Below are 60,948 nucleotides of genomic sequence, written 5' to 3'. Positions count from 1 at the left end.
TTTCACGTTGAATTCACGTTAGTTGATAACTCAACCAAATGTAGACGTTGAACTGACATCTAGATCTAGATCCCAGATAGGCTCAAACATCTGGAACCAAGCACATAGTCACATGGTGCATGCACATCAAGTACACAAATAATAGGCTGTTTGTTGCTTCTGTGAGACATTAAATATACAGTATAGAGTTACATACTGTACACACAAACATACAGACAGAGAGTCAGACATGCTCAGTGTATGAGCATCCATCCAAACTTCGGACCACAAATAACACTAATTAACATTTATTTTAAAGCGATGAGACAACATGCCATGTTATTTTGAGAGCAGTGTCATCAACTTTAAAAGCACTGATGACATTTTTGAATAGTTGGGGTCCTATTTAATCAATCTACCGGAGTAAGAGCTGAGAAGTGGTGTGGTAGAATGGTGCCAGCTCTCCTCCTGCAGTGCATTGTGTATTGTCAAGCAGGCATCAGAGTAAGGATAGAAACAGGGGCCTTTAGAGATGTCCTATAGGGAGAGGTAAAGACCTGTGATGTACCTCCCATAGACACATAACATAAACACCCTGATAACTGACATTCCCCTTTAAGACACCAGAGTGACCCAGGGATATGTAAGTGTTTGGACATCGCTCTGATTCCTCACATACCACCAACCCCCCCCAGTGTGGAGGAACAGTCTAAAAGTCCACCTCAACAGTCAACATCCTCCAATGAGGGGAGAGTAGAGTGGAAAGAGGAGAGGGGAGAGGATCAAGGGGTAGAGGGCAGAAATGTGCAGCTCAAGATATAACAACAGGCTCTGAAAATAAACCAGGGGATCCAAGCCAGAGAGAGAGGAGCCCAACCATGTGCTCCTGTCAGTGGCATACTGCAGGGCCCCCGCAAAGTCTGAGCAACCCCCCGAAAGAGATAACTTCATACAATTCTGGTCAAGACCTACAGGAAATGTATGATCTCTGTAATTGCAAACAAAGGTTTCTGTACCAAATATTAAGACCATAGAGATCCTATTAAATTACTAAAGGGGCTAAACCCTCAAAGTTCCAGAATGGGATGAAAATGTCAGCCATCTTGGTCATTGAGAACCAAACCAGTCTAATTGGAATGAATGGCAGTAGATACAATTATTCTCAACCTAAAATATTGTCATATAATCAACATATTGACAACAACAACATCGAGCCGGGTGTGAGGGCCGTCACCGACCCAGAGGATTTGGTGATCTTGCTCTCTGAGGCCGACGTGAGAAGGGCCTTTAATCAGGTCAACACCTACAATGCCGCGGGCCCCGACGGTATTCCAGGGCGCATTCTCAGAGCATGCGCAGAACAGCTGGCAGGCATGTTCACAGTAATTTTCAACCTCTACTTGTCCCAGTCTGTAATCCCCACATGTTTTAAGACGACCACAATCATTCCTGTTCCTAAGAACTCTAAGGCTTCACGCCACAGAGTTCTGTAATCAGCACTATACTTCTGGAATCATGGAGTGCTTTGAGAGGCTGGTTATGGCACACATTAACTCCACCATCCCAGCCACACTAGACCCACTCCAATTTGCATACCTCCACAACAGATCCATAAACAACACAATCTCAATTGCTCTCCACACTGCCCTCACACAACTAGATCAGAGGATTACGTATGTGAGAATGCTGTTCATTGACTACAACTCAGCGTTCAACACCATTGTCCCCTTCAAGCTCGTCACCAAGCTTAGTACTCTGGGTCTGAACACCTCCCTCCGCAACTGGATCCTGCACTTCCTGACGGGCCGACCGCAGGTGGTGAGGGTAGGCAACATCACCTCCGCCACGTTGACCCTTAGTCCCCTCCAGTACTCCCTGTTCACCCACGACTGCGTGGCCACGCACAACTCCAACACCATTATTAAGTTCGCTGATGACACGACAGTGGTAGGCCTGATCACCGGCGACGATGAGTCAACCTACAGGGAGGAGGTCAGTGACTAGGCAGTGTGGTGCCGGAGCAACAACATCTCCCTCAACATCAGCAAGACCAAGGAAACGGGGGGGCGAGCAAGCCCCCATCCACATTGACGGGGCGGCAGTGGAGCAGGTAGGCAGCTTCAAGTTTTTCGGTGTCCAAATCAGTAAAGTCTTAAAACGCACAGTTGTGAAGAAGGCGTGACAGTGCCTCTTCCCCCTCAGGAGGTTGAAAAAGTTTGGCCCTCAAATCCTCAAAAGGTTCTACAGCTGTACCATTGAGAGCATATTGACTGGCTCCATCACTGCTTGGTATGGCAATAGCACCGCCCTCGATCGCATGGCGCTACAGAGGCTTGTGCAGACAGCCCAGTACATCACAGGTGATGTGAAAAGAAGGCCTGGAAAATCGTCAAAGACCCCAATAACCCAAGCCATAGACTATTTTCTCAGCTGCCGCACGGCAAGAGGTACCGGTGCATGAAGTCTGACACCAACAGCCCATGGGCTGCGGGATGTGTGGTACGCCAGCGGCTCCTGTGTGTTGTGTTGAACAGGAGGCGTGGTCAGTGGTGGGGTGGGAGAGGAGAGGAGAGGAGGGGTGGTCAGTTGTGGGGCGGTAGAGAAGAGGAGGGTAAAAAATGTGCTTTCCTCACCGTTTTCCTGTCTGAGCTAGGGAACAGAACGTTTTTCAACCACTCCACAAATTTCTTGTTAACAAACTATAGTTTTGGCAAGTCGGAGAGGACATCAACTTTGTGCATGACACAAATCATTTTTCCAACAATTGTTTACAGACAGATTATTTCACTTATAATTCACTGTATCACAATTCCAGTGGGTCAGAAGTTTACATATACTAAGTTGACTATGCCTTTAACCAGCTTGAAAAATTCCAGAAAATGATTTTAGAAGCTTTAGAAGCTTCTGATAGGCTAATTGACGCCATTTGGGTCAATTGGAGGTGTACCTGTGGATTTATTTCAAGGCCTACCACGTTCATCTGTACAAACAATAGTACCCAAGTATAAACACCATGGGACCACGCAGCCGTCATACCGCTCAGGAAGGAGACGCATTCTGTCTCCGAGAGACGAACGTACTTTGGAGCGAAAAGTGCTAATCAATCCCAGAACAACAGCAAAGGACCTTGTAAAGATGCTGTAGGAAACAGGTACAAAAGTATCTATATCCACAGTAAAACGAGTCCTATAAATCGACATAACCTGAAAGGCCGCATAAAAAAGCCAGACTACGGTTTGCAACTGCACATGGGGACAAAGATCGTACTTTTTGGAGAAATGTCCTCTGGTCTGATGAAACAAAAATAGAACTGTTTGGCCATAATGACCATCGTTATGTTCGGAGGAAAAAGGGGGGTCGCTTGCAAGCCGAAGAACATCATCCCAACCGTGAAGCACGGGAGTGGCAGCATCATGCTGTGGGGGTGCTTTGCTGCAGGAGGGACTGGTGCACTTCACAAAATAGATGGCATCATGAGGAAGGAAAATTATGTGGATATATTGAAGCAACATCTCAAGACATCAGTCAGGAAGTTAAAGCTTGGTCGCAAATGCTTGGTCTTCCAAATGGACAATGACCCCCAAGCATACTTCCAAAGCTGTGGCAAAATGGCTTAAGGACAACAAAGTCAAGGTATTGGAGTGGCCATCACAAAGCCCTGACCTCAATCCTATAGAACATTTGTGGGCAGAACTGAAAAAGCGTGTGCGAGCAAGGAGGCCTACAAACCTGACTCAGTTACACCAGCTCTGTCAGGAGGAATGGGCCAACATTCACCCAACTTATTGTGGGAAGCTTGTGGAAGGCTACCCGAAACGTTCGACCCAAGTTAAACAATTTAAAGGCAATGCTACCAAATACTAATTGAGTGTATGTAAACTTCTGACCCACTGGGAATGTGATGAAATAAATAAAAGCTGTGGCGTACTGCATTAGCATCGAACAGCCCCCGCGATATGCAACTTTTCAGGGAAGTCAGGAATCAATATACACAATCAGTTAGGAAAGCAAAGGCTAGCTTTTTCAAACAGAAATGTGCATCCTGTTGCACTAACTCCAAAATGTTTTGGGACACTGTAAAGTCCATGGAGAATAAGAGCACCTCCTCCCAACTGCCCACTGCACTGAGGCTAGGAAACACTGTCACCACCGATAAATCTACAATAATCGAGAATTTCAACAAGCATTTTGCTACGGCTGGCCATGCTTTCCACCTGGCTACCACTACCCCGGCCACCAGCTCTGCACCCTCCGCTGCAACTTGCCCATGCCCCCCCGCTTCTCCTTCACACAAATTCAGACAGCTGATGTTCTGAAAGAGCTTAAAAATCTGGACCCCTACAAATCAGCTGGGCTAGACAATCTGGACCCTTTCTTTCTAAAATTAGCCGCCGAAATTGTCGCAACCCCTATTACTAGCCTGTTCAACCTCTCTTTCGTAACGTCTGAGATCCCCAGAGATTGGAAAACTGCCGTGGTCATCCCCCTCTTCAAAGCGGGTGACACTCCAAACTGTTACAGACCTATATCGATCCTGCCCTGCCTTTCGAAAGTATTTGAAAGCCAAGTTAACAAACAGATCACTGACCATTTCGAATCCCACCGTACCTTCTCCGCTCCTGTGTGTGGAGGAGGTGTGGTCAGTGGTGGGGTGGGAGAGGAGAGGAGGGGTGGTCGGTTGTGGGGCAGGAGAGGAGGGGTGGTCGGTGGTGGGGCGGTAGAGGAGAGGAGGGTTGGTCGGTGGTGGGGCGGTAGAGGAGAGGAGGGGTGGTCGGTTGTGGGGCAGGAGAGGAGGGGTGGTCGGTTGTGGGGCAGGAGAGGAGGGGTGGTCGGTGGTGGGGCGGTAGAGGAGAGGAGGGGTGGTCGGTTGTGGGGCGGTAGAGAAGAGGAGGGTAAGAAATGTGCTTTTCTCACAGTTTTCCTGTCTGAGATAGGGAACAGAGCTTGGTGACTTCTGAGTGAACCATATCAAACACCCTGAAGGGATGGAGAACACAACATAACACTCACCGAAAGGGTTGGAGGGGACTTAGAGAGTATGCACATCCTCTGGTTGAAGGGACCTAGGATCCTAGAGGTCAGGGGTCAGTCAAGACCATCTTGTTACATTCTGCAGTTGTTGGTGGACATTTAAAAAAAACAGTAGAATCTGAGAATCAGATTTCAAAAGAATATTTTAACAATATGAATGGTTATACACTGACCAGGTGAATCATTATCCCTTATTGATGTCACTTGTTAAATCCACTTCAATCAGTGTAGATGAAGGGGAGAACACTGGTTAAAGAATAATTTTTAAGCCTCGAGACAATTGAGACATTAATTGTGTACGAAAAAGTACGAAAATGTATGCACTCACTACTGTAAGTTGCTCTGGATAAGAGCGTCTGCTAAATTACTACAATGTAAAATTGTGTACTGTATTTGTGCCATTCAGAGGGTGAATGGGCAAGACAAAAGATTTAAGTGCCTTTGAACGGGGTATGGTAGCAGGTGCCAGGCACACTGGTTTGTGTCAAGAATTGCAACGCTGCTGGGTTTTCACGCTCAACCGTTTCCAGTGTGTATCAAGAATGGTCCACCACCCAAAAGACATCCAGCCAACTTGACACAACTGTGGAGTCAACATGGGCCAGCATCCCTGTGGAACGCTTTCGACACCTTATAGAGTCCATCCCCCGATGAACTGAGGCTGTTCTGAGGGCAAAAGGGAGGGTGCGACTCAATATTAGGAAGGTGTTCTTAATGTTTTGTACACTCAGTGTTGATATTTTATGAGGAAAGTAAGGGCTTACAATATTAGCTATATATTTGGGGTCTACATGCTGTAGATAATATTGAGATATGATTGAAACACAGAACAACATTCATTATGTTTGATAAAAAGATGAAGAGGACACTGTCTTGAGTACAATAATAATGGAACCCAGTCTGTCCTGGAAAACATCTGTTTTTGTGAATGTGCTGCCCTCTACTGTTATCTGATAGGAGGTTAAGAAGCTTCCTTATTGTGCCAATCTTGAAAGCAGCAATACAGGTTTGTATCCAACAAGAGATGGCAAAGGGAACACAAAACACCATAGCATTTCTCACAAAAGTATCCTTTAAAGAAATATCTACAAAGAGGTATGCATGAAAAACAGACACTCTTATTTAAACAATGTTTTTTAAATAAAAAATAAATATCCAATGTAAGCTAAATTACATTATGGCTAATATAAAAAATTGTTTTATTTTTTGCAATGTTTTACAGACCACCAATGGTTTTTATGTGTCTGCATTCTTTGTCATGAAAATAATTGCTTCTGTGCTTACACTTTAGTAAATGGTTTTCAGATGTTGTTTGGCTCTGTACCATTATTCTTTAATTAAGGCGATAAAACGAAATTACAAGGTTAAGGAAACATCAGCAGGGGTCACAAACATGTTTAGACTACACAGCTACACACACACGGAAACATCCTAGAATTCTAGTCAAAGGACAAACAACGTCTTACCCTAAAGGACAAACAACGTCTTACCCTAAAGGACAAACAACGTCTTATCCTAAAGGACAAACAACGTCTTATCCTAAAGGACAAACAACGTCTTATCCTAAAGGACAAACAACGTCTTATCCTAAAGGACAAACAACCTAAAGGACAAACAACGTCTTATCCTAAAGGACAAACAACGTCTTATCCTAAAGGACAAACATCGTCATCTTGACAAGGGCTTGATTCAGGAGGCAACAAGACAGTGGTGTGAAAATGGCTGAAAATGTACACACGTGAGGAGTAAACACATACAAAAATTACAGTCTGAGAACATTGAATGGACACTTGTAAAAAATGGTGGGTGGGGGTTGCTTTCCATGTGCTATGCTTCACCTTACAGTGCGGTTTCCCTGGACTCAACCACTTTGGGCTGGAAAGACAAGATCTCTGTGAACGTGTGACCTGTGAACAAACAAAAGGAGGAAGAGAGAAAGAGAAGACAGATAAATAATCAGTGTTTACATGCAGAAGGATATTAATTGAAATTCATGGTAGAGAATGAAATCCTGCATATATGCATATTGCAGTAGCTCACTGTAAAATCCATCAGCAACACAAACATTCTAAAAATAAGTCCCTATTCCAGGGAGGCCTGCACAGCTTGACGACTCTGTCATACCAAACAAGTTGGATATCCTTTAAAAATATCCTTTAAAAATGCCTTCAATAATGGTTTAATGTTAACCAATGAAAACAAACTGGTCCCTATTGACACGTTTTCCCCTCTGTCCTGGGTCGTATTCGTTACGACACACAGTAGCAAAACTTTTGCAATGGAAAATAAAAACAATAGTTTCTATTGGACAAGTTCAGGTAATCCCTCCCGGTTTCAGTCCGTTTTCTTCTGTTCGTTGCCTAATGTATACAGCCCTGGTTCTGTCCCAGCCCTTCCCCTCCTCCTTACGTTTCCACTGCTCCAGGGGCAAGTCAGAGTTGTCTACTGAGTGGTCGTATGGCTGGGCCTCAGTCTCCTCCTCTGGCTCTCTGAACTCTGAGAAGTATGGCAGGGCGAGGGCCTCCGCCGCTGTCACCCTACTCTCTGGGTCCAGCAGCAGCATGCACTCTATAACTGTCACCGCTGGAAATGAAGTGGAAGGGGGATATTGAATAAAATCAAGTCAAATTTAATTTAAAAGTGCATCATCACAGTCTCAACACACTTAACAGAGGGAATAAATACATCTAAACAGAGAGATAGGAACAGCACACATAGGAACAGTCAACATTGTCATGAGGATGGGATACTGCAGATTCACTATACATAATATACTGTACAATGGTGATAGTCTTACCCTGTGGGTTGACTTTGGAAAAGAGATCCTGAAGGTCTTTCTTTTGCACTTTAGGAAGGTTTCTGACATAGTTTTTAGCCTGAGAAATAGAATGTCAACATATTCAAGGTCTATGTGCACGCAGGCATATAGTATGTGTTTGGCATGTAAGTATGTGTATGACTCACATCCTGAGACTGCAGTTTGGTGATGAAGTCCTGAGTAGGCGTCCCTGTGATTTTCATGATCTCAGTCAGCTGATCCAGGTCTGTGCTCCACAGGTCAAGGTTCAAAGGTCAAACTACATACAAATGATATACTGAACACATTCTCAACGAAAAACACATTGAATCTACAGTAAAGGTGAAACAAAACCCCCTGTCCATGTAAGGGTATAATCTAGTTCTAGTCAGGCAAACCGAAAAGGAAAAATGGAAACAAGCATGATTCCAAAATAAACAGCATTAACCACAGTAATAGAGTTTTATAAGTGTATTGTGCAACAGTGGATGGGGGGGCTCAGGGGCAGGTCAGATCACGTCAAATGAGGATACGGTCATTGCCTTTGAACAGTGGTTTCCCCAACAGCATCTCTGCCATGATGCAGCCCACTGACCAGATGTCCACTAAGAAGAGAAGAAAAGGAGAAAATACTGTTAACTGATTACATTAGATGAGTTTATTAGTCACATAGAGAATGCCAAGAGTGTGCAAAGCTGTCATCAAGGCAAAGGGTGGCTATTTGAAGAATCTCAATTATAAAATATATTTTGATTTGTTTAATACTTTTCTGGTTACTACATGATTCCATATGTGTTATTTCATCGTTTTGATGTCTTCACTATTATTCTACAATGTAGAAAATAGTAAAAATAAAGAAAAACCCTTGAATGAGTAGGTGTGTCCAAACTTTTGACTGGTAGTGTGTTATATACATATACACAACTGTAACAATGATAAATGTCCATTGGGGGGAGGGGGCAGGGTAAGTGTTCATTGGGGACGGGGGGGACGGGGTAATGCTCTCAATGGTGCTCCTGTAGAACACTGAAGGCCCTCGGGGACAGGCCGAATTTCTTCAGCCTCCAGAGGTTGAAGAGTCGCTGTCGTGCCTTCTGCATCACGGTGTCCGTGTGGTTTGACCATTTCAAACTGCTGAGGAACTTGACGTTTTTGACCGTCTCCGTGCCAAGTGTGGTTGCTCCTGAAGTCCACAATCAGCTCCTTTGTTTTGCTGACGTTGAGGGAGAGGTTGTTTACCTGGCACCACACCGTCAGAGTGCCCACCTCCTCTCTGTAGGCCGTCTCGTTGTTGTTGGTAATCAGGCCTACTACTGTCGTGTCGTCACTGAACTTGATGTGGGAGTTGGAACTGTGTGAGGCCACGCAGTCGTGGGTATACAGGGAGTACAGGAGGGGACTGAGGACGCATCCGTGTTGAGGATTAGTGTGGCGGAGGTAATGTTGCCTACCTTCACCCCCTGGGGACGGCCAGGACCCAGTTGCATTGGGAGGAGTTCAGTCCCAGTGCCGTGAGCTTTGTGGTGAGCTTAGAGCGCACTATGGTATTGAAGGCCGAGCTGTAGACAATAAATAGCATCCTCACATATGCATTCCTTTTGTCCAGGTGGGTGAGGGCAGTGTGCAGTGCAATGGCGATTGCGTCGTCCGTAGGTCGTATTTGTACTGTTTAACCATACAATTGTCCCCGGTCACCTTGCCGTGTTTATAAGCAGCATCTCTCTCCTTAAGTTTCCTGACAAGGCTGCCATGAATAAACGGTTTTTGATAGAAAGGACTTCCATTAACATGACTGGTGTTTAGAGCTGATAGAACCATGTTTGAGTGCATTTATCACTAGGCAAAAATACAGACCAGAGCACCACCTAACGGACATTCTAACATTCTCCATAGGCTTCAATGTACACTACATAAAGTATCCAATGCATTTAGTTGACCCTGTCATCTACGAAGACCACTCAGATTACTTTCCATCCTTGTAAAAGATCCAATCTAGGATCAGTTGTCTGTATCCCATTATTAGCCTTAACCATCAGTGGCTTACCAACACATCTAATCCTGGACCAATTAAGATGAGTGTTGCGTAGTGTACTGACCAGTCTGGGTGTAGTGCATCCAGCTGAGGATGACCTCTGGGGCTCTGTACCAGCGGGTCACCACATAGCCTGTCATCTCACTGTCCGCCTGCCGCGCCAGGCCAAAGTCCAGGATCTGACACAGACAACAGACACAACAAGCTTTTATTATTACTGGACATTACATTTACATTTGAGTCACTCAGCAGACACTATCTTCATTCAATTAAGGTGTGTAAAACACCCACATACTGTATCACAATCATTATAAATCATATGCCATCTGCAAAATCAGTCCTACTAATAATCAATTGCACATCAATGGGACAGTTCATGACTACGAAATACTATGGAAGTTATTATTATGGAAGTTATTATTGCTGCAAAACTGTGCTCAAGCATCAAACCATGACAACAGAGAGTAATGTTTTCTGTTGGCCTGTGTAGAGGCCATTAAGCCACAGACTGAGTTATTGACAGCGGAGCTGGACACAGTGGTGGAAGGTTTATTTAGGTTATCAGAGCACTGGGTGTGTGACTGTGTACCTTGAGCTCACATTCCTGGTTAACGGCCAGATTCCCTGGTTTGAGGTCCTACAGATACAAACATTAAGAGGGTCATTTTGAGGGGCCTAAAACATGCACACACACTTGCATGACACAGGCTTGCGCACACACACACAGGAAAAAGGAGATTCACTCACCCTATGAATGATGCCAGCAGAATGGATATACTGTAATAAAAGAAGACAACCATTTCCATCAATATCATACAGTAGCAGGATGTATATGTATTTCTATACTGTATAGAAGTATTTATCTATGAGATTGTTTGTGGCTATGTGAGACACACCTTGAGTCCCTTCAGCATCTGATAGACCAGGAATTGCACTTTGTCCTCTGAAAGATTCTGTAACTTCATCAACTTCCCCAGATCTGTTCCCATGAAGGGCATCACAAGATAGCTGAGAGAGAGCGAGGGAGGGAGAGATCGCGAGAGACTAAAATGTCTACATATCTTCGAAATAACCAACCAACATGAAGAGGAAAGACGGAACACTGCTAAAATCCAGTGGGTGGAATGTGGATATTGTGTCTCCTGTTTTTATTTACTTGAGGTTTGTGAGCTATTGTGCCTGAATATGAAAACACAAGTGTACTCACAAGTCATGGAATCTGTCCAAGGAGAGTTCTGCAGTGAATACATCCACAAGGCCAATAACCTGGTCCCAGGGAGAGAATAGAAACATCTCATATGAGGTATTTATCAGGGTTTATTATAGTATTACAGCAGAGATAAGACTACATCTGCATCACTAAGGCTACATTTAAGTAACTTAGCAGATGTTCTTATCCAGAGCGACTTACAGGAGCAATTAGGGTTAATTGCCTTGCTCAAGGGCAAAGACAGATTTTTCACTTAGCCTGCTCAGGGATTCCAACCAGCAACCTTTTGGTTACTGGCCCAACGCTCTTAACCACTAGGCTTCCTGCCGTCCTACTTGATTGCAATTACTTAGTGTCACTCAGGGCGGGAAAACCCTTCAGGACTACAAACCTCAAGGACTAAAGTAATGCATTGAAACAGGATAAGGGTTGATTTTGGACTATAGGCTTGCAGGTCTTACATTTTCATGTTTCATGTGTTTGAGCAGTCTCAGCTCCCGATAGGCCCTCTTAGCAAAGAGCTCAGACTGGAAGGGCCTGTGGAGCTTCTTAATGGCCACCTTTGTCCCTGTCCTGAAGTCCACCGCAGAGCTGGAGACAGATATGGAGATGACAGTGAGGTGTTGGAGGAAGAGAGGTACACAGTCTTCAAATAGTTATTTAAAACATTGATTTAAGCCTTGAGTCCTATACTATTGCAGAATCACGTTAATTCCGTTTTTAAACATCCCTTTCCAGGGCCTGTACACCATTTCCCAGCCAAACATAGAAAGTGATGCTTCTTTGTAGTACAACTCCCAACCAATACAAATGAACCACCTTGAAATGCTGAGTTGATCTTGTGTTACAATTTGGCATTCAGCCAGCCGACAACTCTGGACACGCCCACAGAGCATACACAGTCTAAAATCCCCTATGGGAAAAATGAATGGTGCAAAAACGATTGGTAATAGTCTAATAAAAAGCATGATCTGGCGCACACACAGAGAACATTATTTAGTATAGAGGTGCTGACTAACGGTGAATAAACTGTAAGCTATAAAAACAAATAAAGAGAGCCGCACACTATGTATAAACTCCCAGTAATTTATTGGGTAAGAAACCACCAACGTTTCGGCATCACTGTGCCTTCTTCAGGGTGATTGGAACCATTTCCCTGTTTGACCTCTAGGTTTTATAGGTATTACGACTCATACTGTTGTACTCTATGTAAGGACCTATGCTGCTAGTCACACAAAGGTAATGTGACTAGAGCGCAATGACAATGCGCAAATGATTTAAAGATCGGTTTCTGAGCGTTTGTAACTTTTTAGTGATGTAAGAATAATACACACATAATTTAATTCTAAAGTTTCATACAGATTGTCATTCTATTCTAGGCTCTAGTTTAGCCTACATTATTAGAATGAGTACCCTTAAGATGGGCACTTCCAAAGACCAGTGAGGTTAGAACGCAAAAGGCTGTGACATTTCAAAATGGGTTGAGGTGATACAGAGAAATCTGCCCTCAAATAAGGAAGTGCCCCTTGCTTTGGTGTGAAACTCAAGAGCTATTTTCTCTTGTACTGAAAAAAAATATATATATAGCCACGTGTAATTTAACCACACAGCTTTAGGTATATGATAACATTTTGAATAGCACCAAAACATAAATAGTTGTTACATCTCTTTCGACCCCAGTTGCCACGAAACTTACCAGACTGTACCGTAAGCCCCTGTCCCCACCTGTTTCAGCTCCCGGAACTGCTCGGGTACCTCCCATGTGGTTTTGTTCACGTCCAGGCGACAGTAGCCAGGTCTGATCCGGCTCGACATCTTATTTTACCAGATGTAACAAATTTAGGATGTGTCCCAAGAGGTGATTTCCCAGTTTCGTTTACACACCCATTGTCCTACCTATGCGTTCTTGCATTCATTCTCGTCACCGTATCCGCAGCGCTTCTACCGCGCAGCTAGGCGCCGCCTGCATAAATCAACCACAACACAGCCACTCCGGAGTCTTATGAAGTGTAGTGTGACAGCACAGACACGAACTGAAAAGAGACATGTACATATAGGCATGTGCTGTGTGCACAACGTAAGTGCTGATTAGTGTTGTATGAGTTCCGTTTGGACAAATAAACTGTTTGTAATTTTGTAATTTTTGTAATTTTGTTTGTAATTTTCATGTCTGCAGAGTGTCATATATTGTCAAGAAGCCACAATTCCTATTAATAGATACCTATATAACCTGGAAGATCAGAATATCAATGGTAAACAATTTAAACCCAGGGTAAAATACAAGTATGAATCTTTCCAGGCCTGTTTGATGTTGCTGCTCCTTATATGGCTTTCTGCATTGGCCGTGTTGAGGGCTTGCTGGGACATGTGCATTGAGGAGTCCCCAAGGGTACAGACATTCCTCCCACCGCGCCAAGGTTGGTTGGGGAGAATCGCAAAGTTGTGTGTAGGCCAGTTAGAGCCTGAGGAACAGACACAAGATCCACAATACCAGGATACACTGCACAAACATGTTTGGGGGAGAAAGTGAAACAGTATTTCTTGAAACAGTTAAATCAAATTGCTTCAAGTCTGTTTTCTGAACATTTCTGCAAAGAAACATGAAGAAAATATATTTTATGGTAGGTGTGGCAGGCTCTAGTATTTACATTTGAGTCATTTAGCAGACACTGTTATCCAGAGCAACTTACAGTTAGTGAGTGCATACATTTTTCATACTGGCCCCCCGTGGGAAACGAACCCACAACCCTGGCGTTGCAAGCGCCATGCTCTACCAACTGAGCTACTGGAGGCTATTTACTGTTTAACATGAGCAACATCAATCCTTCACATGCAATGTTACAGAATCCAGACATGAAGAGACATGCTGGAATATATATATGGTCCTCTGTAGCTCAGCTGGTAGAGCGCGGCGCTTGTAACGCCAGGGTAGTGGGTTCGATCCCTGGGACCACCCATACACAAAAATGTATGCACACATGACTGTAAGTCGCTTTGGATAAAAGCGTCTGCTAAATGGCATATTATTATATAAATGTAGGCTATACTGTTGTGCATATGTAGGCCTATGCATGGGTGTGCACAAAGAGACAGAATAACAGCCAACATAGATTTTGTTGAAGTTTACTGACTACAATTCACATATAGAGGAAGCTCTCTGAAGAGAATACATTGAATATCATATCTACTTTAATAACCAAGGACTAAAAACTACCATGTAAGAATCTCATTGGCTTTTGTGAGGGATTATACATTTAGGATAGTCTGTTCTATTATAAGCAATGTTTTTGCCTTTCTTTTGAGAGAAAAGCTCCAACTGATCAATATGAACAGACTTGAGCCCTGCCCAAGAGAAGCCATTTGAGTAGCGCACAGTTTCTATTTTTACCATTTTTTTTTTTTAAAGTGTCTGTGTAAAACCTTCCAACTTCCAAAAATATAATTTTAATGGAATGGCTTTTTCAATATTATGAACAGCTAACCTTTGGGCCATAACATATCAAAAGTTAAAGAAATTCAACTGACCAAGGAACAAGCCATAAAAGCAAATTCCTTAGCGTCATCATGACATCTCATTTGCATATCAAATCATACAAATATGTATATTTCTCATGGTTTTCTTGGTTGACAATAGCAGTTTTGAAGCTTCCTGGAAAATGTAGGCAATACATATAATGTTATCATGACCTACAACAATGTTGTGGTGTTCTATTTGTGCAATGAAGCACTAAGTGGTCAGTGTTACGGTTGCTATGACATATATACATGTTGACATTTATGTTATACTTGTGCGTTAAGTCATTTGCGGTTCAGTCAGTCACATACACATGTGAATCATTCTGTACGATTCAGATGATGTGTAACTCTTCATATATAATCATTCCCTTTCACACACATACAGACATATTACACACACATGATATTTGGTATATTGAGGTAATACTCCTAGTCTTTCAGACTCAGACGGGTCACTGTAGGACTGGACGTCTGGGCCGTCATTCATAACCAGACAGCCAATAGGCTACACAGATCTACAGAGCTGGATCTGTATTAAGAGTATAGATCTACTGAAGACGTGATATTTCCATAAATGTAATTTTTACTTGAATCAAAGGTGTGATTTCTGATTTCTGGGGTTGTACTCTGTGAAATTTGCCAAAACTCTTAACACATCCTTGCCTCTATAGACTGACGGTTTGACATAGTAGCTTCTTAACTCAAATGTACCTTCCTTGACATTACACACCCAAGTATAGCAAGAGAGAGGGGAGAGGTAAAGGTAAACAGAGGTGAAGAAAATACTGAGTGACTCTCTCTTGTAACTTTAGGTGGGTTGACTGTCAGGGAAGGGACTACGAAGATCAGGTGACACAGATTTCATTGGCCCAAACCGGGGGCTTGCTGTCATAGGGAACACGCATTCGGGATGATGCTGCTTCTGCCACCTGCTGCTCCTCCTCCTCTCCCTCATCCCTCTCCTCCTGCCCCTCTGCCCCCCCTCGGCCCAGCCAGCTCGGCTGCTCCAGACCCGGCTGGGTAGAGAAAGGCTTTTCCAGAACCTTCAAGACCCGCTGGACCTAAGGCACCGAGAGATGGGAGAAAGATCAAACCATGAGAGGGAAATCCAAGTAAAGACAGAGACAGCATGTTTTTTTCCTTCCTTTTGAGAATCCTACTGTTCTGGTGAAATCATTGCTTTGAACAATGCAAACGAAAGTTCAGGGGGAAGCGGTATTGAACCTTTGGTCGCTTTAACAGAATAACGAAGACGTAACACGGAGAAAGGATCGGAGCCTGACCTCAGTGAAGTCTCCATTCTCGGCTGCCTCTATTGCATTCTGGGCAATGTAGTTCCTGAGGACGTATCGTGGGTTGGTGCCATCCATCACCTTCACTCTCTCCTCCTGCAGTGCCTGGACGTCACTCTGGCCCTCAACCTCCCCAGCCAGACGCTTCCTGCACCAGTCACAACAAAGTTAGATTCATTAGGGCACACCTGAGCAAAACGTTTTGCAATGGAGAACAAAAACAAGCATTTCTTATTGGACAAGTGCAGTTAGTCACTCCCTATGTCCGTTTTCTTCTGTTTGAGCCTAATGAAATCCCCCACTGTGTTCAGAGAGAACAGGCTGGCATCGAGTCAAATAACTGCGACTAACACCACCTCTAGTACAAACATTAGACCAACCTGCTTTTTCCTAAGCTTTTATTCCCTTCCCTTCTCTACATCTCCCCATGCTACATTTCTAAAGCAATATATCTGGTGATAGAGTTACCTTAATATACTGTCAAACACTGAGTTTGAGAAAATGGCAAGTTCAATTCAGGGCCTGTATTCACTGCGTGGAATAGGAATGCTGATCTAGGATCAGCTTTGCCTTTTGGATCATAACGATTAAGACAGGGAGGCCTGGGGCCGTATCCACAAAGCGTCTCAGAGTAGAGAATTAGTTGTAAGTGCTGAGAATATACATTTTACTCCTAATCTTATGGGTAAAAATAAAAGCTATGAATTAAGCCTCTTTAGTCATAAGAGTCCCACCTAGTCGACAGATATTAAGGAGACCTCATGAGCTGTCCTAACCAGTTAAGAGTTACCAGCAGGTGTCTTGATAATAGAAAAAAGGCAGAGGGTCAGTGGTTCCTGCACCATAGACAGGCAATTGCTTTGGAGTTGTTGAAAGAATGTTTTGATATTTCGATATGATCAACCCATAAACAATCTAGACCTACATGCAACAGTATCTCTTGTGCTTTTGACAATGATTTCACAAGGCCTAATTCCCATGATATTCCTAAATACTTATACCCAATAGACTAATACATTATTTAAATGAACCAACATGTTATTTAAAGTTATCCCTTTGTAGCGGAATATCACGTTATTACAAAATATTCCTAAATGCCTATAACTTGGGCAATTGAAAGCATCTAGGGCCTATGTTAACTTTGATTGTGTTCAGTGAAAATTATAGACTTTTCAAACATTTTCTGCAACATTATTGGCAAGTGACTTGATGCCTACTGTGCCAAAGCGATTTCAAGTTGTTGAACGGGAGTGACGAGTGTGTTGATATAGCTGTAATATTATCGAAATTCTGCTTTTAACAACCATCATGATGATTATGTGATTCAGTGCAAATCACATCATAAAAAATAACAGAATTGGTTAAAAAAGATTTTAGACAACAATTAAGAGTAGGAATAGTGATCATGTCAGGCAAAAATTATATCAAATGTTTTACCATTGCAACATTTGATGTACAGTCACATTCACCGTGGTTGTCTGAAGCGTGCTATAGCGTTCACAGCTTGCGATGCCTCATCGCGATTGGTTATTTCCCATCATTTGTAACAATGTCAATAAGCGTCATCACTATCTTTCCTTTGTGGTACCTCAAACTGTTGTGTAAACTAGCTGAGATAAACTTTTATGAGTTGATTTTTACTCCTGGCTCAGAGTTTGTCTGAACAGTGTCTTAACAAGATCCTAAAACCTACCCTGAGCTGGGAGTTTTTGTTGTTGTCTTAAAAACAGGTTTTGACAGGATTCCTAGGACCTTTTTTGAGACACTTTGTGGATAAGGGCCCTGATCCCAGATCAGCACTCCTACTCTGAGACGCTTAAAAAATATAAGCACTTGCCTGTATGAGGTGATCCAGGTGGCCCAGTCCTCCCTGTGCTTGGCCTTGACCTCCACCTCGTCAGCCTCCAGCAGCTCCTTCAGCCTGCCCAGCTTCTCCAGCTGCATGGCCACCATCCTCCGGTCTGATATCATCTGGAACAGGGACGGGTTGCTCTGGGCCAACTGCAGCAGCATGGCCAACTCACTGAAGGGTGAAGGGAGAGTGGTGTGTCTTAATGCAAAATGTCAATAAAAATGTGATCGCAAAAAAAAACGAATAGAAGGGAGAGGCAGAGAGGAAGGAGAAAGAGTGGAAGGACTTTAATAGACAAACACTTGGGTCAGAGGATCATGTGCATCCAATGGACTATGCCCACTACTGTATTATTGACCAAATTCCAAAGCTCTCCTACAGCTTCAATGACCCAAGACCAAGCAGCTTCAAACAAACCATTACCTGTGTTCTCACTGCTCATGTCAATCTATTCTCTCACCGTGGGTCCATGCTGGGCTTGTTGGCAGCCTTGAGCTCCTCCAGAGAGGCACACTGCTCCAGGAGGAGGTCTGTGGCCATTTTGATGACTCCTTCCTCTGCCTCCCCGTCTCCCTCAGTGGGGCAGGGGATCTGGCTCAGACAGCGGAACGTGTTGGTGAAGTCTGCTCCTAGTGTCCAAGAAGGATCAGATATTAAATCAGTCATGCTTAGTCTTAGTGTCATAGCTGTGTTTTGTGTGAATGATGTGACCGTGAGTCATCTTTCTATGCATCAGTGCTGAGTGTGGTTTGTCCCTCCTCATTCCCCATAGCTTTGTTATGTACAATGAGTATGTACACTCACCGGACAGTTTACTAAGTACTAGTTCACGAAAATGGGTCGCTCCTACAGACAGTGAGTCATGTGGCCGTGGCTTGTTATTTAAAACAGGCAGACAGGCATTAGTTACTGTTCAATTGAACTTTAGAATGGGCAAAACAAGTGACCTAAGCAACTTTGAGCGTGGTATGAACGTCGGTGCCAGGCGCGCCGGACCCAGTATCTCAGAAACGGCCACCCTCCTGAGCTTTTCACGCATGAGTGTCTAGGGTTTACCGAGAATGGTGCGACACACAAAAAACTGTTCTGGAGGCAAAGGAGGGTCCGACCCGGTACTACACTGAACAAAAATATAAACGCAACATGCAACAATTTCTAAGATTTTACTGAGTTACAGTACATAAGGAAATCAGTCAATTGAAATAAATGAATTAGGCGCTAATCTATGCATTTCACATGACTGGGAATACAGATATGAATCTGTTGATCACAGATACCTTAAAAAAAAAAAAGTAGGGGCGTAAATCAGAAAACCAGTCTGTATCTGGTGTGACCACCATTTGCCTCATGCAGCGTGACATCTCCTTCGCATAGAGTTGATCAGGCTGTAGATTGTGGCCTGTGGAATGTTGTCCCACTCCTCTTCAATGGCTGTGCAAAGTTGCGGGAACTGGAACACGCTGTCATACACGTCGATCCAGAGCATCCCAAACATGCTCAAAGGGTGACATGTCTGGTGAGTATGCAGGGACATTTTCAGCTTCCAGGAATTGTGTAGAGATCCTTGCGACATGGGGACATGCATTTTCATGCTGAAACATGAGGTGATGACGGCGGATGAATGGCACGACAATGGGCCTCAGGATCTTGTCACGGTATTTCTGTGCAGTCAAATTGCCATCGATAAAATGCAATTGTGTTCGTTGTCCGTAGCTTATGCCTGCCCATACCATAAGCCCACCGCAACCATGGGGCACTCTGTTCACAACATTGACATCAGCAAACTGCTTGCCCACACGACGCCATCAAAGGTGAGCATTTGCCCACTGAAGACAGTTACGATGCTGAACTGCAGTCAGGTCAAGACCCTAGTGAGGACAACGAGCACGCAGATGAGCTTCCCTGAGATGGTTTCTGACAATTTGTGCAGAAATTCTTCGGTTGTGCAAACCCACAGTTTCATCAGCTGTCCAGTGGCTGGTCTCATACGATTCCGCAGGTGAAAAAGCTGAATGTGGAGTTCCTGGGCTGGCGTGGTTACACGTGATCTGCAGATGTGAGGCCGGTTGGACGTACTGCCAAATTCTCTTAAACAACGTTGGGAGGTGGCTTATGGTAGAGAAATTAACATAAAATTATCTGGCAACAGCTCTGGTGGACATTCCTGCAGACAGCATGCCAATTGCACACTCTCAAAACTTGAGATATCTGTGGCATTGTGTTGTGTGACAAAACTTTGAGAGAGTGGCCTTTTATTAATACTTTGTCCGCAGCACAAGGTGCAGCACAAGGTGCACCTGTGTAATGATCATGCTGTTTAATCAGCTTCTTGATATGCCACACCTGTCAGGTGGATGGATTATCTTGACAAAGGCTCACCAACAGGAATGTTAAAAAAATTGTCCCCTGTAGCTCAGTTGGTAGAGCATGGCACTTGCAACGCCAGGGTTGTGGGTTCGTTTCCCACGGGGGGCCAGTATGAAAATGTATGCACTCACTAACTGTAAGTCGCTCTGGATAAGAGCGTCTGCTAAATGACTAAAATGTAAAATGTAAACAAATTTGAGCACAAAATCTGAGGGAAATAAGCTTTTCATGAGCATGGAAAGCACATGAAACATGGGACCAACACTTTACATGTTGTGTTTCTATTTTTGTTCAGTGTAGATGGTTGTACCTAATAAACCGGCCGGTGAGTATGTTTCTCTCTCTCTCTCTCTACCTGTGTTATGCATGGTCTGCAGCAGCTCAGTGATGAGCATCTCGTCCTCCGGCTCTTCCTTCCTCAGCAGGCCCAGCTTCCTCCTCATGTTGCCCAGGTAGAAGGTGTTGTAGAGGGGCAGGTACTCATCCAGGACAGCCTCTGCCCGGCCTGGGGGCAGCTCTGGGTCCAGGGCTTCGGCCAGGCGAGCCAGGTTCCAGCGGCAGATAGCCGGTTGGGCCTGATAGGAGTAGCGGCCTGAGTTGTCAGAGGCGTTGCAGATGAAGTCTGGATCAAACCTACAGACAAGAGAGGAGGAAATAGGCAGTGTTAAGCCAGACCCTTGTTTGAAATAATGTTTGGATTCAGTAACAACAAGTACATTAAGAGTGAAGTTGAAGTTTGAAGATGGCAATAATACAATTAAAATAAAGCAGGTCAGCCATTCATGCTAGTCAAGGCTACTGCTGTGGAAGAGATGGACTGCTGCTGAGTACTGTATGACGTACCTGTCCATGAAGCCATAGGGGCCATAGTCTATTGTGAGTCCCAGAATGCTCATGTTGTCTGTGTTGAGGACTCCATGGCAGAAACCCACACACTGCCACTGGGCCACCAGCCGAGCTGTACGCAGCATCACCTACCACACAGTCAGGGACAAACACATACACACAAACACGCACCAGTGTCGGAACAGAAGGAAGAGAAGAGGAGATTACTTGGGTCTAGTAGTTTAAACTTGAATCCATCTCTTGCTTAGGTGCTGGTTTAGGCAACACATATTTAGGGATTATATACTGTGCTGTGATGGTCAAATAATATTTTTCATGTGAGAAATGCTAATATGTTTAGCAATGCATCTAGCTAATCGCAAAACAATAACATCTTAAATGTACTACTTTGCCGATACCAATTAGAAATAGAGACGATAATTCATTAATAGCAGTGTGTGCTAAGGCTGTGTCACACTCCAACTGTATTTCGACGTCCTATCGACAGCAGATTAACAGGATAAGAGGATAGCAGTGTTCTTGGCTCCATGACAAAAAGGTCAAGGTTAGAGTGCGCTCAAATGTAGGCCTACAGTCTGCTTTGAGTCAAATTAGTTTTACTTTCATGAAGGATATCCTTCAAATTCATAAAGCCTAAGAGCATTACTGTACACTAACATAATGAATCATGGATGCTTCACTGAATCTAGTGGTGTTTATAGTATACCTCTCTGAAAAATGCCACATTCCTCTCCACTCTGTCTGTGTTGTTCTGGTGGATCTCTGGGTAGAAGGTCTCTATGACATAATCCATCATCTGACCTCTGATCTCATCATGGCCGTAGCTGGGGCCCTGGCGGCCTGTGTTCTCATCAGTCGCCTTGAAGATCTCAAAGGACCCAAACCTGTGTGTACGCAAACAAAATGATCATAGTGACACGTTTTAGTATTGTTCCTTAAAGTAATTTGTCATAACTGTGAGACTGAGAACATGTGATAGGCTACCCACCTGATGAAGGTGGGTGCAATACGGAGGACCACAGAGCACCTCTCTTTGCGGGGGTTCCCGCTGTAATACACATCCCGTACCACCTTGCTGTCGGAGGTCACCAGTGACCCCGCCCTTGTGGTGGGCACGCCCAGAGCGAACACCGCTTCGCTGCACAGAAACTCCCTGATGCTGGAGCGCAGCACCTTACGCCCATCCGCTTGTCTGGGAAAGGGAGAGAAAGTATGATAGAAATGTATTCAGCAACATTAGCACATTTTATAGGCTAAGTTACAATGACAGTCAACTATATTTAAAAAAAAAACTGATGAATTAGCTAAATAATTTTTTAAAAACTGTCTAGTCATGCTTATGCAATACTGTCCCACCTGGAGTAGGGCGTCAGTCCAGCTCCTTTGACTTGAATTTCCCACCGGCCACTGGGGTTCTCTCGCAGCAGCTCGGGGGACTGGTCTGCTGGAGCTTTTAGTTCACCGAGATAGCAGGCCGCCCCGTCCCCCAGCTGTCCGGCGAATGACCCGAACTGGTGACCGCAGTAGCAGTGCGCTGCAGGCTCGGACCCTGGCATTACTTTGGAACCGCTCAGATACTCTGGACCCAGTGGGTCATTCAGAACCTCCATGGCGTTCAGCCCAAGCAAAGCCAAAGCATCATTCGAGACGGCCACAAATCTGGGCTTGACCACTGGCTGTGGTTTTACTCGAGAGAAACAGGCTCCTGTCACCCTTCGCGGGCCAGGCTCTGCTGATGTATCCAGTGGAAGTTTCTTGAGTGCGACATTGTCAAATTCGAGGCGCTCAAGCGGTGAACGACTGACCGCCAGACCCATGCCGTCCATAACGACAGCAGAGAAGTATCTAACCACGACGACAATACCAGAGCGAATAAAATTTGACCGTGCCAGACGAAGTTTTAAAGAAGTCATCCAACTAAAGACGGTAGGTCTGTTTAAACTCAGCAAAGACCTCATTCACTCTTTCATAACTCCAAGACACGACGCTATCACAGGTCTGCACTACGGATGTTTGTCTGACATTTTTTGCTACTCTATTATTGGTCCTACCGGAAACGATACGAGACGGAACTAAAACTTCTGCATTGGCCATGGTAGCCTGATGGCAGCCAAATAATATTTTCATGTCTAGATTTCTTCTTTCATCTTCAATGAGGTTTAACGGCCGTTGGCATCCCATTTGTTGCATTACCGCCACCTACTAGACTGGAGTACAATTCCCTTATCTTTTCTTGAAAAATAAAATAAAACAAAGCAAATAAATAAATATCCTACCATCTAACACTACACTCACAACTTCAAAACTACTACTAATAATTAACCCCACCTTTCTCCACTATTTAAATATACTCACTCCTACCTCATGCCCTCAACCTGAAATGATGGGACATCACCACTTAACACTCCCTGTAACTCTTACATTTTACATTTACATTTTAGTCATTTAGCAGACGCTCTTATCCAGAGCGACTTACAGTTAGTGAATGCATACATATATATATATATATATATAAATCATACTGGCCCCCGTAGGAAACGAACCCACATCCCTGCCGGCCAAACCCTCCCCTACCTTGGACGACGCTGGACCAATTGTGCACCGCCCATGGGTCTCCCGGTCAAGTCAAGTCTCGCACACCCAAATATCTCTCTGCAGCTGCCACCACAACCTCAATTTTCTTCGATTTGTGTTCCATACCTGCAGTACAATTAATAACCATTGCTATAAACGCTAAAAACCCAATCTTACTGAAACATATATCACTTGCTTGCCTATCCTACTGTACTGGTATATATCTCTTACTCTCACCACTCCACCCCCTTGAACCCTCTTCCTCTACTTTCTTCACTGCCTCCGCATATGACAACTTCTTCTACTCTTACCCTGGAAACCTCAACCTGCTTCTCTTGCACTGGACATGTCTGATCCCCAGCTCAATGGCCACCCCTACAATTAGCACATACCACCACTTTCTCCACTGCTTCACACTCCTTAGTCTCATGCCCTTCTGCACACTTCTCACACCTTGGAATCTTCCTCCTACATACTGCTGCCACATGCCCATAAGTTTGACACCTGTAACATCGTAATGTACTCGGCACATAAGCTCGCACAGGATAACTTATATATCCTAACTTCCCTTTATCCGGCAAAGACTCAACTTCAAAACTCAAAAGAACAGACTCTTCTGTTTCTCCACTCTCGCCAACCTGTTTACGTCGCACCAAACGACGAGCATCACACACACCGGGAATCTTCTCCTTCAGTTGATCCACTTTTACATTTACTGCTACCCCAGTAATCACTCCTCTCAATGGCGCCCTTTCTTAAGAGCGAAACAATTCACAATTCTTTCCCCCATTTGTTTAACTCTGAGCGCCTTCTCCCTCTGCCCAACAGAAACACAAACAATTATCACTAGACCACTTCTGGTTACCCTCACCGATTCCACTATACCCAACGCTTTTTTCACCCATCTTGAAACCACAAATGGATCAGCCAAAAGGCAAGGATCCACTTTTTCCACAAACTTCACTCCTACTGTCACAGACTCATCTTTATCCTGACCCTCTGCACAAGCCTCTGGCTCCAAGCACTTCACCACACCTACCACCTCCGATACTTCACCCTCTTCCATTTCTACTCCTGTCTTCAGCTCACTTTGCTTACATTTCCTACCACTCTTATTTAACAAACCTTCTCCCTTTTTCCCGCCATTTTTTACCGACTCAAACGCACAGTCTTCCTCCCTCTCTCTCTTAGACCTCCTCTGCCTCTCTTTTTCCCTCCATTCCTCCTCATTCATCATACGTCTCCTTATGATAATACTGCATTTCTCCTGACCAATATCTATTTCTTGCCTTCTCAAAGGACTCAATTTTCCCCCTCCTTTCCCTTCCGGCGTCTACTCTATCCTTGGCCTCACAGTCCACAATGACCTCTTCATTGCTCCCTCCGGCGTCTATTCTATCCTCTGGACTTGTGTCGACATCTTGGCCTGCGTCTTCCATCTGAAAAAATGTGGTCCGCCACATAGTCCCCAATCGCCGGACGTCGTTCCTGATTCAAACTCCAGTTCATGTCTAAATTAATGAGAGAAGTTAGATAAAAAGACAGAAAAAGTACAAATAGGATTTTTAAAGCATTTTTAAATAATACATACATATCTTTTATTTTAAAAGTTGTATAGTTCAATGCAGAATTCAGGCTTCAATATTTGGCTTGTTTAAAGTGATGATACTACAGTGATGGTGGGCATACAGACCATCTGAGACGAAATGTTATTCACACACACACCGTTTTCTCTTAACATACAGTGGGGAAAAAAAGTATTTAGTCAGCCACCAATTGTGCAAGTTCTCCCACTTAAAAAGATGAGAGAGGCCTGTAATTCAGAAAAAAAATCCAGAAAATCACATTGTAGGATTTTTAATGAATTTATTTGCAAATTATGGTGGAAAATAAGTATTTGGTCACCTACAAACCAGCAAGATTTCTGGCTCTCACAGACCTGTAACTTCTTCTTTAAGAGGCTCCTCTGTCCTCCACTCGTTACCTGTATTAATGGCACCTGTTTGAACTTGTTATCAGTATAAAAGACACCTGTCCACAACCTCAAACAGTCACACTCCAAACTCCACTATGGCCAAGACCAAAGAGCTGTCAAAGGACACCAGAAACAAAATTGTAGACCTGCACCAGGCTGGGAAGACTGAATCTGAAATAGGTAAGCAGCTTGGTTTGAAGAAATCAACTGTGGGAGCAATTATTAGGAAATGGAAGACATACAAGACCACTGATAATCTCCCTCGATCTGGGGCTCCACGCAAGATCTCACCCCGTGGGGTCAAAATGATCACAAGAACGGTGAGCAAAAATCCCAGAACCACACGTGGGGACCTAGTGAATGACCTGCAGAGAGCTGGGACCAAAATAACAAAGCCTACCATCAGTAACACACTACGCCGCCAGGGACTCAAATCCTGCAGTGCCAGACGTGTCCCCCTGCTTAAGCCAGTACATGTCCAGGCCCATCTGAAGTTTGCTAGAGTGCATTTGGATGATCCAGAAGAGGATTGGGAGAATGTCATATGGTCAGATGGAACCAAAATAGAACTTTTTGGTAAAAACTCAACTCATCGTGTTTGGAGGACAAAGAATGCTGAGTTGCATCCAAAGAACACCATACCTCCTGTGAAGCATGGGGGTGGAAACATCATGCTTTGGGGCTGTTTTTCTGCAAAGGGACCAGGACGACTGATCCGTGTAAAGGAAAGAATGAATGGGGCCATGTATCGTGAGATTTTGAGTGAAAACCTCCTTCCATCAACCCCATAGAAAATCTTTGGAGGGAGTTGAAAGTCCGTGTTGCCCAGCGACAGCCCCAAAACATCACTGCTCTAGAGGAGATCTGCATGGAGGAATGGGACAAAATACCAGCAACAGTGTGTGAAAACCTTGTGAAGACTTACAGAAAACGTTTGACCTGTGTCATTATTGAGAAACTTTTGTTATTGACCAAATACTTATTTTCCACCATAATTTGCAAATAAATTCATTAAAAATCCTACAATGTGATTTTCTGGATTTTTTTTCCTCATTTTGCCTGTCATAGTTGACGTGTACCTATGATGAAAATTACAGGCCTCTCTCATCTTTTTAAGTGGGAGAACTTGCACAATTGGTGGCTGACTAAATACTTTTTTTCCCCACTGTACAAACGACACAAAATACTGACAATGGTGTGGGAGGGTGATAAAGGATCTCTGCATGCCCCTATGCCACCATACACATCAGAAACTACAGTAGGTTGGAATCACTAGAGGTCAAGTTATTGTGGCAAATTACCATACAATGTTCTGACAATGGTTTTCTTATTGGCTCAGAGTAAACTCAAACTGAATACACCCTCTGAGATAGTCGATTGAGCCACAGCGGTAGGAAAAGTTCCCAATATATTTTAATACACAGTGAAATGTTTTTTTCACTCTTTATGCGATGCATACTGCAGAGAACACCGGAAGAATAATTAGCCCTGAATAATCACAGTGGAATTATTGTAATGTTTGTTTATGTGTCAATTAATCCCATAAGGGATGGGTTGCCAACTGGCGATTTGACACGAAAATAAAATGTCATTCATTCATTGTAAGGGGTAATGGCTGAGATAATATGTAAATTCAACATGTCATTATCTCCCAAAAGTACATCTATCAGATTCCTGTATTAACATTTCAGTTTGGGGGAAACAGAATCCACAACCCTTTGTCTGAGGGTCTTACCCGACCTGTATACAGCAGACCCAGACATACAGTATGACAGCAGACCCAGACATACAGAGACATTCAGACAGAGACAGGGAGACACAGAATAATGGAGGACAGAGAGAGATGAACAAGCCACAGATGCAGAAAAGGCAGGCAATCTACAGGTCAAAGGCAGCAATGAAAGCAGAATAAGGCATTAACCCCATCTAACCCTACCCAGTCCCATCCAACAGAATTATGCAAATTATGGTGGAAAATAAGTATTTGGTCAATAACAAAAGTTTCTCAATAATGACACAGGTCAAACGTTTTCTGTAAGTCTTCACAAGGTTTTCACACACTGTTGCTGGTATTTTGTCCCATTCCTCCATGCAGATCTCCTCTAGAGCAGTGATGTTTTGGGGCTGTCGCTGGGCAACACGGACTTTCAACTCCCTCCAAAGATTTTCTATGGGGTTGATGGAAGGAGGTTTTCACTCAAAATCTCACGATACATGGCCCCATTCATTCTTTCCTTTACACGGATCAGTCGTCCTGGTCCCTTTGCAGAAAAACAGCCCCAAAGCATGATGTTTCCACCCCCATGCTTCACAGGAGGTATGGTGTTCTTTGGATGCAACTCAGCATTCTTTGTCCTCCAAACACGACGAGTTGAGTTTTTACCAAAAAGTTCTCACCGTTCTTGTGATCATTTTGACCCCACGGGGTGAGATCTTGCGTGGAGCCCCAGATCGAGGGAGATTATCAGTGGTCTTGTATGTCTTCCATTTCCTAATAATTGCTCCCACAGTTGATTTCTTCAAACCAAGCTGCTTACCTATTGCAGATTCAGTCTTCCCAGCCTGGTGCAGGTCTACAATTTTGTTTCTGGTGTCCTTTGACAGCTCTTTGGTCTTGGCCATAGTGGAGTTTGGAGTGTGACTGTTTGAGGTTGTGGACAGGTGTTTTTTATACTGATAACAAGTTCAAACAGGTGCCATTAATACAGGTAACGAGTGGAGGACAGAGGAGCCTCTTAAAGAAGAAGTTACAGGTCTGTGAGAGCCAGAAATCTTGCTTGTTTGTAGGTGACCAAATACTTATTTTCCACCATCATTTGCAAATAAATTCATTAAAAATCCTACAATGTGATTTTCTGGATTTTCTTTTCTCAATTTGTCTGTCATAGTTGACGTGTACCTATGATGAAAATTACAGGCCTCTCTCATCTTTTTAAGTGGGAGAACTTGCACAATTGGTGGCTGACTAAATACTTTTTTTCCCCACTGTATGTTGAAGGTGCCTCATTGCAAGGACAGTAAAATATACAAAATGCTCATTTAAAATGCATTGCTTGCTTCGGCATCTCCATCATAAAAAATATCACACATTAGCCCTTTTAAATTAAGTATGTAATAAGTGTTGGGGTCATGGTATTTTACCCTTCCAAGTCCAACCAATACAAAACACACAACTGACCTGCTGACATGCAGCATTCCTTTAAAAAATTTTAATCATGAGAGTTCACTTAAAATACCAGTACAAATTTGAGCTGGGCTTTGCCTTCTACAGTACGGGTATTTATAACACATGTCTAAGCATTAGGTTGTACTGTCTGTATCCACCAGTATGGCTGGTTGTGTGTAACGCCAGCCAGCACAGATCCGTTTATGCCTTGAGGAACAGTAAATTGTGTGCCCAGAAGAGAGATGTAGTCACTATAACACCAGAAAAGCATATTCCCTGGGTTTACTGTCCTCAAACTTACTATTAGCCCTTTACACAGTAATGGAGGCACTTGACTGTCTGTGTAGGCATAGCGCTGCTAAAACTAGTTACTAAAACCTTGTCTCTTGGATGGGGAGAGAACTTTACCACAACAGTGGGAAACTAAAGTGTAGTCAGTTATGGCAAGATTCATGATTAACTACTCATGATTAACTACTAACTACTCATGGTGTGATTGTGATAACATACAGAAACTCAAGTCCTTTTGTTCACCCGACCTAGAATACCTCACAATCAAATGCCGACTGTATTACCTCCCAAGAGAATTCTCTTCGGTTATAGTCACAGCCGTGTATATTCCCCCCAAGCCGATACCACAACGGCTCTCAAAGAACTACACTGGACTTTATGCAAACTGGAAACCACATATCCGGATGCTGCATTAATTGTAGCTGGGGATTTTAACAAAGCAAATTTGAGGAAAATGCTACCGAAATTCTGGGATATGTTCCGGGTAGCCTCTGAGAATAACATCGACGAATACACAGATACGGTGACTGAGTTCATCAGGAAGGAGATGTTGTACCCACTGTGACTTTTAAAACCTACCCAAACCAGAAACCGTGGATAGATGGCAGCATTCGCGCAAAACTGAAAGCGCGAACCACTGCATTTAACCATGGCAAGGTTACTGGGAATATGGCTGAATACAAACAGTGTAGTTATTCCCTCTGTAAGGCAATCAAACAGGCAAAACGTCAGTATAGAGACAAAATGCAGTCGCAATTCAACGGCTCAGACACGAGACGTATGTGGCAGGGTCTACAGACAATCACAGAATACAAAGGGAAAACCAGCCACTTTGGGGACACCAACGTCTTGCTTACGGACAAGCTAAACACCTTCTTTGCCCGCTTTGAGGATAACACAGTTCCACCGACGCGGCCCGCTACCAAGGACTGTGGGCTCTCCTTCTCCGTGGCCGAAGTGAGTAAGACATTTAAGCGTGTTAACCCTCGCAAGGCTGCCGGCCCAGACGGCATCCCTAGCTGCGTCCTCAGAGCATGCGCAGACCAGCTGGCTAGAGTGTTTACGGACATATTCAATCTCTCCCTATCCCAGTCTGCTGTCCCCACTTGCTTCAAGATGTCCACCATCGTTCCTGTACCCAAGAAAGCAAAGGTAACTGAACTAAATGACTATCGCCCAGTAGCACTCACTTCTGTCATCATGAAGTGCTTTGAGAGGCTAGTTAAGGATCATATCACCTCTACCTTACCTGACACCCTAGACCCACTTCAATTTGCTTACCGCCCCAATAGATCCACAGACGATGCAATCGCCATCGCACTGTACACTGCCCTATCCCATCTGGACAAGAGGAATACCTATGTAAGAATGCTGTTCATTGACTATAGCTCAGCATTCAACGCCATAGTACCCTCCAACCTCATCATAAGCTTGGGGCCCTGGGTCTGGACCCCGCCCTGTGCAACTGGGTCCTGGACTTCCTGACGGGCCGCCCCTAGGTGGTGAAGGTAGGAAACACACCTCCACTTCGCTGATCCTCAACACAGGGGCCCCACAAGGGTGCGTTCTCAGCCCCCTCCTGTACTCCCTGTTCACCCATGACTACGTGGCCATGCACGCCTCCAACTCAATCATCAAGTTTGCAGACGACACAACAGTACTAGGCCTGATTACCAACAATGACGAGACAGCCTACAGGGAGGAGGTGAGGGCCCTGGGAGTGTGGTGCCAGGAAAATAACCTCTCCCTCAACGTCAATAAAATGTAGGAGCTGATTGTGGACTTCAGGAAAGAGCAGAGGGAGCACGCCCCTATCCACATCGACCGGACCACAGTGGAGAAGGTGGAAAGCTTCAAGTTCCTCGACATACACATCACTGACGATCTGAAATGGTCCACCCACACAGACAGTGTAGTGAAGAGCTCTACGGACAATTCCTTCGACCTCATGGCTTGGTGTTTGCTCTGACATGCACTGTCAACTGTGGGACCTTGTATAGACATGTGTGGGCCTTTCCAAAACATGTCCAATCAATTACATTTACCACAGGTTGACTTCAATCAAGTTGTAGAAACATCTCAAGGATGATCAATAGAAACAGGATGCACCTGAGCTCAATTTCGAGTATATAGCAAAGGGTCTGAGTACGTATGTAAATAAGGTATTTCTGTTTTTTATTTGGTATACATTTGCAAAAATTATGGGGTATTGTGTGTAGATTGATGAGGGCAATTTTGTATTTAATAAATTTTAGAATAAGGCTGTAATGTAAGAAATTGTGCAAAAAGTGAAGGGGTCTGAATACTTTCCGAATGCACTGTATATACAAAAGTATGTGGACACCCCTTCAAATTAGTGGATTCGGCTATTTCATCCACACCCATTGCTGACAGGTGTATAAAATCGACTACGCAGCCATGCAATCTCCATAGAAAATCATTGGCAGTAGAATGGCCTTACTGAAGAGCTCAGTGACTTTTAACATGGCACCGTCATAGGATGCCACATTTCCAACATGTCAGTTTGTCATATTTCTGCCCTGCTAGAGCTGCCCCGGTCAACTTTAAGTGTTGTTATTGTGAAGTGGAAACATCTAGGAGCAACAACGGCTCAGCCGCGAAGTGGTAGAAGCCACACAAGCTCACAGAACGGGACTGCCGAGTGCTGAAGCGCGTAGCGTGTAAAAATCGTCTGTCCTACCGAGTTCCAAACTGCCTCTGGAAGCAACGTCAGCACAAGAACTGTTCGTCGGGAGCTTCATGAAATGGGTTTCCATGGCCGAGCAGCCGCACACAAGCCTAAGATCACCATGCGCAATGCCAAGCGTCGGCTGGAGTGGTGTAAAGCTTGCCGCCATTGCACTCTGGAGCAGTGGAAACGCGTTCTCTGGAATGATCAATCACGCTTAACCATCTGGCAGTCCCACGGAATAATCTGGGTTTGGCGGATGCCAGGAGAATGCTACCTGCCTGAATGCATAGTGCCAACTGTAAAGTTTGGTGGAGGAGGAATAATAGTCTGGGGCTGTTTTTCATGGTTAGCGGCTAGGCCCCTTAGTTCCATTGAAGGGAATCTTAACGCTACAGCATACATGATTCTGTGCTTCCAACTTTGTGGCAACAGTATGGGGAAGGTCCTTTCTTGTTTCAGCATGATAATGCCCCCGTGCACAAAGCAAGGTCCATACAGAAATGGTTTGTTGAGATCGGTGTGGAAGAACTTGACTGGCCTACACAGAGTCCTGACCTCAACCCCATCGATCACCTTGGGATGAATTGGAATGCCGACTGAGAGCCAGGCCCAATCGCCCAAAATCAGTGCCTGACCTCACTAATGCTCTTGTGGCTAAATGGAAGCAAGTCCCCGCAGCAATGTTCCAACAACTAGTGGAAAGCCTTCCTAGAAGAGTGGAGGTTGTTATAGCAGCAAAGGGGGGACCAACTTTATATTAATGCCCATGATTTTCGACGAGCAGGTGTCCACATACTTTAGGTCATATAGTGTGTATATATATATATATATATATATATATATATATATATATATATATATATATATATATATATATATATATATATATACACTACCAGTCAAAAGTTTGGATACACCTACTCATTCAAGGATCTTTATTTTTATGATTTTCTACATTGTAGAATAATAGTGAAGACATCAAACTATGAAATAACACATATGGAATCATGTAGTAACCAAAAAAGTGTTAAACAAATCAAAATATATTTGAGATTTGAGATTCTTCAAATAGCCACCCTTTGCCTTGATGAAAGCTTTGCACACTCTTGGCATTCTCTCAACCAGCTTCACCTGGAATGCTTTTCCAACAGTCTTGAAGGAGTTCCCACATATGCTGAGCACTTGTTGGCTGCTTTTCCTTCACTCTGCGGTCCAACTCATCCCAAACCATCTCAATTGTGTTGAGGTCGGGGGATTGTGGATGCCAGGTCATCTGATGCAGCACGCCATCACTCTCCTTCTTGGTCAAATAGCCCTTACACAGCCTGGAGGTGTGTTGGCTCATTGTCCTGTTGAAAAACAAATGATAGTCCCACTAACCCCAAACCAGATGGGATGGCGTATCGCTGCAGAATGCTGTGGTAGCCATGCTAGTTACAGTGGGGAAAAAAAGTATTTAGTCAGCCACCAATTGTGCAAGTTCTCCCACTTAAAAAGATGAGAGAGGCCTGTAATTTTCATCATAGGTACACGTCAACTATGACAGACAAATTGAGGGAAAAAAATCCAGAAAATCACATTGTAGGATTTTTTATGAATTGATTTGCAAATTATGGTGGAAAATAAGTATTTGGTCACCTACAAACAAGCAAGATTTCTGGCTCTCACAGACCTGTAACTTCTTCTTTAAGAGGCTCCTCTGTCCTCCACTCGTTACCTGTATTAATGGCACCTGTTTGAACTTGTTATCAGTATAAAAGACACCTGTCCACAACCTCAAACAGTCACACTCCAAACTCCACTATGGCCAAGACCAAAGAGCTGTCAAAGGACACCAGAAACAAAATTGTAGACCTGCACCAGGCTGGGAAGACTGAATCTGCAATAGGTAAGCAGCTTGGTTTGAAGAAATCAACTGTGGGAGCAATTATTAGGAAATGGAAGACATACAAGACCACTGATAATCTCCCTCGATCTGGGGCTCCATGCAAGATCTCACCCCGTGGGGTCAAAATGATCACAAGAACGGTGAGCAAAAATCCCAGAACCACACGTGGGGACCTAGTGAATGACCTGCAGAGAGCTGGGACCAAAGTAACAAAGCCTACCGTCAGTAACACACTACGCCGCGAGGGACTCAAACCCTGCAGTGACAGACGTGTCCCCCTGCTTAAGCCAGTACATGTCCAGGCCCGTCTGAAGTTTGCTAGAGTGCATTTGGATGATCCAGAAGAGGATTGGGAGAATGTCATATGGTCAGATGAAACCAAAATATAACTTTTTGGTAAAAACTCAACTCGTCGTGTTTGGAGGACAAAGAATGCTGAGTTGCATCCAAAGAACACCATACCTACTGTGAAGCATCGGGGTGGAAACATCATGCTTTGGGGCTGTTTTTCTGCAAAGGGACCAGGATGACTGATCCGTGTAAAGGAAAGAATGAATGGGGCCATGTATTGTGAGATTTTGAGTGAAAACCTCCTTCCATCAGCAAGGGCATTGAAGATGAAACGTGGCTGGGTCTTTCAGCATGACAATGATCCCAAACACACCGCCCGGGCAACGAAGGAGTGGCTTCGTAAGAAGCATTTCAAGGTCCTGGAGTGGCCTAGCCAGTCTCCAGATCTCAACCCCATAGAAAATATTTGGAGGGAGTTGAAAGTCTGTGTTGCCCAGCGACAGCCCCAAAACATCATTGCTCTAGAGGAGATCTGCATGGAGGAATGGGCCAAAATACCAGCAACAGTGTGTGAAAACCTTGTGAAGACTTACAGAAAACGTTTGACCTGTGTCATTGCCAACAAAGGGTATATAACAAGGTATTGAGAAACTTTTGTTATTGACCAAATACTTATTTTCCACCATAATTTGCAAATAAATTCATTAAAAATCCTACAATGTGATTTTCTGGATATTTTTTTCTCAATTTGTCTGTCATAGTTGACGTGTACCTATGATGAAAATTACAGGCCTCTCTCATCTTTTTAAGTGGGAGAACTTGCACAATTGGTGGCTGACTAAATACTTTTTTTCCCCACTGTAAGTGTGCCTTGAATTCTAAATAAATCACAGACAGTGTCACCAGCAAAGCACCCCCACACCATAACACCTCCTCCTCCATGCTTTACGGTGGGAAATACACATGCAGAGATAATCCGTTCACCCACACCGCGTCTCACAAAGACACGGCGGTTGGAACCAAAAATCTCCAATTTGGACTCCAGACCAAAGGACACATTTCCACCGGTCTAATGGCCATTGCTCGTGTTTCTTGGCCCAAGCAAGTCTCTTCTTCTTATTGTTGTCCTTTTGTAGTGGTTTCTTTGCAGCAATTCGACCATGAAGGCCTGATTCACACAGTCTCCTCTGAACAGTTGATGTTGAGATGTGTCTGTTACTTGAACTCTGTGAAGCATTTATTTGGGCTGCAATTTCTGAGGCTGGTAACTTATCCTCTGCAACAGAGGTAACTCTGGGTCTTCCATTCCTGTGGTGGTCCTCATGAGAGCCAGTTTCATCATAGCTCTTGATGGTTTTTGCGACTGCACTTGAAGAAACATTCAAAGTTCTTGAAATGTTCCGTATTGGCTGACCTTCATGTCTTAAAGTAATGATGGACTGTCGTTTCTCTTTGCTTATTTGAGCTGTTCTTGCCATAATATGGACTTGGTCTTTTACCAAATAGGGCTATCTTCTGTATACCCTCCCCCCTACCTTGTCATAACACAACTGATTGGCTCAAACACGTTAAGAATTCCACAAATTAACTTTTAAGAAGGCACACCTGTTAATTGAAATGCATTCCAGGTGACTACATCATTAACCTGGTTGAGAGAATGCCAAGAGTGTGCAAAGCTGTCATCATGGCAAAGGGTGGCTATTTGAGGAAACATATTTTGATTTGTTTAACACTTTTTTGGTTACTACATGATTCCATATGTGTTATTTCATAGTTTTAATGTCTTCACTATTATTCTACAATGTAGAAAATAGTAAAAATAAAGAAAAACCCTTGAATGAGTAGGTGTGTCCAAACTTTTGACTGGTACTGGTTCTTCAATACCATCAATACCATTGAAACGATTTCTTTGAAGTTTTTCAATATATTTTTATATTTGTTGATACTTTTTAAGTAAATACCTGCAGTCAACTTTTGCAATAAGTTAGGAGATAAAGCAGTCCACATTCTTCATTTCACCTGTCACATTATTTTACATTATGAAGCTTACCATAGTTCCCCAGAACAGTTGAGTTAGTCACATGTTTGTTTGTAAATAGCACAACGGGTGAAAGCAGGAGCAGGTGAGTCCAGCTGTGCATTGACAGGGGTCGATTTTTATATTCAAAGTCAAGTGTTTTTTTGCTTCAATAGAGTGATCAGCGACGTGCAGCTATAGTTTTCCTTCACAGAAAATACATTAGTGCAACACATTCGGCAGAAAATAGCTTCATTTTCATCAGATGACAACAGAAGTGCAAAGCTACAGTTGAAGTCGGAAGTTTACATACACTTAGGTTGGAGTCATTAAAACTAGTTTTTCAACCACTCCACAAATGTCTTGTTAAGAAAATATAGTTTTGGCAAGTCGGTTAGGACATCTACTTTGTGCATGACACAAGTAATTCTTCCAACAATTGTTTACAGACAGATTATTTCACTTATAATTCACTGCATCACAATTCCAGTGGGTCAGAAGTTTACATACACTAAATTGACTGTGCCTTTAAAAACAGCTTGGAAAATTAATGTCATGGCTTTAGATGTATTTCAAGGCCTACCTTCAAACTCAGTGCCTCTTTGCTTGACATCATGGGAAAATCAAAAGAAATCAGGCAAGACCTCAGAATTTTTTTTGTAAACCTCCACAAGTCTGAAGGTACCATGTTCATCTGTACAAACAATAGTACGCAAGTATAAACACCATGGGACCACGCAACCGTCATACCGGTGGCATCATGAAGAAGGAAAATTATGTGGATATATTGAAGCAACATCTCAAGACATCAGTCAGGAAGTTAAAGCTTGGTTCGCAAATGGGTCTTCCAAATGGACAATGACCCCAAGCATAATTCCAAAGTTGTGGCAAAATGGCTTAAGGACAACAAAGTCAAGGTATTGGAGTGGCCATCACAAAGCCCTGACCTCAATCCTATAGAACATTTGTTGGCAGAACTGAAAAAGCGTGTGAGAGCAAGGAGGCCTACAAACCTGACTCAGTTACACCAGCTCTGTCAGGAGGAATGGGCCAAAATTCACCCAACATATTGTGGGAAGCTTGTGGAAGGCTACCCAAAACGTTTGACCCAAGTTAAACAATTTAAAGGCAATGCTACCAAATACTAATTGAGTGTATGACCCACTTCTGACCCACTTGGAATGTGATGAAAGACATAAAAGCTGAAATAAATCATTTTCTCTCTACTATTATTCTGACATTTCACATTCTTAAAATAAAGTGGTGATCCTAACTGATCTAAGACAGGGAATTTTTACTAGGATTAAATGTCAAGAATTGTGAAAAACTTAAGTTTAAATGTATTTGGCTAAGGTGTATGTAAACTTCCAACTTCAACTGGCAGCCACACAAGTAAATTAGCTTACAATGAAAAATATGTATAATGTTTACCATAGAAAGAATGTAGCCAGCTACATTTCCTAATGTTTTGCTTAAAGTTAATCTTACATTTAACCGAGAAAAGTAGGCTGGAAAAGTACCGGAGAAAATCAGTCAGAGAATGGTCTGCAGATACAATGCCCTTTTGTGAATTCTCATCTGAGTGGAGAAGTGCAACTGAAGCACGAAATTAGTCTGATGCAGAAATTACAATAAGAAGCATTTTACATCTGCATTTACAAAACGCAGCAATATATTTCTTATGCGTTTTATATTTTTTGCTGCGTGAAAAACGTAGAATTCTGCATTAACGCGACCCCTAAATTGAACTTGCTAGTTAATCTAAGTGAGTGGCTGAATTAATAAGGTGACACGGCATCATATTGTGTTAGCTTTCTGCTGTGTTTGGATGAGTTATTTGTACAGCTGCCACTTCCTTGCGTTTTTTCTCCTCTCTGTTCTTGGCACTCTTCTCCAAGCAGAGCAGGCAGGCCCGTTGCCCTAGCGACTCCAGATTCCACACAGCATGTATCCTACACATGCTGCTCCAGAGCCAATACTGTACTTCCTTCAGACAAGCATGCGTAAAAACATTATTCATTTGCAGAGTGTCTCTCATGCACATTCTCTCGTAAATGTCCAAACTCACCAAAAATGACATTCGGTAGCTCCTACCTATATCTGTATAACTTTATGAGCTGGATTGCTTGTGCTCATTTTGTTAGCATTCTGATAATAGACGCCCACTGGGTTTTCTTTTGGCGCCCCCTTGTGTACTACGGCGGTAATACCGTATATCCCGGTATGAGAGAGAGGTATGACGATATGAAAATCTGGATACCACCCAACCCTACTTTCATCATGATTTTCAAAAACAATTGAGATACAAATGTAAAAAAGCATGTCAAACATCCTTCATCCCAATGTAGTTACTAGCTATGTGAGAATTGCCAGAAGAATATGATACCAAAAATATGTTCGGCAATTTGCTGTCGTGGAATCGCCCACTAACCAGTCTTATAGGTGTTTACATGGATTTGCACATGTGCCAGGTGAGAGAAATTTCAACAACAGTACCGGTGCTCTAAAAAGTTGGATAAATAATACTTTCCTGTGGATATTTTCTCAAATGTCGACCCACTGAAGGACCAACCGCACAGACAACAGGTAGAGTAAGTATTTGGTATCACAGTCGGATTTATTAGGCAACCATCAACCATGTATGGCCACATAGTTTGAAATTGAAAAATAAAACTGTCACCTGTCACAGGTAGTCAATTCTAGTAGGTAAGCCAAATTGTGAGACAGATATTACTGATAGTAATTTAGAGACTACCAGCTATCATAAGCAAACTGGCAAGCTTTGTGGCCGCTCTTTACAGGCCAATCATGGCTAAACTCTTTCCTGCTACGAAACTGCATGTACAGTGCTTTGCAAAAGTATTCATCCCCCTTGGCGTTTTTCCTATTTGGTTGCATTACAACCTGTAATTTAACTGGATTTTTATTTGGATTTCATGTAATGGACATACACAAAATAGTCCAAATTGGTGAAGTGAAATGAAAATAATTACTTGTTTCAAAAAGTTCTAAAAAATAAATAACAGAAAAGTGGTGCGGCCATATGTATTCACCCCCTTTGCTATGAAGCCCCTAAATAAGATCTGGTGCAACCAATTACCTTTAGAAGTCACATAATTAGTTAAATAAAGTCCACCTGTGTGCAATCTAAGTGTCACATGATCTGTCACATGATCTCAGTATATATACACCTGTTCTGAAAGGCCCCAGAGTCTGCAACACAACTAAGCAAGGGGCACCACCAAGCAAGCGGCACCATGAAGACCAAGGAGCTCTCCAAACAGGTCAGGGACAAAGTTGTGGAGAAGTACAGATCAGGGTTGGGTTATAAAAAAATATCTGACACTTTGAACATCCCACGGAGCACCATTAAATCCATTATTAAAAAATGGAAAGAATATTGCACCACAAGAAACCTGCCGAGAGAGAGCCGCCCACCAAACCTCACGGCCCAGGCAAGGAGGGCATTAATCAGAGAGGAATTAAAGAGACCAAATATAACCCTGAAGGAGCTGCAAAGCTCCACAGTGGAGATTGGAGTATCTGTCCATAGGACCACTTTAAGCCGTACACTCCACAGAGCTGGGCTTTACGGAAGAGTGGCCAGAAAAAAGCTATTTCTTAAAGAAGAAAATAAGCAAACACGTTTGGTGTTCACCAAAAGCCATGTGGGAGACTCCCCAAACATACTCTGGTCAGATGAGACTAAAATGTAGCTTTTTGGCCATCAAGGAAAACGCTATGTCTGGCGCAAACCCAACACCTCTTATCACCCCGAGAACACCATCCCCACAGTAAAGCATGGTGGTGGCAGCATCATGCTGTGGGGATGTTTTTCATCGGTAGGGACTGGGAAACTGGTCAGAATTGAAGGGATGATGGATGGCGCTAAATACAGGGAAATTCTTGAGGGAAACCTGTTTCAGTCTTCCAGAGATTTGAGACTGGGACGGAGGTTCACCTTCCAGCAGGACAATGACCCTAAGCATACTGGTAAAGCAACACTTGAGTGGTTTAAGGGGAAACATTTAAATGTCTTGGAATGGCCTAGTCAAAGCCCAGACCTCAATCCAATTGATAATCTGTGGTATGACTTTTGCTGTACACCAGTGGAACCCATCCAACTTGAAGGAGCTGGAGCAGTTTTGCCTTGAAGAATGGGCAAAAATCCCAGTGGCTAGATGTGCCAAGTTTATAGAGACATACCACAAGAGACTTGCAGCTGTAATTGCGGGAAAAGGTTGCTCTACAAAGTATTGACTTTGGGGGGTGAATAGTAATGCACGCTCAAGTTTTCTGTTTTTTTGTCTTATTTCTTGTATGTTTCACAATAAAAAATATTTTGCATCTTCAAAGTGGTAGGCTTGTTGTGTAAATCAAATGATACAAACCCCCCAAAAATCCATTTTAATTCCAGGTTGTAAGGCAACAAAATAGGAAAAATGCCAAGGGGGGTGAATCCTTTCGCAACCCACTGCAGCTACTTCAGCACGATTAGCTACATCATCTTCACAAACAGATTGTTGACATAGCTATTTTGCTGTTTAAGTAGCCACATGCTAGCAAGTCACGTTAGCTAAAGGTTTCACACTTGCTAGCTAGATAGCTAGCTTCTAGTGCCATATTTATTCACAGAAAAAAAATATTCCCTTATTTTCCACATATTAGCTATCTATCTAGCTAGCCAAACTAGCTAGCTAGTTAATTAGTTACTGTAACAGTATTAATTTAGGGTGTTAGTTAGCAGGTTGGACAAGCTAGCTAGCTGGCATATCTGATAGCTGGCTAACTGCTTGGTAAACAGGTGTACAGTATATCAAAAGAACACACAGTCTACAATATTAAAACTATGTTAATGTAATAAATAGGAACGCAAACTTACAGGCTAGCCAACCTGTGTGCTCTCACCTGCACTCAGACAGACTGCGACTCATCTGTTGTCATTGCCTTCTGGTACTTGTAGTTCGTGGTGGTAATAGGGACTTGTAGTTCTTATTATTGTGTATTTTATATTTATATTTCTATGCATATGCTATTAATTACAGAAACATGTATAGAAAGAACTCTTGTTCAACTTTTATTTTTTTAAAAGTGTATTACTCATGACTACATCTTACAACCACCCACAACTTTTTTTTCACCAGAGAAACATCACCCACCTCAAGAAGGAGCAGGATCAAGTCTTTCCTCTGTTTTACTGGGACTAGGATTTTGGGTGGATAAACTGTTCCTAGATCTGTACCCAGGCAGGAAATGTAGGTAATCTAGCTAGACAGAGCCTTCAGGAACAAAACAGTTTCTTTCCCCAATCTGAGGTCCCCAACCCAGAAGAAAGCGTGAGGAGGAGCGCTGCTCTATCAACTCACACTCATAAACTTGTGCTACTTGTCATATTTCAAGTGCCTTTGGATGCATTAGTGTGCTGAGTACATCAAGGGGATAATGTGCCAACCACAGATCATGAAGTTAATATATTGTTTGTCATCTAAAAAATTGCCAGACAAGCACCCTTCAGATTGTATCTGCTGAATAATATGTCTAAGGTAGCCTACCCAAGCAGGTAGTTTCCCAAACCATGCATTTAGTGGATTTTAGACTGTGAACATCACAACCAACAATCTAATTGGAAAGTCAATTTTACATTGCCACATAACCTACCAGTGAGATATAGGGTAAATGTAAGTAATATTATAGGGTTTCTAATCCTTTTTACATGCACCTTTTTACATGCACTTTTATACATGTTTTATTGCCCAAGATGACAGATTCACAGCATAGAGGAATCCTCATAGTGTGTTCATGAAAAATACCTGCTTGTTGTAGATTGGTCTGCCATCACTGTTCAGTTTAGGCTCCCAATTGCTCAGACATACAGTTGATGGTGGTTGTTTGCTACACATATCCCCTTGTTTACTGCATCATACCTGGTGAAAGGTGCTATTATGTCCTAATAACAATTCTACTAACTACAGTACTCTACTTTTCATTAATTCATATCATTGTCTTTGGTGAGTAATGAGACAGCACGATGAGAAAGTGTTACTGACGCGGCACTTGAGATGGGGTGCTATTGTTGCTCTCAATGTGGTGGCACGTGGCAAGGCAGGCCTATGGCTATGGTGAAAAGGTAGGACAGTCAAAAGCAAAGCATTCAGATGCTGTACATTTCATTGTGTACAATGTTTTCTTTATCTACGTATCACTTCACTAATTCTTCATAAATTTCACAAGAAGAGCTGGGAGTGACTGCAATGTCCAGCTGGGGGTGACTGCAATGTCCCCAATTGAGTCCAGGTTTCAGTTGAAATGCAGTGCTGGTGTAAATACCACTGTACTTTGACAGCTCATCAGTTCAGAGTAACTATCACAGTAATTAGGGCACATATAGGGACAAACACTGACATTGAGAGGTGGCAAGGTTGGAACACATTTGTAGATCCATAGCAAGAAGATTGTAACTTGAATGCAAAATGTTGGCAAAAAATTATTAGGCATATTCTTGCCTATATTCATTAAAGTGAAAGTGTTTCTGAATCTGACATTTATTTTAAACAAGAAAATCTATTATAAGACTTCCCTAGTGGATGGATCAGCCAACCTCACATAATAAGTGCACTAGTGGTGTGAGAGGAACCCATTAAAGTTGCAATCTGTAACTTTCATTCCCACTCAAATGTACTGCCCCTGCACTTGTTTGTAAACTAAAGGGTGTCATGACTGTCCACGAGAATCCAAATAGGTCAGATCAGGTTCGCAATTAATAACTTCAATCAGACCCCCTCTCACCTGCAGAGGGGGGAAGGAAAGAACTAGTGGTGATTAACAACTCACGTCATGTTGTAAATCAAGGGAGGAGGCCCAGGCTCTACCTCAAGATAAGATTCACAAAAGCAATGTCTTTGTTTCAACAGACTTTTCCCTACTGAAACTCTAACACATTCAAAATCGAATACTGGAACAGTATTTCTAACGTAGAATGTGGGGAATGGTCAGAGGCGATCTATAGAACACTAATACACTGCTCAAAAAAATAAAGGGAACACTTAAACAACACAATGTAACTCCAAGTCAATCACACTTCTGTGAAATCAAACTGTCCACTTAGGAAGCAACACTGATTGACAATAAATTTCACATGCTGTTGTGCAAATGGAATAGACAACAGGTGGAAATTATAGGCAATTAGCAAGACACCCCCAATAAAGGAGTGGTTCTGCAGGTGGTGACCACAGACCACTTCTCAGTTCCTATGCTTCCTGGCTGATGTTTTGGTCACTTTTGAATGCTGGCGGTGCTTTCACTCTAGTGGTAGCATGAGACGGAGTCTGCAACCCACACAAGTGGCTCAGGTAGTGCAGCTCATCCAGGATGGCACATCAATGCGAGCTGTGGCAAGAAGGTTTGCTGTGTCTGTCAGCGTAGTGTCCAGAGCATGGAGGCGCTACCAGGAGACAGGCCAGTACATCAGGAGACGTGGAGGAGGCCGTAGGAGGGCAACAACCCAGCAGCAGGACCGCTACCTCCGCCTTTGTGCAAGGAGGAGCAGGAGGAGCACTGCCAGAGCCCTGCAAAATGACCTCCAGCAGGCCACAAATGTGCATGTGTCTGCTCAAACGGTCAGAAACAGACTCCATGAGGGTGGTATGAGGGCCCGACGTCCACAGGTGGGGGTTGTGCTTACAGCCCAACACCGTGCAGGACGTTTGGCATTTGCCAGAGAACACCAAGATTGGCAAATTCGCCACTGGCGCCCTGTGCTCTTCACAGATGAAAGCAGGTTCACACTGAGCACATGTGACAGACGTGACAGAGTCTGGAGACGCCGTGGAGAACGTTCTGCTGCCTGCAACATCCTCCAGCATGACCGGTTTGGCGGTGGGTCAGTCATGGTGTGGGGTGGCATTTCTTTGGGGGGCCGCACAGCCCTCCATGTGCTCGCCAGAGGTAGCCTGACTGCCATTAGGTACCGAGATGAGATCCTCAGACCCCTTGTGAGACCATATGCTGGTGCGGTTGGCCCTGGGTTCCTCCTAATGCAAGACACTGCTAGACCTCATGTGGCTGGAGTGTGTCAGCAGTTCCTGCAAGAGGAAGGCATTGATGCTATGGACTGGCCCGCCCGTTTCCCCAGACCTGAATCCAATTGAGCACATCTGGGACATCATGTCTCGCTCCATCCACCAACGTCACGTTGCACCACAGACTGTCCAGGAGTTGGCGGATGCTTTAGTCCAGGTCTGGGAGGAGATCCCTCAGGAGACCATCCGCCACCTCATCAGGAGCATGCCCAGGCGTTGTAGGGAGGTCATACAGGCACGTGGAGGCCACACACACTACTGAGCCTCATTTTGACTTGTTTTAAGGACATTACATCAAAGTTGGATCAGCCTGTAGTGTGGTTTTCCACTTTAATTTTGAGTGTAACTCCAAATCCAGACCTCCATGGGTTGATAAATTTGATTTCCATTGATAATTTTTGTGTGATTTTGTTGTCAGCACATTCAACTATGTAAAGAAAAAAGTATTTAATAAGATTATTTCATTCATTCAGATCTAGGATGTGTTATTTTAGTTTTTTTTTTTTTTTTTGAGCAGTGCATAATTTTGTTTGTTATTTTGTGATGTCATTAAAAATGTTATAAAGGAAAAACTGTAACTTGGAAAGTGCGTTGTGCATGTAATATGAAAAATGATGAAAGTGTTTTTGTTAAGAGAGGGATGTGATTTGAGAAGTTATAAGAGATAATTGTTTTTCATAACTTTGCACAGTGAGTAATTGCTGCCCAAAGTGAGGTCAGAAAGCGTGCCAGCCTGCCGGAACCGCCCCTTTCGACCAGAGTGTATAAAGGAGGGGTTACGAATTAACACATGGTTGGAACTTTGAATCTCTACACAAGGTGAAGAAAATAAACTCACCTCCCGGACAATCACTGGTACGGCTGATTAGCTGTCCTAAGTAAGGTATCATCGAAATCGAATTTAAGTAGGACCAAATGCTACTCTGCTCAAACTATCGTATTACTCTACTCTCATCACCCCACTGGGGAACCATCGATACGGCTGGCTAGCCAATCTTCAAAGAAGCAACTTCAAGAGCAAATGGAAGGGAAATCAATTCTGTAGTTCTGTTCAGGACTACATGACAAGTTATCAGAGACCGGACAACCCAGAAGAAAGACAACAGTAGAAGACTGTTGGAACCATTTCGGACAATAAGAGACTTACAAGGCGGTCCGGTTCACCGAGAGATTCTCGGCGAACCAAGGCATTTCACGTAAATACATTCATGATTTCTTACTCAAAGCGGGCGGCGGTTCATGTGCAAAGTATATGGGTACTGTAGGTGAGCGTAGTTTCTGAATGTATCAAGTTAAAGTGTCTCTGTCCCTCTCTCTGTCCCTCTCCAGTTCTTATTTTTAACAAGCAGCCATGTTGTTGTCATTCCACTAGGGACCTGTTTTCTCCAGTCAATAACCGTTGCAGAGTGTGTATGTTTATCCTGTGTTCCCATTTAATTAGCTAGTAAATAAATAATTAAAACAATTTGTGTAGTATTGAATCAAAAGTAAGGCTCGGATTTTTGCAGATGCAAGGTGGTTATGACTGTTCAGAATGATGATATGATATGAGGTTATCATTAATACGTTGACTGTTTATAGATGTGATAGGTAAAGACCTTTTAGAGTTTAATTCAGGAGATGGTAACTCTTTAAAGAACCTCTCTCATGGTGCCCCAGATCCCAATTAGTTAATTGTTACATGATTCATTTAAACGGGTAACAATGAAACATAGTTAGTTAATTAGAGATATCACGACAAGGAGAACTAAAACAAATGTATCCATTTTGTTTTTGTTTCACTTCTTGGATAGGTCTGTGTGCCACTGAGAAAATTAAAGTTACAGATTGCAACTTCTGAGCCCAATCTTCAGTAAGGTGGGTGCATTCTCACTTCGCCTCCTCTGTCTTCTGTGTGGTCAAATGACACTGATTAACTAATGGAACATTTATGTGTGAAGCGCACCACAACAACCGATATAGGGCTACAGTCCATAGATGATTTACAGTATGTAAAATGTATTGTAAATTGGAAGTGTATACATTATTGCATATTATTTTGCATATATTGCAGTGCAGATTTTAAACATGTATTGCATGGGCTTTCAGTATACATGGATAGAGGAACAATAAGCAATAATATTAATGTTTTTATAAACATGTTTTCATAATGTAGCTGTTGGTGAAGCAGTCTTTTACATGGTGTGCTTTACTAAAATGTGTGTAAAAAGCTTCAAACCAAACGGTATGTATTTGCATTCCACCTTCCCTTTTCTCTTTCCTAGGTTATGTAATATGAGCTGCTTCCTCTCCAAGATATGAGCACCAAATGCTGTCTGCATTTCAACAAAGTCTCCTTGCTCCCCATCCTGGACAAATCATGTGCGGAGAAAGTTACAGCAGATGACTGGGTTTATCAGCACACATTGAACCAGTATCCACTCTTTTGCTGCATCTTATTAAATCTTCATCACTCCAGCTAAAAATTATGGTTCAGCACCATCGGCACCCTCACTCAGTCCCTTCACCAGAGAAGTAGTAAGTTGTGAGCACAGGGGGACAAGGTGGTTTTTCTATAGGCAGACAGTGATTGGCATGGTAGTGGTGAGTACATATTGCTGTGTTTGGGGAAATTTTTTGAGGGGGGACGTGTGTGTCTCCTCCTCAGGACTCCCCAGCAGCGATTAGTTCCCCCCCGGGTCTCTCAGCCAGTCTGGCCCCCTGGCCTCCTGCTCCCTCTTCCTCCATACTGAGTATCTGGTGCATACTTATAAGCTGGTGGGAAGGGATCCGAGTGAAGACTGCAGCCTGGGCATCAGGCTCCTCTTGTTTGATCAGCGAATCTGTAGAGTGGCAGTCAGCGAGGGAGGGTGGGTTGGGAGTGGCACCGTTCAGATAGATGCTGGTGGGGACGGTCACTGTAGAGAAGACCGTGTTGGTGGACTCTGGGGTGCGATCTTTCTTTTCTAGAGAGAGAGAGAGAGAGAGAGAGAGAGAGAGAGAGAGAGAGAGAGAGAGAGATATTGTACACAGGCCCATAGTTTTTTTCCTGACCACATGACCTAACCAGGAAAAACTTTAGACCCTAGTTATAGCCTACTTGTAACCTATAAGGACGAAGTGGTCATGAAAAACTGGGTCATCATTGCAAACTCTGGGTCACCATTGCATTACGTTAAGCATTCTGTTAGAGTTGGCTTTTTCTCAGTTCTCTCCTTTCTTTCCTTTCTCTAAAATGTCAAAAATAATCAGGGGAGACAGGAATATATAGAATAAGATTTGGTTGCCTTGGTGACAGATCCCTCCTGAGATGAGGCATGGCAATCTTACCTGTGATAGAAGCAGAGACATGGACAATGGTGTGTGTGCCCTCGATGAACACAGAGTCCAGGGTGTGGTCAGGGGGCAGAGGCTCTGTGCTGACTGTCTCTACCTTGGTGGGCTTACGGATGGTCAGCATGTATGGGTGGACATCCAGGGTAAAGTTGCGACTGTGCTTTTTCTCCATTGCGCTCATATCTGCAGTCGGCATTCAACAGATATGGTAAGGGGGGATAGAACACAATAGCAGGACCAAATGGTGCACAAGTTGCACAACTTTATTTACAGTATGTGGCATTCCTGAAGCACTTTTCTATGAAATAGCAGTTTTAGTCAAATATCCAAAATAGAGTAACCATAAAATGTATGTTAGCCTACTCAACTTTCTATTACCATTATTTTCTACAGTAATGTCACTGCTCTCAGTACAGTACCTTTGGCAGAGGGTGGGTACTGTGTGCTCTTGCTTAATGGAGCAACATAGTGCTCTGCCACTGGTTTCCTCCTCACCGGTTTGGGCTTCTCAGTCTTAGTGCTGTTCTCCAAACGCGTCATTGTCAGAGGTTCCTTCACAATGGACAGACATGGACAGTTAGTACAATTATCCCAAGTAGAATTAGACCATTAAAGGGATTGTTCACTCTTGTGAAGTTTTAGCTTATTTCACCAAGGTTTTTTTCCGACTTACTAAGGTTTACCTCTGGTTTTAACAAACTTTAAAATGGTTGGGATGAAACGACAAGACCCTAGATAATTTGCAAAAAAGCTCAAACTTAAAAAGTGAACAATCCCTTAAACGGTAATATAACATTGTTAGTTATGATTGAAACCGATTAGGTTCTCTGCCTTTAGAAAGTTGTAATTGAAAAAACTCGGTACCATCTCTTGCTGAGGGCCTCATTTCTCTGAGGGCCTTTTCAATAGTCTTCTCAATAAATGCTGATACGAATATCGCAGGTATTGTTCTAGTCCACTGAGCAAACCCACTCTACAGTAAGTGGTGCTTTGGTTTTTCTGCACGGTGGGTGAGGACTATTTTATTGCATATTAATTTAGATTAACTAAGGTATTAACCAGAAGGAAATCCACAGGTTGGTTTCTTAGTGTGAGAAGATGAATCAAATATCAGTTAATTTGGGTTGGAAATCAGGAATATCCTTTTTTCATTTGGTGGTAATTAGTCATAACATAAATAGACAGCCTACTATGTGTAATTCAGCTTTAGACAAACAGATCGCATTTCCAGCCCATGATAATTGGCCAGAATATGCAGACCTGTGGCTACCCTCTTTTAGAATCAGAGAATTAAATACTTACAGTCTCATCTCTAACATGTAGGCTCAGCATTCACAAACAGTTCCATTACAAGTCAGAATGTTGAAAAAACTTAATTTCAACTTACTTTACCTGTTGTCCGCCAATTTTGTTCCTATGTCAGAGGTAATGTGAGACAAAATATCCACAAGGAAGCGTTATCAACCCGACCTTCAGTACGCTGGTCTGTATATCGTTTTTTTGCATGCGACAAACACTTGCACAATATGGCCGAATCTAACCGAACCACAGAGTGAACGTTGTCCCACGCAATCAGCTGTCAAATTTCACAAACGCTTCCAGCTGATTGCGAGGAAACGTGCTTCGGTTGACTACGTTCGGTTACATTGCGTCAGGAGATTGAAAATAGAACCTCAATAAATTGGGTAAACAACACTTTCCTGTGGATACCCTATCTCCACCTCCTACTGAGTGGCGCAGCGGTCTAAGGCACTGCATCTCAGTGCTTGAGGCGTCACTACAGACCCCCTGGTTCGATTCCAGGCTGTATCACCACCGGCCGTGATTGGGATAGGGCGGCGCACAATTGGCCCAGTGTCGTCCGGGTTTGGCCGGTGTAGGCCGTCATTGTAAATAAGAATTTGTTCTTAATCCTCCCGTTGTCCTAGGGTCAAAATGACCCACCACAGTGTTGAACCAACTTTATTTAATTTTTATATTTTTGGGATCATTTGTGAGAAGGAGGCAGTGAGACTTTAAAGAAAGTATCACTGCCTCCTTCTCACAAATGATCCAAAAAATATAAAAATTAAATAAAGTTGGTTCAACACAGTGGCGGGTCATTTTGACCCTAGGACAACGGGAGGGTTAACTGACTTGCCTAGTTAAATAAAGGTGAAATAAAAAAATTAAATAAAAGGACCAACAGCACGGACAACCGGTGAAGAAAGTGTAAATATCATTTTACTCAACATTCTGACTTGTAGACTTGCGTCTTTTTTAGGCAGACTTCTTTCAGACTGAATATCAATGGGGTAACCATGGTAACAGTCTGATGTTTAGGCAAACCTGTGGCAGGCAGCATTTAGGCCACCTATGTATGGGGACCTACCTTAAAGGGCTGAGGGAGGGGGTTGGAGCTGGGGATCCACTTCATCTTCTTGCGTGGTCGTTTGATGACCAGCGGCTCCCCTCCCAGCTCTCCCACCCCCAAGAGAGAGGGGTCCATGTTGGGGTCTAGGGTCTGGATGCCCGAGTCCCTCACAGAGGGCGTAGCATCATGGTTAGACTGGGCCAGGGCGGCCAGCAGCTGCCTCACCACATTGTCATACATGAGGTCGCTCTCGTTGGTGATAAAGTCCAGCCGGTTGAGTGACTTGATGTGGTCGCGGTTCTCGTTGCAAAACATGGCCAAGATATTGATGTCACAGAACTGGGACTTCTGCCAGCGCCGCCGCGTCTTGATGCCCACTTTGTGCAGTTTGTCGAACACGAAGTTGGACTTCCGCACCACGAACAGGTGCAGTAGGTTGATCAGGATGACAAGGTTCATGGTGCTCAGCAGGGCGATGTCTACGGCGGCCATAATGCGCTGCAGCTGCACGGCTGGCAGTTTGCAGTTGACGCTGAGCCTCAGCTCAGGGATGCTGCTAGAGTCTGGAGGCTCCCCCAGGGCACAGCTGAACTCGTTCTGGCGCTGGCGGTGCCAGTAGGCGCTCAGGTAGGAGATGGGGATGGAGCTGAGGCACATGATGGCCAGGTGGCGCGCAAGGTACAGCTTGGCCAGGAAGTTGCTCTGGCCTCGCCTCTCCAGGTACTTCTCAAACAGATTCTGCTCGGGGCTCTTCTCCTTCTCTGCGTTCTCGATGATCTCTCGTCTCTCTTTCTCCGTGATACCTGGTCCTTTGGACTGGATCTGCTTCTCGATCTTAGGTGCCCGGCCCTCAGCAGCCCGGTGGTAGCAGTTGTCGATCTCGTGAAGCAGGAAGTTGAGCTCGGAGGTAAGTCTTGTGGAGGCCATGAACTCCCAGCCCAAAGCAGGGATGTACATGATGCCGGCGAAGGCCAGCAGGGCGTAGGGTAGGAACTTGTGCTCAAACAGCGAAGGTCGAAGGTCAGGCTCCACCCCGGGCACGGCGTCACGCAGCTCTGTCCAGCAGTAGCCTCGTGCGTACAGGGCCTGGTCACGGGTGAAGTTGTGAGGCGTGTAGCAGTAGATTGACTCCTCTGAGAGGGGAAAAGATGGAGAGAGTTTGCCTCATAATCAGACAACATTACAACATGACTGAGGGTAATGGACATTTGTAATCTATTTACAGTAAGTGAATCAAATTAATAAAAAATTAGTTCAATTGAATTGTCAAACTTTCCTCTAACAGTCAGTATAATGTTGATTTTATAGATGTTTCCTATGTGGGGGAAATACCATTGATCCATTCCAAGACTTCTCAGATTTCATTACTCTCTGGAAGACAAAGGAATGCCTCATCCCTCTGATAGTGAAAGTGCTGATTCATTGTATAAAACCGTCTGCAGAGGAGACTGAGGAGGAGGCATCACTTCAAGCCACACTTGTATTCCATCCATTCTTTCCCTGTTATACTTGAGCATGGTAGCAGCAAGGCCATTCGGCGGCCAACTGCCAAGGTTTGGGAGGTTATGGGGTGCATCTGGCCCTGAGGTGCACTTGTGACTTTCATTTAATGAGTGTTGAACTGAGCATGAGAACATTACACACTGACTGCAGAGCGCTGAGCCAGGTGGCTGGGACTGGGGTGGGTACCGTGTCTGGTTTTTCTGGCTTGAGAAAGTTTATGTTATTGTTCTTCAAATTTGCACACGTTCATATTTGGCCTGTAGGCTCCTTCATTTGGTATTGGACTTTGCCTGAGACTTAAATCCACCAGAATTTGTTCAATTTAAGGGTAGCAACCAATGACAACAATACAATAGGTATTGTATTGTATTGTACATAAATGTAATATAGTGCACATTGCAATGCTGTCATCGGTTGCTGCCATGGCACTTCAGAGGTTTGTGGGGCCTATCAAATGGGTCCCGTGGGCAACCCATGTTTTGGAGTTTTGAGGAGGAGCAGTGCAGAGAATGCAGAGATGGGCTCCCACCCAATCCCATCCTCTCCCGGACCAGTCCCTCCCGCCCGGTGCTAAGTGAAATGCTCAATCACAGCTGGTTTGTCCTGCTATGCAGACAGCCTGACTCAGCATTGAGCTTTCCTTTCTCTCTTCTCTCCTCTCTGTTCACTACAGTAGCCCAGTCTAATCTCTGCACTGATCTCTCTCACACCAAATACCAAAAGCACAGCATACTTAACCCTACATTTCCCAGATCTCTCTATGAAGTTCTATCATTCAAATAACATATGGTGCATTTCGTCTGAGGATTTACCCCAGTGTTTTCCCTAAAAGGCTCCGACTTTTCTGTTTCCATCGACGCGGGCCGGCCCCCGTGTCTCACTGGGCCATGGCTCCGGCGGACCTACTCTGTCTTGGAGCTAAGGCCCTGGGCACTTTTCAGCGCTCATTTACATAACAATGGCTAACTGTGAACATTAACACCTTCTCACAAACCAACAGTCATGAATGAGGTTGTTGATTCTGCTCACCACAAGTCTTTAGTGTCACACTCCTGATGGAAACACAATAACACTAGAGCTCACATTAACATAAAACAATGGTGACAACCTGGTGTGGGGGTAAGTCTCAGTGGAAAAGCACCAATAGAGCACAACAAAACTATTCAGGATAATGTCCTCCTTTTATGTTAGACATTCGAATGCCAATGTTGTTGGGGCTTTGTCTGTGAGAGAAACCTTTGTTGTTGATTTTTAAATATACCAATGCCATAGTATGAATAACATAAAGCTACTACAGCTGACTACTAGTATCTGTGTTCTAGTTCAGTGAAAAGTGAGAGGCTGATGTAATGGGAGTGAACAACAACACGTTAGGACATACAGTTCCCTTCCCAACCTGCTGGGTGTGTTTGGTGTTTACAGCATAGCACTGTCAGCATAGCACTGTCACAGCCCCCGCTATTGGCGTCTGCCAGACCTGGGTTCAAATACTATTCGAAATATTGTAAATATTTTGAGCTTTTGCTCTAGTCTGCCTGGAGTGCCAAAAGGGGCGGGGCTTGCACTTTTGCAACTATTCTACTGGTTAAATTGCCCCAGACAAGCACAACTAAAGTATTTTATTTCAAATAATAGTTGAAGCCAGGTCTGCCGTCTGGCCGACCCACTGACCTGCAAAGTTCCTTGTGAAGACGAGAGTGACGAGCAGGATGGGTATGATGACGGTGCCGATGGTGACGACGCGGTCAAATGGTAGCTCCAGTTTGAGCTGGACCATGAGGCCGGCCAGCATTCCTCCCTTCTCATCCTGGGAAGAGCCAGGCAGGATCAGCTCCTTCAGCTTCTCCCCCGCCAGCAGAGCCGTGGCCATGTCTAAGTTCTGCTCAAGGATGTTCTGCATCCGGCCTGAGAAGACAACGGCCACCCCCTCCTCCTCCTCCTAGATACCTCCACCCACTCACACACACTGGGATACTTCCACACACACACAGGACTGGCTGTCTCCAGGCCAGTCCTGGTTATGTGGTTATGTAAAGTCAGTAATGGCTGGGTCTTGATGTGATGGACAGTCTCTTGGGTGTCTTGGGATTTTCACTGACTGTAAGTGGGACCTCCCACTTCCTGCCCCCTCATCCTAGCTACATCCACTCACACTGTTACACACTAACTCACACAGGACTGGCGGTCTCAAGGCCAGAGCTGGTCATGTGGTGGCGGCAGGAACAACTGGGTTTTGATGGACAGTCTTGGGTATGTTCACTGACGGTGAGTGAGACAGATTGATGGTTTCTGACTGTCTCTTCCCTCACTGAGGAAGGACATTGTGTTCAGTCAGTGGTTTACAGTGGGTTCCAGTTTTGCTGTGTACATTCTGTGCTTTTGTCCTCTCTCACTTTTACCTGGCCTTGGTCCACACACAGTGTGTCAGGTAAAAGGAAGGATAGATTATCTTTCTCTCAGTTCTCAAAGAGTGTGGTCTCCGGTGGATGAGTTTGTATGGATTTATAGTATACCCAGATCAATAGGGATACCTACACCGATTCCATCTTCCTGCAAAAGACAGATTGACCAACCTGGTCTCAGAGCATTTCGTATTATTCTGTATGTCAATCCGAGACACTCCATTTAGTATGTTATATTACGTTTCATATGGTATGTATTAATTTGTGGATGTCCATCACCATTTCGTATGAAATATTACGAATGACAATTCCCAGCCATTTCACATGATATGTTATGAATTACAATTCATATTATATGTAATGAAATTGCAAAATGTACAATATTTTACGAATTTGTAAAACGTACTATATGTTAGGAATTTGCAAAAAGTATGATATGTTACGAATTATAGCTAGGTGGCTAGGTGGCTAACATTAGCTAGCACGCTAACGTTTGCTAGGCTAGGGGTTAGGGTTAAGGTTAAGTTTAGGACTTAGGTTATAGGGTTAATGTTAGGGTTAGGTGAAGGGTTATCTAAAAGGGTTACGGTTAGGGTTAGCTAACACGCTAAGTAGTTGCAAAGTAGCTAAAAAGTAGTAAGTAGTTGAAAAGTTTATAATTAGCAAAAATGCTAAAGTTGTCCGTTATCAGATTTGAACTATCAACCTTTGGGTTGCTAGACGTTTGTGTTATACACCCTTCCATCCATCCACCCCAACCAACCACCCTACTTTTGTTTTTGCCTTAACTAACCATCTGTTTAATGTAACCATACGAAACGTAATATGTCATACTAAATGGAGTGTCTCAGATTTACATACAGAATAATACGAAATGCTTTGAGACTAGGTTGGATTTACAATTAGTCAAGAAACAGACTATATCTGCATTAAACTCACTACAGTCGTGATCAAAAGTTTCGAGAATGACACAAGTATTGGTCTTCACAAAGTTCGCTGCTTCAGTGTTATGAGATATTTTTGTCAGATGTTACTATGGTATACTGAAGTATAATTACAAGCATTCCATAAGTGTCAAAGGCTTTTATTGACAATTACATTACGTTTATGCAAAGAGTCAATATTTGCAGTGTTGACCCTCCTTTTTCAAGACCTCTGCAATCCGCCCTGGCATGCTGTCAATTAACTTCTGGGCCACATCCTGACTGATGGCAGCCCATTCTTGCATAATCAATGCTTGGAGTTTGTCGGAATTTGTGGGTTTTTGTTTGTCCACCCGCCTCTTGAGGATCGACCACAAGTTCTCAATGGGATTAAGGTCTTGGGAGTTTCCTGGCCATGGACCCAAAATGTTGATGGTTTGTTCCCCGAGCCACTTAGTTATCACTTTTGCCTTATGGCAAGGTGCTCCATCATGCTGGAAAAGGCATTGGTCGTCACCAAACTGTTCTTGGATGGTTGGGAGAAGTTGCTCTCGGAGGATGTGTTGGTACCATTCTTTATTCATGGCTGTGTTCTTAGGCAAAATTGTGAGTGATCCCACTCCCTTGGCTGAGAAGCAACCCCACACATGAATGGTCTCAGGATGCTTTACTGTTGGCATGACACAGGACTAATGGTAGCGCTCACCTTGTCGTCTCCGGACAAGGTGTTTTCCGGATGCCCCAAACAATCGGAAAGGGGATTCATCAGAGAAAATGACTTTAGCCCAGTCCTCAGCAGTCCAATCCCTGTACCTTTTGCAGAATATCAGTCTGTCCCTGATGTTTTTCCTGGAGAGAAGTGGCTTCTTTGCTGCCCTTCTAGACACCAGGCCATCCTGCAAATGTCTTCCCCTCATCCTAGCTACATCCACTCACACTGTTACACACTAACTCACACAGGACTGGCGGTCTCAAGGCCAGAGCTGGTCATGTGCAGATGCACTCACACCAGCCTGCTGCCATTCCTGAGGGAGCTCTGCACTGGTGGTGCCCCGATCCCGCAGCTAAATCAACTTTAGGAGACGGTCCTGGCGCTTGCTGGACTTTATTGGGCGCCCTGACGCCTTCACAACAATTGAACCTCTCTCCTTGAAGTTCTTGATGATCCGATAAATGGTTGATTTAGGTGCAATCTTACTAGCAGCAATATCCTTGCCTGTGAAGCCCTTTTTGTGCAAAGCAATGATGACGGCACGTGTTTCCTTGCAGGTAACCATGGTTAACAGAGGAAGAACAATGATTTCAAGCACCACCCTCCTTTTAAAGCTTCCAGTCTGTTATTCTAACTCAATCAGCATGACATAGTGATCTCCAGCCTTGTCCTCTTCAACACTCTCACCTGTGTTAACGAGAGAATCACTGACATAATGGCAACTGGTCCTTTTGTGGCAGGGCTGAAATGCAGTGGAAATGTTTTTTGGGGATTAAGTTCATTTTCATGGCAAAGAGGGACTTTGCAATTAATTGCAATTCATCTGATCACTCTTCATGACATTCTGGAGTATATGCAAATTGCCATCATCAAAACTTTGTGAAAATTAGTATTTGTGTCATTCTCAAAACTTTTGACCACGACTGTACACTTGCAAAATGTTGGCCTTTTCTGCTAAAAGAGAGAGCAATAACAAAACACTAGCTCAGTAAACACTGAAAATAAATCCAACAGTTTAGTTCAAGTAAATCATCTGGTTGAGATTATCTCTCTAACCAACACCATACTCAGGTACACCACTCAGGTACATCATCTCAAAGGTACTTTATCCAGTGTTCTGCGTCACTGTATGCAGCTGAATTCCTGTTGTACACACTCCCCACTAAGCATTTATCAACAGCAACGTCTTTTTTTTGTCCTGTCTGAACCGGTCTTTTTTGTATTTTTTTGGTGCAGTCCGGACCGGACCAAATCTGAACCAAACATAGACGTCCGCGTTTGGTTCAGATTTTGTCCGGTCTGGACCAGCCTTGATTTCAACATCCACAGACGTCCGGATCGGCCTATATTTGGCCCAAACATAAACGTCTATAATTGGTTCAGATTTAGTCCGGTCCGGACCGGCCTTGATTTGGCCCAAACATAGGCATCTATAATTGGTGCAGAATTGCAAAGAAAAAGCCATATCTCAGACTGGCCAATAAAAATAAAAGATTAAGATGGGCAGTCTGAGATATGGCTTTTCTTTGCAACTCTGCCTAGAAGGTCAGCATCCGGAGTTGCCTCTTCACTGTTGATGTTGAGACTGGTGTTTTGCGGGTACTATTTAATGAAGCTGCCAGTTGAGGACCTGTGAGGCGCCTGTTTCTCAAACTAGACACTCTAATGTATTTGTCCTCTTGATCAGTTGTGCACCGGAGCCTCCCACGCATCTTTCTATTCTGGTTAGAGACAGTTTGCGCTGTTCTGTGAAGGGAGTAGTACACAGCGTTGTACGAGATCTTCAGTTTCTTGGCAATTTCTCACATAGAATAGCCTTCATTTCTCAGAACAAGAATAGACTGACGAGTTTCAGAAGAAAGTTATTTGTTTCTGGCTATTTTGAGCCTGTAATAGAACCCACAATTGCTGATGCTCCAGATACTCAACTAGTCTCAAGAAGGCCAGTTTTATTGTTTCTTTAATCAGCACAACAGTTTTCAGCTGTGCTAACATAATTGCAAAAGGGTTTTCTAATCATCAATTAGCCTTTTAAAATGATAAACTTGGATTAGCAAACACAACGTGCCATTGGAACACAGGACTGATGGTTGCTGATAATGGGCCTCTGTACGCCTATGGAGATATTCCATTAAAAATCAGCCGTTTCCAGCTACAATAGCCATTTACAACATTAACAATGTCTACACTGTATTTCTGATCAATTTTATGTTATTCTAATGTACAAAAAAATTGCTTTTCTTTCGAAAACAAGGACATTTCTAAGTGATCCCAAACTTTTGAACGTTAGTGTATGTTTCACAAGTTTGGACAGGACAGTACAATAGAGCACAGCAGAGTACAGTATGGAAAAGAAAAGTAAAGTATAGTGTACTGTATTGTACCCTACTTTACTCTAATGTACTCTACTGAACTAAACTGTACTGTACTGTACTCTACTGAATTAAACTGTACTCTACTGTACTCTACTGAAATAAACTCTACTATCCTATACCGTACCGTACCGTACCGCACTGTACTGTACTCTACTGTGCTCTACTGTACTAAACTGTGCCGTACTGTGATGTTCAAACTTGTGAAACATAGCCTAGAGGTCTATGATTCGTTCAGATTTTGATCTGGTCCACACCGACCAAATGTGTACTTGTTTGGGGACGGAGCTCATTAGAATAATACCCGGCATACTTTGCAAGTCTTTGTTTTTAAATTTCTATTTTGGTCATTCAGCAGACGCTCTTATCCAGAGCTAAGGTAGATAAACAACAACATATCACAGTCATAGCAAGATTTTTTTTACTGCTACTGAGAATGCTATTGTAGTTGAAGTGGTCTGTTGATTTATTCTGTAGGTTGGAATGCTTTGAAAAGCTAGCATAAGTGCATTTGACAGATGGGAGCAATAATAAATATTCTGCCACAATCTTCAGTTGGCTCCTCTTTCCTATATTAAGAGGCTAGAAAGAATGTATGTGCAGAAATTTGGCCATAGAATCATTGACTGAAAAATACGGATTTTCAATGTCTGTAAATTACGTATTTTCGAAGTCCGGAAAATATTATTTTAGACATCCGGAAAATACGTATTTTTTACATCCGGAAAATACATATTTTCACCTTTCATTCAGCACCTAAAATGCACCTGATTTCAACATCAGTAGTAGTAGTGGGGGCTCAGTTGCCAGTGAAGTGTGTCAGTGTGGTCACATCTGTGGGGGATATTTGCCTTTGATTAGACAAGGACTCTGAAGGCGAAGTCACCCGCTCTGATGAGAAAGAGGACCTTGAAAAGCCTTAAAAAAAACGTTTCTGCACTACTGAGTACAAGGATATGCCGTTTTTCCCAAACATGGTACCAAAAAAGTCCATCAATATTATTAGATTCAGATTCATATCAGTGATGTAATCGTTAGTCATATGACATTATGCTCATGTTCTGGTAATTCAGTGTTACAGTGAAACCATTTCCCATGGAGCTGTGAGACATCATTATCTTTATTGAACAGTTTGTCAAACCTGTGGATTTTGAAATGTCAGAATCCAGGACACCTGTCAGGGGGATGCTGCTTTATGCTGTGTGTGTGTGTGTTTGTGCAGATGTGCATGTGTGTGTGTGTGTGTTTGTGTGAACAGTATGCGTGTGTGTCTCATTGCTACTACTGCACTCTGCAAGTGAGGAGGGGGTTGCTGCTGCTGCATGCACACTACAGGAAGGTTACATGAATGTCCTTAGAGAGGAGTGTGATCACATCGTCCCCATTCACCCCACCACACACACCCCTTCCATCTCTTTCTTTCTCTCCATCTTACTCTCCCTCTCTTTCCATCTCTTTTTCTTTCCATCTCTTTCTCGCTTCTTCTCATTCTCTATCAATCTGGCATAAATATCCATATGCCTTGTGCCACACAGAAGCAGGCCCGTACAGTCTGCAGATGGAGTGGAAGGGAGACTGTAGTGATTGCATTGTGCAGGGATAGAGGGACAGGAAACCTGCCTACTAACTGGATTGTTAGCATCATGACCTACTCAATAAAATGCCCCTAGCTAAGACCAATCATTAATATTATTTTTGAGAGCATTATGCTCCTTTATGCCCTCCAATCATACAGTTTCTGTTTTTTTCTTCTGTTGAATACGCTCAAGCGTTACATTTTGCAGTGTATGCATGATACAAATGATGATGACAAATGGAGTGTATATGAGCATAATGTGATGTGATATGTAGAATAGACTGAAGTTCATCTGCTGTAAAATTATCTTGAATAAATCAATCATTGTGAGATCAAATATAAACTTGTCAAGCCACCAGTCATGAAACATTAGTCATAGGTAGTGACTACTGACCATGTGTGAATAGATAATGGTGTAGGGTGAAGTTTCCCCTAGACGCTGGTCTTGGGTCAGTTTTTCATTTCCCCCACTAATGGTTAAGGATAGGATTGGAGGATGGGAAGCTGGTCCCAGATCTGTACCTAGGGGAAACATTGTCAACCATCCCTGGAGCAATCGATAACACCCTGTCCTACTCTGAAGATCTTTGAGGGATCCTTGGATCAGACAATGAGAAAGCCCTGAGACATACTGTAGGTGAAAGGGTCTGTCAAATTAATTTACATTTCAGGATACTTGATTCTGGGAAAGGCCCTTCTGTGTGGCACATGTATTATTTGTGTCCCTTCATTATTGAACATGCTTTACTTGGGCACAAAAATGTCCTTAACATAAAACAATATCCTAATATTCTCTAGGCGACTGGTGTAGGCTAAATGTATGACCTGATGATTCTTGTAATTGTCTGTCCAACAGTTCCAAAAATCTGGTTTACAACCAACAGTTGCCAATTTTAAATCGATTTTGTCTTGTAGGAGAGGATATCTCATTTCAGAAACTCAGCTTCTGGCAGTGGTGAGCCCTTGGCACCTGTCCAACAACAGATTATGCCCCACAGTTGGACCTGCTACACGTGTTTAAAGGGGATGCCCACATTCAGTTGCCGGTCCTACCGTATGCTACGTTTGGTTAAGGCTGTCCCTGTTACACAGACAGACACTCTTGGTGTAATCAGACTCACTTTTGCTGAAGAGGTGAACACAATTCACTGTAGGCTACATGTTTAAAGGAAAGTGAGTGGAACTGTGTGATCTTTCAAGCACTATCAACGGTCCTCGTCATTTTGAGCATTAGTGAGCATCAGTTTATAGATTGGACTCCGTCCAAAAACTTCCGAACTAGCTACTCCTGTTGTAAAGTGAACATGGCAAATAGTGGAATTTCACATCAACAATGCACAGTCCCCGGTATAACGCCAATTCAATCTGCCTTTTTCAAGTGCACAAATGACAGGTTGAGCCAACTTAAAAATACAGTTAACCCTGCAAACAATAGCGTTAGGCTACTCTTACCCCAAATGCAAGTCCGTTGCTAAACAAAATGCTACAATAACAGAGCAATTAAGCTATTGTGGTTATGCTACATACAGGCTATCATATGATATGATAGCGTTTCCTCTACTGATCTCGTGAAATTGTCCAAGAGTCATTCTCAAACATGCCGCACTGTAGGTTTGTCTAGTCATCCACAGGCTATTGGCTACTTACATCAAAGGAGCGGTGCACAAAACAAAACTCCGCTGCAAGTCAACTAACGTGCACGCCAATTCAGCACTTGGTGCAGTGGACAGCTCACGAAATGTAGATGGGGTGCTGAAGATCTGGTGTGAGTCTAAGACGGGTTTAGTAAGGACTCTTATTAGACTTTCAGCTCTGTGAGATTCAATAGGCTACATGTATTAGCTGCAGTCTACCTGTCCATATCAGTGACAGGCACAGGGAATTCACGGTCCATCCAT

The 60,948-nt window shown here is 43.5% G+C and overlaps 3 protein-coding genes across 3 annotated transcripts in view; all 3 read right to left on the bottom strand.

Annotated features, from left to right (window-relative positions):
* Window positions 1-6,090: 6,090 nt before the first annotated feature.
* Window positions 6,091-13,055, bottom strand: LOC121531434 (mitogen-activated protein kinase 12-like). The gene is made up of 12 exons (XM_041836674.2): window positions 12,746-13,055; window positions 11,511-11,640; window positions 11,047-11,105; window positions 10,736-10,847; window positions 10,587-10,616; window positions 10,429-10,476; window positions 9,904-10,018; window positions 8,341-8,412; window positions 7,975-8,054; window positions 7,808-7,886; window positions 7,420-7,593; window positions 6,091-6,917 (listed from the first exon to the last, which is right to left on the bottom strand). Exons 1-12 carry the CDS (start codon window positions 12,862-12,864, stop codon window positions 6,850-6,852), a joined length of 1,086 nt encoding a protein of 361 aa, XP_041692608.2. The 5' UTR covers window positions 12,865-13,055; the 3' UTR covers window positions 6,091-6,849.
* Window positions 13,056-14,156: 1,101 nt separating this feature from the next.
* Window positions 14,157-22,997, bottom strand: LOC121532271 (protein adenylyltransferase SelO-1, mitochondrial-like). The gene is made up of 9 exons (XM_041838118.2): window positions 22,279-22,997; window positions 21,911-22,114; window positions 21,629-21,806; window positions 20,920-21,050; window positions 20,432-20,709; window positions 18,170-18,338; window positions 17,695-17,880; window positions 15,849-16,005; window positions 14,157-15,626 (listed from the first exon to the last, which is right to left on the bottom strand). The coding sequence occupies exons 1-9, from the start codon at window positions 22,878-22,880 to the stop codon at window positions 15,402-15,404; spliced, it is 2,130 nt and encodes a 709-aa protein (XP_041694052.1). The 5' UTR covers window positions 22,881-22,997; the 3' UTR covers window positions 14,157-15,401.
* A 22,291-nt stretch (window positions 22,998-45,288) lies between these two features.
* Window positions 45,289-60,948, bottom strand: part of LOC121532270 (pannexin-2-like) — a 15,803-nt gene continuing 143 nt past the window's right edge. The window contains exons 2-6 of the mRNA XM_041838117.2: window positions 52,737-53,615; window positions 49,581-50,695; window positions 47,629-47,761; window positions 47,204-47,392; window positions 45,289-46,839 (exon numbers count right to left, since the gene is read on the bottom strand). Coding sequence (XP_041694051.1) covers window positions 46,538-46,839; window positions 47,204-47,392; window positions 47,629-47,761; window positions 49,581-50,695; window positions 52,737-52,965 — 1,968 coding nt within the window. The 5' untranslated portion in view covers window positions 52,966-53,615 and the 3' untranslated portion in view covers window positions 45,289-46,537. The remainder of the gene's footprint in view (window positions 46,840-47,203; window positions 47,393-47,628; window positions 47,762-49,580; window positions 50,696-52,736; window positions 53,616-60,948) is intronic.

Source organism: Coregonus clupeaformis, chromosome 19 (genome assembly GCF_020615455.1).
Source record: "Coregonus clupeaformis isolate EN_2021a chromosome 19, ASM2061545v1, whole genome shotgun sequence".
Lineage (NCBI taxonomy): Eukaryota > Metazoa > Chordata > Actinopteri > Salmoniformes > Salmonidae > Coregonus > Coregonus clupeaformis.
This window is presented reverse-complemented; position numbering and strand designations above follow the sequence as displayed.

Excerpts from the sequence above, each read along its gene's own strand:
- LOC121531434 (XM_041836674.2), bottom strand. The coding sequence starts at position 12,864 with ATGTCGAGCCGGATCAGACCTGGCTACTGTCGCCTGGACGTGAACAAA. Across the intron at positions 8,413-9,903 it reads GATGCACTACACCCAGACTG|TGGACATCTGGTCAGTGGGC; the intron begins GTCAGTACACTA and ends TTCTCTTCTTAG. Across the intron at positions 7,594-7,807 it reads TTCCAAAGTCAACCCACAGG|CGGTGACAGTTATAGAGTGC; the intron begins GTAAGACTATCA and ends CTTCATTTCCAG.